General features: G+C 36.4%; 7 protein-coding genes across 15 annotated transcripts; 2 read left to right on the top strand and 5 right to left on the bottom strand.

Moving 5' to 3' along the window:
* On the top strand, positions 1,897 to 4,744 carry LOC18588629 (trihelix transcription factor ASIL2). The gene is made up of 2 exons (XM_007013161.2): positions 1,897 to 3,130; positions 4,370 to 4,744. The coding sequence occupies exon 1, from the start codon at positions 2,073 to 2,075 to the stop codon at positions 3,120 to 3,122; it is 1,050 nt and encodes a 349-aa protein (XP_007013223.2). The 5' UTR covers positions 1,897 to 2,072; the 3' UTR covers positions 3,123 to 3,130; positions 4,370 to 4,744.
* On the bottom strand, positions 6,711 to 11,447 carry LOC18588627 (ARF guanine-nucleotide exchange factor GNL2). Its single transcript, XM_018126714.1, has 2 exons — positions 10,116 to 11,447; positions 6,711 to 10,013 (listed from the first exon to the last, which is right to left on the bottom strand). Exons 1-2 carry the CDS (start codon positions 11,159 to 11,161, stop codon positions 6,923 to 6,925), a joined length of 4,137 nt encoding a protein of 1,378 aa, XP_017982203.1. The 5' UTR covers positions 11,162 to 11,447; the 3' UTR covers positions 6,711 to 6,922.
* On the bottom strand, positions 12,549 to 21,849 carry LOC18588626 (DNA mismatch repair protein MSH7). The gene is made up of 17 exons (XM_007013155.2): positions 21,117 to 21,849; positions 20,332 to 20,806; positions 19,799 to 19,894; positions 19,554 to 19,609; positions 19,173 to 19,239; positions 18,667 to 18,762; positions 17,838 to 17,969; positions 17,721 to 17,754; positions 17,573 to 17,620; positions 16,902 to 17,101; positions 16,685 to 16,811; positions 16,328 to 16,605; positions 15,777 to 15,971; positions 14,693 to 15,106; positions 14,463 to 14,559; positions 13,953 to 14,080; positions 12,549 to 13,300 (listed from the first exon to the last, which is right to left on the bottom strand). Exons 1-17 carry the CDS (start codon positions 21,425 to 21,427, stop codon positions 12,824 to 12,826), a joined length of 3,231 nt encoding a protein of 1,076 aa, XP_007013217.2. The 5' UTR covers positions 21,428 to 21,849; the 3' UTR covers positions 12,549 to 12,823.
* Positions 21,900 to 22,549, top strand: LOC18588625 (multiprotein-bridging factor 1c). Its single transcript, XM_007013154.2, is given in 2 exon segments — positions 21,900 to 22,258; positions 22,260 to 22,549. Coding segments are annotated over 2 exon segments (432 nt in total). The 5' UTR covers positions 21,900 to 21,971; the 3' UTR covers positions 22,405 to 22,549.
* Positions 22,814 to 26,922, bottom strand: LOC18588624 (aldehyde dehydrogenase family 2 member C4). Of its 2 annotated transcripts, XM_018127674.1 has the most exons (9): positions 26,522 to 26,922; positions 26,209 to 26,351; positions 24,521 to 24,904; positions 24,302 to 24,391; positions 24,046 to 24,219; positions 23,814 to 23,951; positions 23,585 to 23,722; positions 23,427 to 23,488; positions 22,814 to 23,352 (listed from the first exon to the last, which is right to left on the bottom strand). In XM_018127674.1, the coding sequence occupies exons 1-9, from the start codon at positions 26,631 to 26,633 to the stop codon at positions 23,079 to 23,081; spliced, it is 1,515 nt and encodes a 504-aa protein (XP_017983163.1). In that variant the 5' UTR covers positions 26,634 to 26,922; the 3' UTR covers positions 22,814 to 23,078. The 2 variants fall into 2 exon arrangements, with proteins under 2 accessions (XP_017983163.1, XP_017983164.1); XM_018127675.1 differs by lacking the exon at positions 26,522 to 26,922 and having other exon boundaries at positions 25,447 to 26,351.
* LOC18588623 (FRIGIDA-like protein 4a) lies at positions 34,122 to 38,338 on the bottom strand. 2 transcript variants are annotated; one of them, XM_018128217.1, is made up of 3 exons: positions 37,068 to 38,338; positions 35,028 to 35,203; positions 34,122 to 34,916 (listed from the first exon to the last, which is right to left on the bottom strand). In XM_018128217.1, exons 1-3 carry the CDS (start codon positions 37,921 to 37,923, stop codon positions 34,341 to 34,343), a joined length of 1,608 nt encoding a protein of 535 aa, XP_017983706.1. In that variant the 5' UTR covers positions 37,924 to 38,338; the 3' UTR covers positions 34,122 to 34,340. The 2 variants fall into 2 exon arrangements, with proteins under 2 accessions (XP_017983706.1, XP_007013214.2); XM_007013152.2 differs by having other exon boundaries at positions 34,122 to 34,913; positions 37,068 to 38,331.
* On the bottom strand, positions 42,852 to 50,721 carry LOC18588620 (casein kinase I homolog 1). 7 transcript variants are annotated; one of them, XM_007013149.2, is made up of 19 exons: positions 50,522 to 50,721; positions 49,515 to 49,641; positions 49,237 to 49,424; positions 48,785 to 48,910; positions 48,619 to 48,692; positions 48,466 to 48,535; positions 48,309 to 48,364; positions 48,108 to 48,179; positions 47,925 to 48,019; positions 47,758 to 47,824; positions 47,393 to 47,522; positions 47,079 to 47,297; positions 46,852 to 46,982; positions 46,206 to 46,380; positions 46,017 to 46,107; positions 45,363 to 45,520; positions 45,094 to 45,282; positions 44,497 to 44,602; positions 42,852 to 43,131 (listed from the first exon to the last, which is right to left on the bottom strand). In XM_007013149.2, the coding sequence occupies exons 2-18, from the start codon at positions 49,609 to 49,611 to the stop codon at positions 44,543 to 44,545; spliced, it is 1,998 nt and encodes a 665-aa protein (XP_007013211.2). In that variant the 5' UTR covers positions 49,612 to 49,641; positions 50,522 to 50,721; the 3' UTR covers positions 42,852 to 43,131; positions 44,497 to 44,542. The 7 variants fall into 7 exon arrangements, with proteins under 7 accessions (XP_007013211.2, XP_017983579.1, XP_007013206.2 ...); XM_018128090.1 differs by having other exon boundaries at positions 42,852 to 43,105; positions 49,515 to 49,612; XM_007013144.2 differs by having other exon boundaries at positions 44,501 to 44,602; positions 49,515 to 49,612.

Here is a 61,541-nt window from a genome sequence, read left to right as displayed (position 1 = left end):
ATACTAAATTAATTACCTCTATTTCTAGATATATATATATATATATATATATATATATGTTAGACCAAGAACAATTATTAATACCTTGAGAGAGTACAATTCAATGAACAACATCTCCATGACTTGGAGCTCACATGGCATTCTTTGCAAAAGAAGAATGAAACTAGATTTTAAGGATTTTTTTTTTTTCTGAAGAGGTGAAGCTTCAAAGCCTCAAAGAAACATGGTGTTATTAATCAATGGTGGTCTCCCATTGCAAAAAGTAGAACTCCATATTGTTTTAAAGCATGATTATTATATATATTTTTAAAGTGTCATCCTGCTTGTTTGTTGATGGTACTATATGTTTGACTCTGACTTCACTTTTCTGTACAACAATCATAATTGTGAAAGTCCACTGCTGTTTACTTGGATGCTTTTTCTTTTCTAGAAATGGTTTCTCTGAAACTTGAAAATGCACAACATGTTTTCTGGGAGTGATGAAATGACAATACAGTTTTTGTGAATTGGTATGTCTTTTTACCTTAGGCCAAGTAGAGGGTAATGAATAATAATGAGTCAATTCATAGTGATTGTAGTCTTGCTTTTGGAGGCTTTTAAGAGTGATGGTGTCCTAGGTGGTCATGGTTTAACTTTTGTCAGACCCGGGCACAATAGCTAAATCATATATATTTTCCATGTGTTTCTTGTGTTGTTTAATTTCTTTGTTGTGTTGAAACATAATTTCTTATTAGTGTTTCTAGAAGTTTATATATATTTAACGGAGCGTTTTGGATTCCTAAATTGTGTAATTAAAGCACTAAACTATGTCTATGTACTTAAAATGAATCTAAACATCTATCTAAAGGAGTTATGGTCATTGTGTAATCAATTGAGATAAACAAAATGCATAATGTTAACAAGTTATGAAGTGTTGAGTAAATGTGTAAGATAAGGTGTCTTGAGCAACATTTCTATTACTATCATGTCTAAATAAAAACAAATTCGTAAAACATCTCGAGGATTATAGCAGGGATTTGGAATTGAATTGGAGAGAGTTATCAAAGGGGAGGAATGGATTTTGTTCTGTGCCTTGTGTCACTTTTTTCCACTTGTTCCTGGTGAATCTGAAACATGAAATCTGGACCCAATAAGCCCCATCCAGTTTAACAGGTTCATTCTGGACCCAAGACCACTTTTTCTAGCCCGGCAACAGATACGATCACAAATCCAATAGACAGCCTAGTCCATGGTTTGGAAAATGTTTAGTATGCACATCGACCTAATTGCATACCATGATAGACAATAACTGCTGTAGAATTCCCCTGATTTTCTATGCTTCTATCATGATAGCCAGGCTTCTAGTTATTGTTGGCTACTTGGCTTCATGTTTGCAAGGTTATCTGGGTCCAGGAATCAGAAATTAAAATTTGAAGCTAAACCATTTGGTTCTCTGCAAGATAAATGCAGTGGAACTGTTACAAATTTCTCCAGCATAGATTCATCAACATGAGGCAGACAGCTGCAGTTAATATGCTGTCGTGGTTAAGGCAAAGCCTTCACCAAGATGTCCTAGTTAAGATGCTGGATAGCAATGGCTCATTGCCAAGACAAATTTCTTATCAACCCGAACAAAAGAGAGTTGGGGGGCGGAATACAGGTGCTCAAAGCATTTCGTTAAGTAAGTTAACAGGGAATTTTTTTGGAAGCAAATCGCTGTCTTTGTTTTTCCTCAAACCCTAAAAAAGAAAACTTGGAATGCAGGCTTAACTCTTTTTAAAAGGGTGGCCCGTTATTTTACTAAATTAAACCAATGATGAAGCCCATACTCCAAAATCCAAAATTGCAAAATCCAGCCCACAAATTCGGGGTGGTCACCTCCTTCTCAACCCGATGCTTCCAAATCCTAACCCTAGAATTTTCAATTACGTTCAATTTGGGGTTCGTTCTTCACTCAAAAGCTCAACCTTTCCCTCTAATTTCCCCCCAAAGCCAAAAGCTCCAATTTCAAATTCTTGTTAAACCAAACCAATCAAACACATCAAATTTCTCAAAACCAAAACCCCCCCGAAAAAGAAAACTTAAAAAGGAAAATGGACGATATCGATGACGATTCTAGATGCCCAACCAAACCCTACTTTTTTAATCGCCTAAAACACCCTCAATATCCACGTTCGATTAGAACTCGCCACGTATACAACTACCGACCAGAAGAAGAAGACGGTGAAGAAGAAAACGACGACGTAGAGGACGATAACGACAATGACCCAGATGTTTATTACCGTCGTTTTAAAGAAAGCGAGCGTTTTGAAAGGTACCCAAAGCGGCAAAAGTTGAGAACTTCAGCTCCCAGCTACCAATTCGCGGCCGATCATAGAGATAGCTTCACAAACGCCTATGATTGGACCCAGCAAGAAATTTATGTTTTGTTAGAAGTTTGGGGAGATAGGTTTCTACAATTGGGAAGGAGGAGTTTGAGGGGTGAAGATTGGGTTGATGTAGCTGAGAAAGTTAGTGATGCTTTAAAAAGTGAGAAAAATGAAGGGCAATGTAGGCGAATGATTGATGGGCTGAAGAGGAAGTTTAAGAAAGAGAAGTTGAAAGCTGAAAGTATGGGGTTGAATTCAAGTAAATGGGTGTTTTTTAGGAAAATGGAGATGCTAATGGGGTTGGGTTCTTCATTTAGGCAACCAGAATCAGGGTTGGCTTGTGGAGTGGATTCAGGGGAGTTTGTTTTCATGAATACGCAGGTTTATTTGGATAGGTCTAATGGTTTTGATGAGATGAGGGATAGTCCTGCAGAGTCAGAGATGGTGGAGGATGATGAAGAAGAGGAGGATGGAGGGTCGAGGATGAGAATGGAAGGGAATGACGAGCATTCAATGAGGATGTTGGCGGATTCAGTGCAGAGGTTTGGGAAGATATATGAGAAGATTGAGAGTAGTAAGGGGGAGCATATGAAGGAGTTGGAGAAGATGAGGATGGATTTTCAGAAGGAGTTGGAGGTGCAGAAGAAGCAGATTTTGGAGAGGGCACAAGCAGAGATTGCAAAAATAAAGGAAGAGGATGATGCTGATGATGAGGAGGAGAGTGATGACGATGATGAGGACAATGACAATTCCACAGAAAATACCAGCGAATAGGTTTTTTGGTGTGTACTTATTGTGTATATTTGTTTTTGTAGTTGACATATCAAAGTGCTTGCTGTAATTATAGACCATTTAATGTTGGAGATTCTGTTTCATTTGTTTCTCCCGTTCATATTTGTTAATTATCGCTTTGTCTTGATTTGTTAGTTTTTCTTAGGAGAAATACCAAAATAGGGAAAATTCATAGCATACCTTTTTTACCTAAAAGTATAACTAATATTTGCTTTTTTTAACTGAATTTCCTTTGTTTGGATTGACACTCAACACTGCTCTTTCCTGATAGCAGAGGATTCATTTGTTACTAGTAGATAGAATTATGAAGCTTTTCTAGTGGTTTTCTTTATTGAGAAATCAAGTTTGAATGTAGCTTAATAGTGGATTGGATTCACCTTAAGCTGATCGGCCTGCTGTACATTACCAATCATTATAACTGAGTGCCAGTCCGTAACCTGTACAGGAATTTGCAGAGTAGAGTAGACGTTTAGGCAAGTGAAAACAGTATTGAGTTTGAGCCAAAGGCCTAGCTTTTATTGTTACCAATACATCTTGCTTTTAAATCTTAATATAAGGAATAGATTAGGTGTCTAGATGGTAAAAATCTAGTTGAAATTGAAATGAATAGGAAGCTTATATTAATAGTCCCATAAAAATACACCTCGGCCTTGAATTCTTCTCTTTTTTTCCTGTTTGTGTGAAATAGACTAGTACTTATCCTATTGACTCTTCAGTATTTCTGAACAATTTTTTGATTTGCCATGTGAAAGAAACAATTATAGTGTGGTGATTGGTGATATGCACTCTTTTCCTCTTGGGCATTTTGTGTGTTCAACTCTCAGTTCTTTTTTATTTCATCCTTTTCTAAATAAGTATGTGCTTGGCATAATGGTATCTTTTTCTTTACTTATTTTCGACTGCTGCATTTGGCTTATCATTTTCAGTGTTTGCTGATATAGAATCCGTTATAATTATAGAAAATAGAATCTGTCATAATTAGTTCTATGATGTATTTAGATTCATGGTTGTGGACCATCTTTTAGTTTTCAGAATTGAATCCCTTGGTGGAAATTTTAATGGCCATATAAAAATATGTATCTGTCAAATTTTTGTTATATTTTGCTATAAATTAATATATGGAATCATCATACTAAATTGAAGTCCTGCTTAATTTCCGACATTCTAAATGTGGTGTTATTGTCAAAACCACTTTCCATTTTTAACCTTTGGATTTCTGCTGTTTTCAGCTTTTGAAATTTTGTAAAGGACGATTACATCTGAAGCTGCCACAAGTGCGGTTGACAGAGGACACCGTGCTCGCTACTTGTTAGATGACTTGCAGAAGTTGAAGGTATCATATACGATGGATGTTTTGTATTTACAATCTAATAAACCTATGTTCAATTAGTTTAACTTTCATCATCTTCCTATGTTGCCCTTTGAATTTATCGGGCTCATTTGGCAGCTTTACAGTGGCTCCTTAGAAGTTTTCAGGTCAAGCAAATGTATGTAGATTTTTCCTTTTCAGTATCCTGTTTTCTAGTGTTATCCTGGAACATTATCCTTGGCTTTCCACTTTTTTTCTAAATTCAGTTCGATAATTAGTTTCTGAATTTCGGACATATTTCATGACTTTTCCTGCTTAATTATTGTCTTGCAAATTAAGATATGTAGCTTGTACATTGGCAAGCTAGGATGGAACATTGATATTCCCAATTAAGCTGCAGATGAAAGCATGGTGATATTTGAAGGTAGTTTACGGCAGATTGGAAGCCACTTAGGTGAATTTCTGGTCAGGGATGCATCTCTGGTTGAGTTCTCTTTGGAATCTGGCTTAGAAATGACCAGATGCGATTGAGCCTTTGAGGTCCTATAATTTTAGAGAACACTTAATATCAGATTTGGTTTTGATTTGTTGAGTTTTAATCGACCAAAATGCACGCTGATGAAGGGTTGTTTGATGCTTCTGAAATGTATTAATTGCTTATAATTAATAACCCAGAACGACTGCTTAAAGAAGTTCTGTATCAGAACATTTTCTTCTCAAGATTTACATGCATAATAGAATACAACGTTCATGACCGTTTCAAAAACAAGTGCCAAAGAGTACATGGATATCAAGACTGGTATTTCCCACATACAGATGCCCATGCACATTCTCAATTCAAATAAACATTCAACTAGCCTAAAGCCCATGTTACTTAACAAAGCCATAACTAAGGCTGTTTGCCGTCTTCCTTCCATAAGATTTTTAGCTTTCCATAGTGAATCAAGTCCGTAACATTCACTCTCCAACACTGATATAACGTTTGCCATGTTTCCCACGACCATTAAATGTGCAAAAATTACGCAGAAAGGTATGCCTAGGAACCCTAGAACACCCCAGAATCCTAATGCTGTTGAGCAGATTCCCAACGCGTACAGTATCTTTGGTGCTGCTGCTAAACCAACAACCAACACTCCAAAGAGGCCAAGTGTGATAAGGAGCTCCCAGAATCTTGTGTGGAGAAGCTTAATCCAAGCCAAACCGCTTCTCATTAGTAGCCTTCTTCCATCAAGATTTATTCCATTGTAACCGTCAGAAACAGCTTGGACTGTGGCAGCTCTTCCGAGGAGGGAGAAGGTGATGGAAGAAGGGAAGCAAATGACGATGTGAACTACTGTTTTGGATACTAAATTGGGCAGGAGATGTCCAAATAAATGATCTGTGATTGAGATAGTTAAGGAAGGAATGTGGAGGAAATGGTGATTGAGAAAATGTGATAAGAAAAGAGAAATCGGAAGCGGTGAGAAGAAGAAGATGGAGATAGAATGAAAATGAGTAGAATGAAGAAGGATTATCCTGATGGATTCTCTAAAAATCTCGGCTGTGTTCATGAGATAGGTGGACTCAAGAACTTGTGCTGTTCTTCTTGGCATTGTGTAAAAGAGCAAGAACATAGATGGCCGAGTGGATGTGAGAATTTACATAAATGAGAGTCTTTTGAGGGGTAGGATCTGGGTTGCTGTTTGCTTGCGTGCAAATTTATCATGATTGAGTAGGTTTGTAGGTCGGTTATATCGTACTCACAAAAAGTCTATGAAAATTGGTTTGGCTCTTATGGTAATTCTTTTAACTGCTTTTGATCAAAAGGATGTGGGAAATAGTGCGGGAGGTTTGATGTTTTCTGAAGAGACCTAATCTGCTACTTCCAGGATCATTGAAAGTTGTACTGCCCCTGCTGCAGATTATGGAACTTTGCCTTCGTATTTGCTGATATATAGTTTCCAAAAACTATGATTGGTAAATTTCTGTTGTTTTCGAGCTCTGAAAGGACCTCCAATATGATTTGGCTGCTGCTTGTCTAGTAAATTATTGCTTTGGTCTTAAGGAGATAGAGAGCAAGAAAGACATTTATTGTGGGGTCAAAGAGAGTGGTTAAGGTGATTAGAAAGACTTCATAATTTTGCCTTGTTGTAATGAGCTTCTGTAATGATGTAGGAAAGAGCTCACGTCTGAACTATATGGAAAAGGGGAAGGAAAATTAATGTCAAGTTGGGATTTAAGTTTTATCAACTTGAAAACAAAGGCAATTAGACATGTGAGCGTGGGCCAATGGAGGACAAAAGCTAAATGATTAAATGTCAAACGTTCAACCTATGCTGTCTCAGAGAATGGTAATTGTAGAAGAATGCGACCCCAAGAAAAACAGAAGAGGGGAAGTCATAGGAAAGCAAGAAAGAAAGAAAAGCCAGATCCCTTACTACATGTTTGCTACCTGATGGAGCTTGAAACCAACCTTACTACTATTCCACTTTGTTCAAAATTCATCAGGAAACAGCTCCTCCTTGAGTGAAGGAGCTATCCATTGTATCTGAATGTAGGTAATTTCCCATAGATCATCACCATCCTTGGGCACTAAAATCTCTTTCTCTTGCATGTTTCTGATCATCTTCCTCAACAGGTCTGGCACAACTTCCTGCAAATTTGTTTCACCATATTCTCCCAAGTCAGCTTTCATACATGTATCCATTCGTCTGAGAATGCCTAACCAGAAAGTCCTAAACCCCGGATTCTCTGCAATCACTTTTAGGTATTGTAAGTACACATCTGTCAAGAGCTCCATTGAAATCTTAAGAGTCCCTTCCATACTTCTCATCTCCCTTTCTGCATTTTCACGCCTCGAATATTCAATCATCTTTTCATGCTGATCATCAACCATTGCAAATATGACAAGGTTAAAGCAGTTGATACAACTGGTCGACGAAAATTCCAGTTCTTCAGCCAATTGAAAGCCTCTCTTAAGAGATGCAACTGCACAGTTTCTTATCTCTTCTCGCCGTGCTAAGCTGCTCTTTCTAAGGGCTTCCCCTAGTTTGATAAATAAATTCACGGTAAAGTTACTAGACCCTATGGCTTTTGAGTTATCCTCCCATGAAGAAGTACTAGTATTGCTTGCAACACTATAACTACTTCCTGGATCCGAGTGAGCAGTTTTATACCATTGGATTAGCCAATTCACTGAATCTGACATTAGATCAAGGATCTTCAAGTTCTTCTCAACAGGACTGTTCCTAAGGGCAATAAAACCAAATGCACAATCAATACAGAAGGCATAATTTATCCGTGATATATGGAAGGCATCAGACATCAACATGATGAAAGTCTCAACTGCCTGATCATAGGTTTCTGGGTGTCGGCCTGCGACTTGTAGCAAATGAAGGGTTGATTTCCATCCCAGTTGAGTCTGCAAATTTGCTGGGTATTCTATGAGAATCTTGCTCACTGACTGCATTATGTACTCACAACACATGTCAAGAACTTCTTTATCTAACATCAAATTTATGGACTTAAAAATGAGCTCCTCTGGAATTTTATCTACATGGTATGAAGCTAGAAGCTTGAGACAGACTTTGAAAAGGCCTACCATGGCTTTTTCTGCAAATGGGATCGGGGAAAATAGAGGAAGTTGAGCGACTGCTAGCAAATAATCATGGAAAGAAGGCCAATACACCTGGAACCTGTGAATGTTGGACAAAGAAATGGCGATGATCAAATCCCAACAGAAGCCAGCAGTTTCTTCTTCTTCAATTGGTGTGCTAAACTTTTGGCCTTTACCAGCAGCTGCAAATATCAGAGAACGCCCAAGATTCAGCAATGCCTCAATAGGCAAGTTAGAACTGTTGCCAAATATACTCCCGATTCGGCACTGTTTGATAATCTTCAGATTCTGTTCAAATTCACTCATGCCCAGAGATATCGACTCTTCCATGCTATCTATTGATAGAAAATGAGAGAATCGACTAACCATGCCCGAAGTCTGGCGCTTGGAGAATTTAGGATCATGATTAGGAAAAATTACTCCTGACTCAGACTTGAAGGCTTCTGTGGCATCAGATGAAGAAGTGGACGCAACATCAAATTCAATCACAGATTGGGGAAGTAGCTTAATCCTTTTGAGTTTCAACAGGCAGTCTACAATGTTTCTCCAACCCCCTCTAATTGACTCTCCGAAGTTGTTTGCTATAGTAAAAACTGCAAGAGTAGCCATTCTTGGTTTCATATCATTGCTGAATGCAAACAAGGTTTCTTCTGCAGAAGCATAAGGGTTTAAAAGTGTTGTAAATCTGCAGAACGAGGCAACCAGCTCATCCAGCGTGTCTGCCAGTCCAAACTGAGCTATCGTAGCTACAGAAATCAGTCCTTCAATGCATTCATGGAGCATTTCATCTTCATCAGCATGCTCAAAGAATGCAGAAAGAGCTGCAATTGTTGGGCCAGCAACACAAGCAAACATATCTCTTCCCAGGCGACGATCAAAATCACAAAGGACATATGATTGCATTAATTTGGCTCTGTTCATCAACTCAACCCATCTGCTTGGGTTCATTTCTACTGCACCAGATTGACCAAAGAGCGTGATTGCATGATTTGAGATGGAGTCAAAAAGCTCGGAGAGGTATTCTCTAGGGAGATCCTGCCCTCCATTAATTAATCTATTGTTCCTTATAAACTCTTCCTCTGTCATCTTTTTCTTGACTTGTGGATTGTGTTGATCGGTATTGAGCATAATGAGAGAATAGCAAAGAACGAACACCGAATCCTTAGCCACAAAAATATCCGACGATTGCTGATCAAAAAATCTCTCTGAGAAAACTTCTAGGATTCTCTGAATTTTCTGGGACTCTCCTGGGAGCCGGAATGTCTCAAGGTAAGTTCGAAGAGCAGAATCAAGAATCATGCCTTTAAATTCAAAGGCTCCTGTGAATTCTTTAAGAACTTCAACGTGGAAGTCATCAGGGTCCCCAAGATATTCTCCTATCATGTTCTTGTCCAGCCCCGGAGTGAAACGGAAGAAGAACGCAAAAGCTTTTGGATTTGGAGGATCAGACACCAACTGACAATGTTTCAAGTACTCCAAGCCTTTCTTTTCATCTCGATTATAATGGTTCCCAGCAATCAATATCTTCTTCTTTTGTGCTTTCCTTACCCTTATATACTCCACCCAAGTTGCTAAATCGTCTTTTGGTTTATCTACCCAAAAGGGTCTATACTCGGTAATTTCGATGGGGTATGGCTCTGAGATGCTTGAATCATCTTCTTTGTCAATGTTATCAGAAATGTTGTGAATCATGATAACCAGTCCTTCAAAAGCTTGGACTTGCAAAGTTGTCATAGGACCAGTCCCTGGAAAGGCGTGCTTGCACAGCAATTTCACGACCTCCTCAAATAAATTTCGGCAAATGGGGTCACAATCATAGTTTACATAAGCTTCAATTACAAACGTTGGTTGCCTGAAGAAATTTATAATTCCTTCCAGTGCCACCTCCTGAAGTTGCAAAGAAGCTCCTAGAGCTGCAACTTTCAACAACACGTACGAGAAGAAAGCCTCTAGTTGAAGGCGTATGAACCTGCAAAAAGCAAAATAACAACTTGATTCCAGTTTCATTGCTTTTGATGACAAAAAAAAAAAATCGGTTCAGAATTCTGATTTAAATCCCTTTAAATCAAACCTGCGAAGGAAGTGATAGATGTTCAAGACGGTACTGCAAATCATGGAAAGCACAAGTGGGCTCGAACAAGTCCCATAATGGATCAAATGGTGAAATAAATCATCCTGGATCATCCTCAAAAGCTTTGGATGCTTTCCAATTCCATCACCACTCAATTCTATAGCACAATTAATCAAAACCAATGCGAAAAGTTGAACATCTTCGTCAGCCGTATGCCATGTTGAACCGTCGTTCTCCACAACTTCCACCACATTCAGCAAAGAACATAAAAACTGAAAAATATCAACCCCACAACGTGTTCCATACCCTGGATTTTCATCTATGTCTTCAGTTTCAGATTCTGAATTCTCCCCTTCGTTATCCCCAGCGTCAGGTAATCGCGAAAAGATGATCTGAATCAACTCATGCATCGTATACCGCGCGCTGCGTTGAAGCAAATCTCCTCTGGTTACAGATTGTTGAACAACCTGAAAACAAGTATTGACAATAGTACAAACCGCCTGATCCGTGAGCAAAACTGAAGCATCATGTCTCAGGATCCCTGTCAAAACCTGTAAAATCTTCATCATGACAGCATCCTCAGAAACCGGGTCTGTTTTCTCCAGGCGACAGCTTGTGATCCCAGAAACAACAAAATTTATAGCTTCTTTTGCACCAGGGGTTTTCTCATCGAATATTTCGAGTTTAAGAATCTTCAAAATTGCCGACAGGGCCACTCCCGTGGCTGCAGCTGGAATGTCATCACTTTGTATAACATCAAGGAATGGGGAGAGATATATACAAGGATCGGTGGTTCGCCATTCTTGATGGGGATTGAAAATGAGACCCCGCAAGGATTTTAAGGGTTGTTGAATTGAAGAGTCATAATGCTCTTCCTGGGGAGAGATGAATTGAGCGGTGGGGTCTATGGGCCGCCTGATCACGGCTAGGACAGCCCCTACCTCGGTGTTCAACATGCAAGAGAGTCCTAGCTCTTTCCTTCTGGATTTGCCCGTGTCTTTCTTCTTCTCACCGCATGACGGGCACCTGTTTTGTTCTTCTTCCATTTTTGGGTTCAAACCAACTTCAAGAAACGGTTAAGAATGGAAGTTTTAGATCGTGCAATGACCATTTGTTTTTTTTTTTTTTAATTTTTTGAATTTCAGTGTGGAAATGGAGTGTTTTTCTTGTGATTACTGAGAAAAGTGAGTGGCATGGAACGTGGAAGAAAGAAGTTAATTCATCCAAAAAAGTTTGGAAGGAAGGTAGCCGGATTGTTTGCTAAACTAGAGGTTAATGAAAATACTTGGTTAATCAAGAGCATTAGTAAATTTGTATGGTTAAGGCTAAATATTTGAAGACTTCCACCACTAATGTCTCCTTGTTTTGTTCAATTCTATTGGCTAAAAATTGGTCTGAGAAATCATCAAACGGTTTTGAGTTAGAACTCATGCATTGCCCACAGTACCTACGTCCGTGGAAGTAGATAAATATTGGTTTGTTTTTTACATCTCATGTCTCCCTCTTTCTTCTGTGTTTTTTCTCCCTCAGAGTGTCAAACTTTAATCCCTCTTTCATCATATTCTGCCGTATCTATGGAACCATTTCCAACCTCCCCTCAAGAGACGGTAAGAAAGGGGATGAAAAATTGACAGCTTCCTCCACCAACTAGACGATTCTCCCTCCGAGCATTCACTGATTAACAACCCCTCGATGAAATATACAAAATTAACAACTATCAGCCCTGCCCTAGAAGATTGAAACCCCAACCCTAGAAAATGATTGTCAGAGTCTATTTTCTATCTACGAGCATACTTCTCAATTTTCATGGCTAATAACGTTCTGATAAAGATAAATTAAATATTAGTTTCAACATATCCATTTGGCATGGTATAGTAGGGAACAACAAAATTAAATTATCGAGATTTTAGATTTCATTTCAATGTATAACAATGAAAAAGGAGAATTTATTGTATTTTTTTATTTAATTTTATTGAGAATCTGACTTTGAATTCGTATATAATAATCCTGCCATTTAGAGAAAATATTTAGTACTCCTTTAAACAAAACTATATTGATGTCATCATGTCAGGGTACATAGCTTTTTATTAAAAAAGAAAAAAAAATTACGACATGGACAATGACTCATTGATTAGATGGATATAACTATATGAAAAAAATTTTTTAAAAATAATGAAAATTTTCTTAGTAAATGATAACTCAATTTAACATTTTGAAATATAATCAAAAGTCGGTGAAACACAAACTCACTTATTGAAATATTATTATATAATTAAAGTAAATATAGTAAACTAAATCCATTCAGGATACGGCAAAAACATTTTTGGCTGAATTTCCTGCAATTTGTTTGCATATTTTTGTAAACAATGCATCAACTTTCAACTAGAAGTGACATGACGAGTTGAAGCCTAATTCCGTTGGGCATTTCCATCCTTTCATTAAGGAAAATAGAGCATCATCATCTAGACTAGATAACAAGGCATACATCTTGCGGTTCTGTTCGGGACCTCTAACGGTTCTTTCTCAAAGACAACCCAATCAAACGGCCCAGACAGAGAAAAACGAAGCCAACTAGCCCAATTCCAAAAACTGCATACACAGTAAAGGTACGCATCTTTCCATTTCTGGGAAAGGAAAATTGATATAAAATTACAAAAGAAAAAAAGGATTTTTTTACAATGCAATTTTTCAATTAAATGCTTTCGCTTTTAGCTGAAAGCTCTATATGCATTTTTTAGTTCATGCCACAAGCAAAACAAGGTATCATAAGCATCACCCTCATCCAAGTTACGATTACCAACCTGCGAGACATTTACTAGGGTCTTCAACCACTCTTCATGGAGGGTTGAGAATTCTGATCTCTGTTCACTTGCCCTAAAACTTTCTCCAACGGATCTTTTCATTACTTGTGCAGCCCCTGAGGCAGCGTCCACTACATGTTCCGGAATCCCAGCCATGATTGCAACTTGCAAACCATAGCTCTCTGGGCATGGTCCATTGGTAAGCCGATATAGGAAAACCAGCTCCTGCTCACCTTTAGAACAGCTTTCAGACTTCAATTTAAAGGAGCAGGCCATGTGTTGCAGAGTAACGTGTGGATGAGATGCAAACTCCTTAGTGAGGGGATGGTAGTGTGTTGCAAATAATAGCCGACAGTGAACCTTTTCAACAAGATGGCGGAACACCTAGACAACATCAACAGTAGGTTGTTTAAAAGGGGTATGCATACTCAAGCTTTAAAATTCGTAACTAGAAATGGCAGACAAAATGCATTTTCATAAACAAATGGTTAACAAAAAGTAAGCACTTCTTATTAGCCTTCAAGATTATTGCAAAGGAATTGCGGATTATTTTCAGTTCCATCTGGCTAAGATGTTGCCCCTAAAGCTATCAAATAATATTCCTCTACACTATGTGCGTAAGCATAATTTCATTTCCCAAAGATTTGCAACATCATAAATAAAATAGTGAAACTACTTGTTCCTGCCTTTCACAAACATGCATCATCATAAGGGGCACTATTTTTTTCACACGGCTAAGCACAAATAACAAAGCAATATTTATTATCACCATCACTTAAAGCCCAAAATTATTAAAGCTTTCCTAGTTATATCATATGCTTTTACTTATGCAAGTGTCAGTATGTGACCATATGGCTGATCTCGTGTAGAACATAAAAGAAAGAAATATCTCGACTAGAATCATGGCTGTGTCCGGGCATAGTTTAAGATGGGATGAGAAAATTTCATTCGAAGAGTCCAAGATGGCACGGTAATCCTCCTAATACGTGCAAGAGGAGGTAAAGTTGTATTAACTAGTAAAGTTAAGAAATCTCACTGCATATGCAATAGCATATCCATCAAAAGTGCTTGTTCCTCGACCCAGTTCATCAAGAAGAACGAGAGAATCTTGGGTAGCATTTTGAAGAACTGATGCTGTTTCCGTGCACTCCACGAGGAAGGTACCTACAAAAGTTGGTTGCATAATCAAAATCTATAACTGAAAAAGCACATGCAGTACATACTCGTATGTAAGGGTATCCGCACATTGAGGAACATGCTTGTAACTGTTTGTGCAATCCTGACATTAACTTATGTTGAATTAATTGAGGTATTCAGCAATGGAACTATTTATTAACCACAGTTTGGAAAGACAAATTTACAAGTTTGAAAATTCCAACAGTTAACTATATAAGAATCAAACATGTCCACAACTTCCAACTCCCACTTCAGTTTGAAAAATAATAGCTTCATGAACCAAGCATATTAATTAGGAAGACAAAGCCAACTTTGGACCACAAGAAAGTCAATGAACTCAACTAACTGTTGGTTTGTAATGTAAACTTACTCTCGCCAGTCATGATTCGATCAGTAGCACCAAGCCTCGTAAAGATTATGTCCACAAGAGAGAGAACACATGTCTCGCAGGGTACATAACTGCCCAGCTGCATATCAAAACATTAACATGTGTGAAACATAGTGGCAGTGGGTGAGACTAATATAAAAACATACTTATCACCGGCAACCTATGAAAGCAAGTATTTAATACCAGCTCTTAGGGACCAAAGAGAAACAAACCTGGGCCAGTATAACAGCCAGACAAGTAGCTCGTAAGAGAGTCGATTTTCCACCCATATTTGGTCCAGTCAATAGCAAAGCACGGGGATGATAGGCATTTACATCCTCACCCACGAAAATGTCATTTGGGACAGGCAGTCCCCCATTCTCCCCAAGGGCAAACGGATGCCAAAGCCCTTTAATTTCAAGTATTGGTCCTCCTGTTTCTTGGTTCAAAGTTACAGTTTTTGATTGTGGCAACACAAGAGGCCTTGCCATAGCCCCAAATGAAAGACTTGCAGTTACTGCAAAAGATCTTAGTACATCAATGCAGTTTAGGGCATGAATGACTTGAGACCATTGAGCGGCTTTTTCAATAAATAATTCAATCAGTATAGAAAGCGTTTCAGCATCCGTATCTGTTAAATCATGGTTCTGGTAGAGATAATGTCAGTTATGTACCCAGAGCGCCAAAACAAGAAACTAAAATCGTTGCTGAAATCTAATCTGTTTACTAGAAAGAATGTCCTGTGACTTGTGACTTTTCTTTGGCAATAAATTTACCACCCAAACAGTTTTAATAGCTACATGTCATGCCACCAGGCCAAAAAATGACACGTCATTCAACCTGTTCAATTGTTCACACAAGTTAACAGTGCGTGTTGGTTACACTCCATTTCCGTGGGGATTTTATCTTGATGTGGAAAATCTCAAAAAGATGAAATTCTGATTTGGAATAAATAAAATGTCTGATCCTAACATAAGCAATGTCTGAAGGTTAGATCCTGATTTGAGCAATTAGCCTTTGGTCAGCTAGCACTGCCACATGAACAGATAGAGGAGGGCCCTTTTCAACATCAATAATCCTCTTATATCTTGTATCTATTTGGAATTTAATATTCCTTTTTTTTTTAAAAAAATGGAACATCTAATTCCCAAATATAAAATGCAGATTTCTAAGACAAATATAAGCCTACAGCAACTTATTTGGCCAAAGCAATGCCTACCCTAAGAGATTAAGAGTCCAAGAAAAATAAAAACTAAAAGGACAGTGAAGCTTAATAAAATGTACTTTCTCAGAGTAATACATAACAAGAAAACAGACCTGGTAATTTGGGAAGTCACTATCTATGGCTGCTTCAAATTGACCAAGGAATTCATCAAGCCCATTAGTGCCACTTAGCATTGGAAGCTTAAAAACTTTTGATAATAGAGATACCATATCTGCATCCTTTTGTAATAGTTTTAACAAATCCATTCCAATCCTGAGACCTTTGACAAGAGTCCCAAAAGCTTTCACCTGTACCACAACAGAACAAATCTATCATGATTTTTAGAAAAGAAGTGATGGAAAGTCCGTGACTAAAAGACCAGAAGAGCAACAAGTTAACTTAAGATCTCAACATCTTCCTTGTTTTACATGGAACCCATCACTGAAAAACAAAATAAAAGAGCCCGAACTATTCTTGCCAAAATTTTGAGGAATAGTTTTGAGTCAACCATGCAACTATACAAATATTAACAATGAAGGAGACACCTTCCTAAACATTGTTTTCCAGAACATGCAAACAGTATGAAACAATTAGCATTTACTTTCCAAGCTACTTCACCCAGACAAAGCTATAGGAGTCTACCATAAAAAGAAAGGAGAGTTACCAGTTGTTTCAATAATTTTTTGCCTATCATGGGAAGAACAAGAGAAGCTGATGATTGAATGCTAGCCTTAACACGTCCAATTAGCCTTTCTAAGTCTGGAAGTTTGCGAAGATATTGAGCAATGAGTAACATTTTTTCTGAATGTGACATTAATTCTTCAACCACATCTAGCCTGTTGTTAATGCTGTCAACATCTTTCAGAGGATGGCAAATCCAGCTCCTCAAAAGCCGCTTACCAGATGAGGTCACACAGTAATCAAGATACTTGTACAATGTACCTGAAAATAGAATAATCTTAAGGATTACAAAAATGCCTGTCAGAAATTTTGCTTAAAGCTAAAGAGATTCACCACTTGCCTGAAGAACCACCATCGGCACTATTATTGAAAATCTCAAGATTTACAAGTGTCTGTCCATCAATTCTGAGGCAACCTTGGTAAACTTGGTAGGGTAAAACCTCTCCACTCCTTAAAATGTCATCCAGCTGCATGAAAGAGCAATTTATCAATAATACAAACAGATAGAAAATTGTGCATATTTACATGCTTACATAAATGCTAGTCTGCAAGCCTACCATCAATCGTGATAGATGACTGACTAATCCACCAAGTGCACACAATGCAACATCAGGGTGCATTACACCATCAAGAGCATTAATATATGAATTAAGTGACCCTTTAAAGTACCCATTTGACTGAATCATATTTCTAACTTCAGAGGCATCCAAAAAATCAGTGACTGAAAGTGCAGGACTCAGTTGAACTGCTGTAGATCCTACAAGATAAACCCAAATGAGTACCCAACATGACTCACCATGATTAATATAGTTTTGTCAAGCATTTTCAGCTACCTGATTCTTCAAAAATAGAGAATCTAAATGAAAATATGCAACAAGCAAGGCTGATTTATGACATTTCAATTATAAAGTTGCAGATTGTCCAGAAAAGAAAGAGACAGAGGGAGAAAGTAGGACGCTTTTTTATCATCATTATAATGCACATGGCTCATCAAACATAAATTCAGCTTTATCATATGAACTGCTTTCTTGATTAAACCAATGGATTACAGGCTTGAGAATCTAATAGGAAAACAGAAAAAACTTATGAATCCAAGAATTACTCATTTCTGAATCACAAAATACTAGCTCTTAGTGAAAGAAATACTCAAATAAAGATTGACATGTATACATACATATATAGGGAGTCATACTGATTCTGCTAATCAGAAAGTTGATAGAATGCTCACCAGTAAATGAGTACTTTTTGAGTGCTTTATGGGCTTCTCTGGGCAGCCCTGAAATAATTGAATATATACTTCTAATTATGAGGCAAAACTTTTATCAAAACTAGCCTTCAAGAGAAGCAAACAAGGGGAGTGAAATGAGAAAGTTCACCTGCACTTTCATATACGACTTCCTTAGGAGACACCTAAAATCAAATTCCAACCAGCACATTAGAGCTTAATTTTCCAAAAATATTAAAAAAAAATTGCAGGAAAATAAAGAACCTACTTGCATCAATAGAGCTCCCAGAGCAGCACAAGTACTATCATCGCTGATGGAACCAACCCAAAATTTTAAAGCAGCACAATCAACAAAAGCAAACCCATAGACAGTTGAACCTTTCTCCACTCCATAGTTTCCCTAAGAGCAAAAGCATTAAGCAATCATAATATATTCCAATACATATTCAAATTATAAATTGTAAAGTAATAAATTCTAAAATGGAGATAAACTGCAATAACTTATGAAAATCTACCACATCAACACAGGTAGAAAAGGTGGAAGCATGCATGCATAAAAACATATATATTCATTATACATATACTTGAGTTGACCCTCTGAATCTGACCATTCTACCTCCCCAACCCATAATTACAAAAAAAAAAAAAAAAAAAACACAAAATGAGGAACAGAGATAAAGAGAAAGGAAAGATCAATTCAAGGAGTCAAAGAAGGAAAACAAAGTAAAATACATTCATATACAGTGCAGATAAGCTTCAAGAAAACAGCTGAAAACTCGAGCAAGAAAATATCTTATGAGAGATAAACCACATGTTCATTTAGCAGATTCCACCTTTCCAACCCATATCTACAAAATTAAATAAGAAAGAAAAAAGAGGAACAGAGATAAGAGAGGAAAGATCACTGCATGAAGTCAAAGAAGAACATAGTAAAATACATCCATATACAATACAGATAAGCTTCAGGAAAACATCTGAAAATTCAAGCAAGAAAAATGGTATGACAGATAAGCCAGAAATATTCACTCAGCAGACACTGCAAAAATAAAAATCTGAATGCATAAATATGAGCAAAGCCAATACAAACATAAACAGACCTCCTTTATAGCAAGTAGATGAACAGCATCAGGCCCAATGTTACCATCAACTATTGTTGATGGGGTGATTACTTGAACTAATTTTCTTGAAATTACCTGAAAAATCCAATGTTGCTAGTCAAACTACTTAGACAATTACTGAACAAATCCATAGTGTAGAGTTAAAATCATGAAACCACCAAGGAAAGATCAGCATAAGTAGCTGAATGTTTATTCAAGAATCATGTGCAGAGAACTTTGGTGGAGAATCCAATTTGATGAAACCATAAAACACCATAACTTTATGTTACATACCATGTCAACATACATCAAGGCAAAGCATATTTTTGTAGTAGGAAAACTTCATAGTATTTGTCTTCGAAGCAAGACCGTACATGTGAGTTTTAATCATATGCAATAATCATGGCACATGAAGGGTGACATATCAAAGAGTAGCTAAAGGAAAACAACAAATATATAAGAAAATTTATTTAAATATACAGCTCAAACATGCAATAAAAACTTACAGAATTTGCACCCCTAGCTTTTGCTTGCTCAGATGTCTCTAACTGCTCCATACGTCCCACTTTGTATCTTCAGAAAGAACATTAAAATTGAATCACAATATGGTGAATTGAGGAAAGAGAGCAACAATCTAGTACTCAACATTGCACTCACATAGAAGATGACCAAGGACATGGATTATCATTCCTTTCTTGCACTTTCTATAATCAACACCTCTCAATTTCTTCCTCCACATTCCAAAAAGATTAAAACACAACATTCTCATTTCAGAGTTTACACAGTTTTTATTTCAAAGGATTCTACAATGTAGTATACACAGACAAGGAATGATGACAACCAAATCTCCTAATCGTTCTTTAAGACCAAGAAAATTGTTATCTTACCCACGAGCAACCAGCTTTTGAACAGCATCATCAATTCCACTTTCTGATATACCAACCTGACCATAAAGGAAGACACTATTACATCTGCACCGCTGCTTTGAATGGGCATATATGTATGTATATATACATATATACATATATACATATACATTTATGTATATAAATACACATATGTGTGTATGTGCGTATTTATACACACAATTATATATTACCAATACATGAATGAAAATTAAATGACAATCCACCTGGCGGCATTTGCCAACTCCGCTTACTGTCATTTTCCAATCAAGCTCCTTGTGGCCAATTTCAGCATCTATTTCATAGAGCTCATAGAATTTCCCCTGTTAGTGAACATTAAGTTCTTGAATTAGGTAAACCTGATTCACAAAAGAAATTTAAAATTCATAACATACATCAGCAAACTTAACTCCAACTTATAGACACACAAAGGGAGAGCTCGCATAATGCAAAGAGGTTGAAGAATAGAAAATCTAAATGGTGATATTACTCACAACACCCAAATTAATATACACTTGTTCATATTCCCCTATACAAGTAATCCAGTTAAAGGTTCATTTCACATGTTCTAGCATGTGATCCACTCACCAGTGTTCCTAAATAAAGGATGCCAGCATGCATCCCTCTTACAGCCATTAAAAAAATATACACCTTACAAGAAAATTAATTGAGAAAAAGGCAATATGACTAGCATATTATCCAATACCAGCAATTGGCTAATAAAAAAATGAAACTACAATGTGATGAAACAATAACTAACCACTTTAAAGAAGAGAACAACATCCATATATTGGCATTTGACACTCCAATATTGTTTTTGAGACGCTGACATTTTCTTGAGAGCATCCGGAGGTATATAAAGAGTCTTCTTGTCATAAAGGGAATCACCAGGCCTTCTTCTATTAGAATCCTTGATGCGAGAAGGATCAAGCCAATCAAATTTGCTAGCAATATCAGCGACATCCTTATGATTCTTGTTCCCAACATTAGAGTCCTGGAGAAACCTTACTCTTTTACCAGAATCCAACAAAGAACTATCCTTCTTATCCCCAAACTTAGGTAAGTCACCTTGAATTCGCTTCAGACGAGAAACACCAGGCCGAGTAACAGGTGTTTCTGGCCCGAGATCATCATCAGTCTCAATACTTAAAACTTTGGCCATTTCAGTTGGTTGAGCAGTTAATTCCACTTTAGGCAATTCTTCTATATTAGAAGAGTTGGTACGTGCCCGGTTACTGCGAAGTTAACACAGATTATTAACAAAGGCTATCCTTTGATACTAGATAGTTAAAATTTTAAATTTAAATTTATAAATAAAATTGAATAATATTAGATTGGACCGCCAGTTTTCTTATCCTCCTCAATTCTTTCAAATATTAAAAAGCATGTAAAATTTTGCTTAAAGCAAAGAGAAATAAAAGAGATAAATTCCAGCTGTGGCCAATTATTAACAAAATTAAAAACCTAGCAGTACGTCTAAATAGTTAATTTAAAAAAAAAAAGAACAAATTAATTTAATACGAGTAAAATGAGTCGAAAAAATACCTCTGACTTGCATTTTCTTTGTCGTCAACCCTCACAAACTTGTGCATGATACTAGAAAACATAGAAGAAGAATCTCTGGTCCCGGTATTGGCCGCAAAGCTCGCAGGCAAGACCTTACGTGGCACCTTCTCTGGTGGAGTATCGGTGCCTGTGACTTCCAAAGACGAGCCACAAACGGCGGCCGCATTTTGGTTCTGTTGCTTTGAAGGAAACTGAGAAGCTTCTTGGCCTTTTACCTTTCCGCCGATGCCGTCTTGGCTCGCCGGTGAAGGTTTTTGCAAGAACGAGAGTATCGATTTTTGGCGCTGCATTTTAGATTCTGAGAGAAAGGGAGCTTCGAAGGCGGTAAAGAAAATTAAGGGATACTTTAAGAAGCAAAAATTTGGCGCCAAATTTTGCCCCTTCGAGATCCTTTTAATCTCGAAAACTGAATTTACAGTGTTCTCTGCAGAAGATCTCGACCGTCAGAATTCTACCGCCCAGTCTGAAGCGTCCGATCTATTTCACCTTCGGCCACCTAGGAATCGCACTTTACGTTAGAAGACTCAAACAAATGAACGATCACCACGTCACCAACTCAATGAGATATTTTCCTTTCTGTTTTGGCTTTTTTGAGTTTTTCCTTGGGCATCACTCTAATTACAGTGTTTTTATTATCCACGTCAGCAAAAGAAACAATAAGGAATTGCCATGTCATCAGGATCACAAAGTAAACTTGCGAAGAACCTTCCAGATACTATAAAACCGCCGGAACTTTCCAGAATCTCAGCCTTTTATATAAACTCCATTGTATCTTTGCAAAATCCAGTGGTTTCGATTTTGTATGATCAAAGGTGTTTTACGTTGTCTTCAACAATGCCGAGCAGATTTGGTGGAGCCGTGACTCAGGACTGGGAGCCCGTGGTGCTACACAAGTCGAAGCCCAAGGCCCAAGAGCTACGCGATCCGAAGGCAGTGAACCAGGCGCTGAGGTCGGGGGCACCGGTCCAGACTATCAAGAAATTCGATGCTGGTTCGAACAAGAAAACCGAGGGGCCGGTGTTGAACCCGAGGAAGCTTGATGAAGGGACGGAACCGGCGGCTATAGACCGGGTCTCGGCGGACGTTAGGCAGGCGATACAGAAGGCGCGGCTGGAGAAGAAGTCAAGCTGAGTTGGCTAAGCTGATAAACGAGCAGCCTAAGGTGGTTCAGGAGTACGAGAATGGGAAGGCGGTGCCGAACCAAGCCGTGCTGGCTAAGATGGAGAGGGTTCTTGGGGTGAAATTGAGGGGGAAGATCGGGAAGTAATGTGAGACAACGTATGTGTCTTGTGCTTTGAACATATATGCGTTTGTTTGTGGTTTGGATTTCAATGATGGAAACCAACTTGTACTAATCGTTGTGAAGTTGTAGAAAAGTGTTCAATTTCCAGTGTTCTTGTGCGAAATTTTCAGCTTTGATCTGTAAATTCATGACGTTCCAGAGTTCCACAAATTAACATCCCCCTTGAAAATCATAATTTCACTCGAAACAAATTAGAATAAGAGGGACTATAAAATATTAAAAGAACTATGAGAGAAGAAATGAAACAGAAGAGACAAAAAAGCAAGCAAGGGAAAAGACAAAAAAAAATGAGAAGGGGGACGGTGTGGATGGCTTCACTAAGCGTGCTTCAAGGGGGAGGGCCAAAATGAGAAATGAACTGTTACAGGAATACTGTCAAATGTGCGCAAGTATCATTAGAAATTCAAAATTTTTGACATTTTTAAACTTGGGTAAATTAAGAAGCCACTTGATCAAGACTGACATTATGAAATTGCATTGCGAAAATCACAAAGCAAGGCCACATGGTTGGCCTGATTGCCCTGTGCATAACAAGGTAGTGCCCTGGGCTCCGCTGTTGAAACCACTGTTTATTTTGTTGGAACTTCATGCTCCTAAAACTACATTCCGGGTATAACTTAGTACTACAATGGTTAGATTTAGTGCCAGGGAGAATCGTGAATGGGAGTCACAACGGACTTGATTTGGTGATACTGGTTAAGGGCTTCCACTCCATAATCCCTTCCGAAGCCGCTCATCTTGTATCCTCCGTAGGGGCAATCCACATCAAACGCAATGTAACAATTGATCCAGATGATGCCGGCACGGATCGATCTCGAGACGGTGTTCGCCACGTTCAGGTCCTTGGTTATAATCCCAGCTGCCAGGCCATAAGTTGTGTTATTTGCCCTCTTGATAGCCTCTTCCATGGTTCTGAAATGACCAACAAATTCAGTAATATGTTTCATTTAACAAACAGAAGGGAGAAGAGAAAATTAAAGACTTACTTGAACTTCATCAATGACATTACAGGTCCAAAAATTTCTTCCTTGGCTATGATCATGTCATCCTGTGCACAAGTTTTTGGGAGTCATTGAGAATCTAAAACCAAACTTCCAACAACACCATAGTTTTAAGGTTCTGCAGCAATTGTAAGAAAGCCTACCTTAACATCTGCAAATATCGTGGGCTCGATGTAGTATCCCTTCTGGCCCACACGCTTACCCCCTGTTAGCAAAGTAGCTCCTTCTCTTTTGCCATGCTCAACATAAGAGAGAATTTTCTCGAATTGCTTCTTATCAACCTATACCATGTGAAGGCCAACAGTTGATCAATTAAAGGAAACTACATACATACACAAATACATTCATGTGTTGAATCATAATTAGTCTTACCTGGGGTCCTTGATGAACTCGAGGGTCAAAAGGGTCCCCGACAACTGATGACTTCGCCTTCTCCACCAACTTATTCACAAACTTTTCATATATACCTTCTTGAACATAAACACGAGAACTTGCCACGCAGATTTCTCCCTACAGATTTAGAAGATGAGAAGAGATAGCACAGCCACCAAATAAAGGTTGGATTGTAAAATTTTAACCGTCATAACAAGCAAAAATAACTTACTTTGTTAAAAAACATGCCACCGAAAGCAATATTTACTGCCTCGTTAATATCAGCATCATCAAATATTAATAGAGGAGATTTGCCTCCCAACTCTAACGACACCGGTTTCAGATTGCTTGCGGCTGCTGCTGCCATTATCTTACGTCCAACTTCTGTAGACCCCGTAAAACTCACCTATAACAAGACCCAAACAATGTGAGCTAATTTCTTCATCAACGTGGAAATTTCTTATCTTATACATGAAATTAAATCTCACTTTATCAATGTCCATATGAGCGCTAATGGCAGCTCCAGCAGTCTCTCCAAATCCATTTACAACATTGATCACTCCGTCAGGGATGCCAGCCTGATTAATTTGAACACAAACAAGAACAAAAATTAACAAAGCCAAACAGAGAAGGGCACGTTAACCAACTATTTTAACGTTAATTTTTCTTTTCAGAAGAGGTCGAACTCAATTATTACCCAAGCTTACCAGCTTAGCAAGATGAGCATGGTAAAGAGCTGAAAGAGGACTCTGCTCAGCTGGCTTGACAACCATGGTGCAACCTGAGGCTAATGCGGGGGCAACCTTCATGAAAAACATAACGGTGGGAAAATTCCAGGGAATTATATGTCCGACTACTCCTATGGGTTCCCTGAGAGTGTAGCCCTGAAGCCCCTTTGACAATTTTAAAACTGTCCCATGAATTTTATCGGCTGCACCTGCAAAGTAACGCAGAGTCCTTGCTGCACCTGGGACATCCAAGACCTTGCCATGAGCATACAGCTTGCCCACGTTAATGGTATCCAACGCAGCTATTTCTTCTATGTTTTCTTCAATTAAGTCTGCGAACTTCATCATGATCCTTCCTCGCTCCTGGTAGCCATGAAGGGAAGAATAAAAAAAGATAGACTAATAAAGTAGCAAGAAAAGTGGCAATATCTAGCCCTCTATTATTTGGCATATATATGTATTTTGATACGTAATTAATATATAAAATATTATGAACAACTTACATACATAACTTTATGTATTATATAGGAGACTAATATTACAAGTAAAAGTTAGAATTATAATTAAACAATTTTCATTACGTATGATAAATATAATCCATCCAAAAAATTAAACAAATCAAACAAAATCAACATAATATTAAACTAAATTCACATATAATAGAACTTGAATATGAACTTAAACCTTTGAAGAACTCTTCTTTTCTAATAAGATAAGAGAAACATCATAAAAGTACATTATTAATGCATTATGACATATTCATCTCAACATATAAATTATTTCAACTCTAACGTTAGGATGAAAAAATAGATTATTTTATATCGACGTAGTATTTATAAACGCTTATTAAGTACGGTAAAAAGACAAAAAAAACTGATGATTCCATCTTGCATATCACATTTTACCGTGCAGGGGATGGCCCTCTGCGGGTACAACTCCACATATATGTAGATCCCTCTCTTTACTGTTTGTTTGTGAAAGACGAGATTGTCAGATGGTTAATTAATTGGTCAATAATGACCCTGCCCCACACTTCAATTATTCACGGTGGCCTTTTCGTCCGGGGCATCGTCGATTCATGAGCCCCCCATTGCACATAAAAGACGTACAGAACCCTGGATTCTGGAACGTGGCCATTCGGGTTATCAGGTTGTCCACTTGTCCTCTGGTCTCGGCTTTCAGAAATCAGGACGTGTTGCGGCCAGAAAATAAATCAGGGCCTAGTTTTTTCATTCTCATTGAGAAAATAAATTCAAGTTGTTTTAGAGGTCAGATTTGGAGAGTGTTTTCACTTCCAGAATCATAAGAACAAAAACCACAAAAAAGAAAGGTTGATGGAGACAGGCTATAACACCAAAAAAATTGACTTCCTGAAAATATCTTCTTTTGGTACATATCCTGAAAATAATCTTCAATCACAATTAAAATTGGTGAAAGCACTGCCTAGCTAATTTTCTAATAAGCTAAACTAAGATGGAGTCAGTGTATAAGCAATATTCAACATTAATTAGTAAGAAAAAAAGTTAACTGTTGGACCGCTAGGTTTAGTTAAACCGAACGAGTTGAATTAACCAACTGTACTGACTACTGAGGCTAATTAGAGGATAGCATCATTGCAGAAAGGTTCGGAGGTGAGGATGAACAGAAAAGTAGTAATCATCACATACAAAGCCAGACAAGCGAGGCCAAGGGCCATGGTCAAATGCGTGACGTGCAGCCCCAACAGCCAAATCAATGTCCTCTGCATCTCCTTCTGCAATTCTTGTTATCACCTCCCCTGTTCTTGGATCAACCGCCTCGAACGTTTTCCCTGGTGTAACAAATCATTCTTTCATTATTCTTATTCAAAGATACAAAACTGAAGAGCTTTTTGAAACTACCATTACCATACCCCCAACAAACGAGAAACGTCAAAGAGACAAATAAAGAAGAAGCAAATTCCGCTGATATGGTACAGAAAAACAAAGCCTGGAACCATACCTGAAATCGAATCAACGAACTTGCCGTTGATAAAGAGCTTCGTGAATTGTATTGGTGGAATCCTGTCAAAAGATTCAGATTGGTCAGAACTTCCGTTGCAGTATTTCGCCATTTCTAATTTCTCTGTTTTGTTTTCTCCCCCTCTCCGTCTCTGTGTGAGGTTCGGGCAAAGCAACAAGAGGTTGTTATATTTCTTTGGCAATGTAATCGCCCATTGCTCTGTATTTAATGCAAAGGGCTAGGGCTTTGACAGAAACCATAAGTATTCGTGGAATTACCTTTTACCTTGAAGTCAAATTCAGGATATTTCTTCTCTTTTTGTCCAAGGAAAAATAGAAATAAAAGGAAAGAGACAAGAAGCTCCGTTCCTTTCTTTCCCATTAGACTCCTTTATCGTGTCTAACATACGAATTGAAACAACGTTTTTAAGCCAGCATTCTTGTCTAAACATATCTTACGCAGAGGGAGCAGAAGAATTTTGTTCTTTTTTAAGTTTAACCAATAATTTCCATTAGGCAACAGATCATTACGTGTGCATATGGAAAAGTCAGACTGTGTGGCCTCATACAAACAAAAAAAAAAAGTCCGAATGTACCAAAAGCTGAAAGAGAAAATATTGCTAATTCATTGTCGGGAAACGTGCCAATCTTTTTCATGATACGCAATGGCGAACGAATATTCGTATTTAACAACGATATTTTTTTATTAATAATATTTCTAATTATACATACTATGTTTATTTTGCCTTACAAAATGTATAACTCCCTATCATGAATTACATTATGTACACAAAAATCATTATGAATTTTTTTTGTAACACAATTATTTATATCATTTTAAAGCGTATTACATAAAATTTTTATTGCTAAATCTTGCATTTCGTATAGTGTAATTTTATTTTTTTTTCTTTCTTATAGTGTAATTTTATTGATTATTGAAGATGAATAGAACACTGATGCTTATTTTGAAATCTTTGCTTCAATCGTACGAAATCTTAGAATTGAAGTCGTCCGTCGGCTCGGGCTTAGAGAGAACCTTTCCCTATTATTTAGGCTATAATTAGATAATATTATTACAGTCAAAAGCTTTATTTCCCTCAATTTATGGTTTTGTTGTATAAATAAGGGGGAATTATGGGCTTTTTGACCAGTTAATATCTTGTATTATTGTTTTAGTTTGCCACTTTCGTGCTTCACCAGGATGAAACAGTTGAACGAGGACTGACGAGAGCATACAGCGACAAAATGCTGTCCACATTATTCACGAAATATATAAATATTACAACATTTTTTGACATATTCAAATTAAAAAATGGAAAACAATTGGTCTCGATGGATTATCACTGAAACAAATTGCCACGGCCGCCACCGCATAGACAACTGGCTTTGTCGTGTCGGCTATTCCACCAATCCTAGAAAATTTGATGGGAAAAAGTTCAATATAAGCATAAGATTGATTGATCTATGAGCTATTATTGTCTTTAGCCAATAACTTCAACTTATTTTTTTGTTTTTTTGGTTGAATTTGATCTATTCTTATGTACCAAGAAAACAAGGCTTGTTTGTTAGAATTTGAGAATGCCCTTTTGCTTGAAGGACGAAAAGTTGTAGAGAAATTCTTTTGCAGGAAAAGTTTTTCGTCAAGTGGATTGAATCAATGACAAAACCACGTGGATTGACACATACAAAGAATGCAAGAAAAACTATGTTCTATGAAAAACATGTTGCAGTGATAGGACGGGGCAGCAAATGGGAGAATAGTTGGGAACATTCTCATTGAAATGTAGGGTATCGTACAAAAGCTGAATATATGCAGACTGTACATGTGTAACCACATGAAAGAGAAAGCTATAACTAATCCTAAAATTGATTAGCTTAATTAACTTAATTAACTTTTGAGAAACACCATTTATTAATAAAACTCTACGTTTTAAGCATGCCATTGCCTTCCTCTTGTCCTTAATAAAATGGTACGTGTAGAGGCCTCCTGTTGTGAAAATTATTCAAAAATCAACAAAAATAAAATTCAGAGAAAATAAGTAAGCAAAAAACACAAGAATTTACGTGGTTCGGTCTCTTACCTATTCTTCTATTATTGAAAATTTAAAGTACAATAAATTGACCTTTATGGTTCCCAAAACCAACCCAAGATCCCTTGCACACTATTTTTCAATAACCTCTCAAGAACACTCACCCAAACCACTCTCGCTCCACCTAGAGCAAAAGACAGAGTTACAAGGTATTCACTCTCTAGACCTCTTAAAGCACTACTTATAATTCTAAAGCCTAGAAATCCACTTTTATAGTATAAAAGTCCAAAGTAGAATGTGATTAGGATTCGATGTGGAATAAGAAGTTTAAAACCATACAACTACTTAATATTGTATACAAACAAAAATCTTAATCAAATAAGATCTAGAATTCTAGTCAACCTAAAACTCAACAAATCTCCACCTTTGACTTGAATTCAAACTCCTTAAACCTCTTCCACTAATCGCACCTAATTGCAACTTCCTAACTCCACCTATTTTCCAACACCTTGAATAACTCTCCAAGCATAAGACTTTCTAAATCATTGGCCTTTATAATTACCATGACTACACATACCGAATCAAGTATGGTCCAACACTCGATTTTACAAAACGGTTAATGCACCTGTATAGCCGTCAAGTAAATGGCACTAATTGACTTCGGAAAGGGACCTCGACGACCCTTCTAATTCACTACTGACAAGATTTTTTGTCCTTTCACCATCATCTACACCATGAGAATCTTTTATCACCTCCTCGGCAAATGAAATCTCACTTTGGTAGCTACCATCTCCTGTGCACTGTTCCCATCATTTCGAGGCCTCACATTCTAGATGATACAAGCCATTATGTAAATTCCCCCTCATCAAGACCATGTCGCCTTGTGTGACTTTTACTACTCCATCACAAGTAGAATATCCATACCCTTTGGAGTCTAACAAGCTCAATGATATTAGATTCTTACGCATCTTTTGGACATAGGCCACACCACCCAAAGAGCGCACAACCCCATCAAACATTTTGATTTTCACCACTCCAAGACCCATGACCTTCACTATTGACTTATTACCCAAAGTCAAATTCCCAGCCACCCCTTATTGAAGTAAATCAAAACAATCCTTTTGATAACATATGTGAGTAGCAGAAGCATAATCTAAATACCAATCATAATTTGCATCCATATTTTCTGAAATTGTAAGGACATCACAATCATCACCTTCAGCAACGAAAGCACACTCACCTTTGTTCTCGTTACTTTCATCCCCTTTTGTAGGACAATCCCTTTTAATATGCCCATACCCTTTGCATTTAAAGCATTGAACATTGTTGGATCTAGACTTGCCACCCTTAGATCCCTTACCAGTTGACTTCTTCCTATTAGCCTCAATTACTAATGTCAAGTCATTTGGATCTCTATCCCCTTATTTACTTTTTTTTCGGGCTTCACGAGACATTAACGTTGCTTGTGCTTGTTCAAACGTTATTGTATCCATCCCACATTTAAGAGATTCCACAAATACCTCATAGAAGTCTGGAAACGAAACCAGGAACAATAGTGCATTTTCCTCTTCCTCCACCTTGACATCAACCTTCTTCAACTGATCAATGATTCCATCGAATTCATTCATATACTTCATGAGGTATCCATTCTCCTCCATCTTTAAGCTATACAACTTTCGCCTAAGCTGCAACTTGTTAGAAAGACTTTTCGTCAAGTAAATTTTCTTTAACTTTGCCCATAATCTTGGAGCAAAATCTTCATCAATAACATGATTAAACACATTATCTCCAATACAAAGCCGAATAGTGCTCACACACCTTTGCTCCAACTCTGCCCATTCAACATCCTTCATGTCATCTGGTTGTCCTTCCTCATTTCCCTAGCAAGGGGCACATTAAACCTTGCTGTACAAGGAGATCTTTCATCATTCTCTGTCACTGCGTGAAAACTAGTCTTCCCATCAAACTTCTCAATTGAAAAATTCGTAGAACTAGTAACTTTCGACATCCTTATTGAATTTTGAATTTACTGAACCCGAAACTTTGATACCAGTTTGTTGTGAAAATTGTCCAAGAATCAACAAAGATAAAATTCAGAGAAAATAAGCAAACATAAAACACAAGAATTTACGTGGTTCGACCTCTTGCCTACTTCCACAGAGTGAAACTGTTATTCTATTATTGAGAATTTAAAGTACAATAAATTGACCTTTATAGTTTCCAAAACCAACCCAAGATCCTTTGCACACTCTTCTTCAATAACCTCCCAAGAACATTCACCCAAACCACTCTCGCTCCACCTAGAGCAAAAAATAGAGTTACAAGGTGTTCACTTTCTAGAGCTCTTAAAGCACTACTTGCAATTCTAAAGCCTAGAAATCTACTTTTATAGTATAAAAGTCCAAAGTAGAATGTGATTAAGATTCGATGTGGAATAAGAAGTTTAAAACCATACAACTACTTAATATTGTATACAAACAAAAATTCTAATCAAATAAGATCTAGAATTCTAGTCAACCTAAAACTCAACACCTCCCTTGTCTTGTTTATGGCTTCTTTTCTTCATAGTTTCGATTCTTTTTATTGGCATGGCAATGGGTACCTTATTATAAAGTATCCGTATGTACCCCGATCCGATTATATACAATTAAGGTACCTTATAATTGAATTGAGGTTGGACTAGGGTTTGAGTACCACCCCTTGGATACTTGAACCAGATTATAGTTTTTTTTTAATTTCATATAATTAAAGACAAACTTATATTACTAATTAAATTAATTCATGAAACTATTAGTAATTAACTTGTAATATCTTTTAATACATATACTTTATATATTGTGTTAATCTATAAGGAATATAATTACTATTACATATATGCTTTTATACTTTAAATATAAACATTTTTACTTTATATTTTGTGTTAACGTTATAAAAATTATAACTTATAAAATTATTAATTATAATATATACATTTGTGTGTATAAACTTATAAAATATCTACCTAAAAAGAAATTGTGAGATTAAATAATTTTGGAATCTAGTTATTTTTTTTAATTTCATGGGCAAACTCATATAGTTAATTGAACTTGTAATGTTTAAGTTGTTGTTTGACTATTTATTTTTAGTTATTTAAGTTTAAATTTGAGATATTTGTTTTTGATTATTTAAATTTAAATTTTATTATTTGTATGTTTTAATAAATTTAATTATCAGTTAATTATATGAAATATATATGAAAATATTATTATATATAGATACAGATGTGAATTCGAGTTTGAGAAATTGGGTACCAATGAATAGCATTTTAATAATTTTTTTACATAATCAAATTTTTAAACGGATTCAGGTAATTATCAAGTAGTGAATATGTGTTAAGGTTCAGGTTAGGATAATAAATTTAAAAAATATTCGGATAAGTATAAGATTTGAATACCTTATTTATTAATTGAGTTCAGATTCGATTACTTCAAACTTAGTGGATACCCTAACTGTTAACAACTCTATTCTCTTCTTGTCATTTTTTCTGGTTCAAGTTTATCATATTAAATTGTTTAGATAAAATATTAAATTAAGGTTTAATTTATCATATAACTTTCTTTTATTTTCTATTAAGATTAAAAAAAAAAAAAAACACATAAACAAACTTTTAAAACCATAGTTTATTTAAATGAAGTGATATTCCCCTAAATGACAAAAAGATAAAATATTGATGGCCTTTGTTCTGTTTTGTCATAGTCAGACCCTGGCCTGTTCTGGCTGATGGCGAATGGTGGATACTTCAAAAGAAATTATAAACAAGGCATGACTTCTAGTCTAGTGGGCACCCAGCCGCACCAGTTCGGTCTATCCCATGGAATTGACCCGTGATTCATGACTGAAAGCATTTATGATGATTACTTGTCATTTATTGTCAATAAAGTATTGCTGGTCCTTCTTAGACTTTGTGAATGGCGTGGAAACATTTCAAGTCAATGGAAACAGCCCAAGTAAAATTATTAGTGAAGGGTTAAGTTAATGTTATTTAATTATTTTTCATAATTTTAAAACAAGCAAGTTGCTTGTTTTATATTTTATTGATAATATAATTTTTGTTGGACATTATAATCTTATGTTTTTAATTTTCATAAACAAATTCAAATAATTGATACATGTCTTTTCGATATATGACAAATCAAATTAAATTCAACGATTAATGCTTAATTTTTAATTCAATAGATATGCATATTAAAAAGAAAGACAAACAAAAGAAATGAAAGAGAATATTAGGTAAATAAAAAAGTGGATCATATTGAAAGTGAAACGTGTAATCATACTGGGAATATATCTTCGAGGTTCATGCTATATATAGGCCGAGGCAACACTATGTAAGAGACCATGGCAGGTGGCGTGATTTTCATATCATTGCAAATCAAGTGGGAATATTTATATATTTTTTCTATTTTCTTTCTTTCTTTTATTTTTTATGAATTTAAATTTTACAAGTTAAACAAACACATTGATTTTAATATAATAAAATCATAATTTTATTTTTTTTAGGAATTGATATCTTATTCATTTTAATGTCAAAAAATAAAAAATCATCAAAAATAAATTTAAAATATAAAAGGTATTTTAATATTAAAAAAATTAAAAATAGGTACAAAAGTACTTTTTTTTTTTTAATAATTATACATCTCAAATGTCTAAAGGAAGAAAAAAATTAGTCATAGACTTCATTTATGGGCTGGACCAACAATTAGGCATGCGCTAAGGAAGGAAAAATAGTGGGGACGGGAGTGGGGCCCCGAGGGCGGCGGGGCGGTTATAAATTAAAACAAGAGCCGTAACCCTAGGGGCAGTTTTAATTATTGTGCAATGTGGTTGTGGTGGTCTTAAAAGGTCGTAACAAAAGCAAAAAACATGGTGATTTTCATTGCAAAGAAATTGTATTTATCGCTGTGGATGAAGCCCCGGAAATATGGATGTGTGGTGTTTTCAAGTTCCGACTCTAGCATGCCCCAAAATGGTGACCAACATGCAATTTCTGGAGATACGCGTGTCAAAAAATCCACCTCTTTGGGCTTTGTGTTGCCCTGGTGCTCTCAAGGAAGAACGCTTCATCCCGTCGCAACCCACAAATCTGGAGGTGGGGTCTGCAGATCTGCAGACATTGTGGTGTCATCGATCACTGTTACGTCAAACTCATTAATTTTTTCAGTACTAGTATTAAAAAAGCTTATATTAGGGGTCAAAGATTTCAATTTCAGATTTTTATTTAAAATTTTATCATAGTTTTTATTGTTTGAGTTGAGTGAGCGTGACAGTTTTAATAATGTCTACACCAATTACGTGATAGAACCTTTCTTTTTTTTTTTTTTATTGAGATCAGGTATTTGTTTTGGCAAAACATTTTGGTACTTAATCAAAGCTTTGGACCAAGGATTATCTTGAGCTTGCTCCATGTCCATGACATAAGATCAAAACTTTGCTTCCCCAACTTTTCAGCTTTTCACTATAATCCGCTCCTCCCGGTATAAGGGTTCCCTTTGTCTCTGATAATGCTTATGAATTTAGAAAGAACAAGCACATTCGTATTTTAAAAAGGTACCTTCACACTAATCTTATTACATAATATTTCATTTTCATACTATTTTCAGGTATCTGAACCATTTCAAGCTTTACCTTCGATGAGAAAAGATGATTATTTATTAAAACCAAAAAAGGGACTACAAGAAAAAGAAAGGCTTCTCAATACAAGGACACCTACAGGGATTACACAAAAAATTCCTGGCCCACGTTGCGGCTTCCACACTATTGGGTATATGATGAAGGTTGGTATGCAGATGGCGGCGCAGCGACATAATCATATGCCCCATAACTAGTTTGACCCCCAAAAGCACCGCTGTTCCGATAACCAGCAGCACCCACATTATCCACAGGGTGTGGGTAGTGTTGTTGAGTAACTGCAGCAGGACTTTGAGAGTGGGCCACACCATATGCTGCTGCATATGGCGCAGTAGGACCCTCAAAAACATTCTGGCCAGCATAGTTATATGGTCCAGAATATCGTGCAGCTGGACTATGCTGTGCTGAGGAAGCTGGGTTTCTACGACTGAAAGGGGGATAGGAATTTGAAAATTTAGCTGCTTTAGCTGGACGGAAAGCAGATGGTCCACTGCCCCGGCTGCTACCAGCATTATGGCCTCGCTTATTTTGAGGCTTTCCAGTGGCTGATGAACTCTTTCTCCTATCTGCCTTGACTTTCTCCAGCTGAGTGGCTCGCTTTCTTAAGCTATCAACAGAGAATTCTGACTCAAGCTTATGGTCTTCAACACATTTGATGATGGCTTTGATTGAATTCAGCTCCACATTATTCGACTCCTCCTGCTAGACCAACTATCTTTAACCAGTAGTTCTTTGCTTAAGGGACAAGAAAACGAAATTCTACATACATGATGTAATTGGTATGTTAAATGGAAAAAGCGAATGTGTACAAACCGTTGCAGCTGCACTATAATTTTCATTCTTCAATATAGTGGTGGCATTCTTTTTGGAGTTCCTGAGATAGGACTTGAGCAGAGAAACAGGAGAAAATCTTTCTGTCAAGCCAGCCTCCATGGCAAAGTACACTGCCTCTATCTCTTTACCATTCTTTACTAGCTCATCAATAATATCTGAAAAGTTCAGAGATCATTCACTCAAGGAGGTGCAATTTAAGTGAATTCTCATATAATGATGATATGAATAAAACAATACAAAGTATTTGTACAATGTTTCTGGTTATATTATCTTTAAGTGATGCCAACACCATAATTTATGAACTGATTCTCATTTTCTTGGAAGGGGTGTTTATCTTTTAGCTTTTACTTTAGATTTGTGCTGGCACAAAAAACTGGGCAAATAATCACAAAGAGAAAGCCAACGACCCAATTCAGTATAATACATTGCAGGCTATATTACCTATTTTTCTACCTTAATTTAACTAGTAATTTTTCATGATCAAAAAGTATAATTTACATGAGAAACACAGTATCATAGATCTTTGCAACCTACAGTCAGAGATGGTACACAAGCACTAACATGACAAATGTGCATGTGATTTATTTAAGGAATAAAAAAAAAAACCATTCAAAAATACCAAATCAGAAAATTGTGTCTCATTATATAACTTACAGGCATAGATTTGCTCAGGCTTACATTCCAAATACATTTGCCTAAAAGTAAGTTACAAGTGTAGGAGCTACCAGTGTGCATGTGTCGTCAGTGCGTCTGCACATGCAACATGAGGCACTGCATGGCCAATGCCTAACATAAATCCTACAAATCTTGTTTGTATAGGCTTACATCAAATTTATATCGGTATTTGACATATGCATCCGTATTATAGAGAAATGCAATGCAAGCACATACTCCAAAATCCATCTGTGCAAACACAGACATGCATGCATGTATGTATAATTTGGCATCGCACACAACGGTCCACTCTGCTATCTTGTAATGCAAGTGGAATCTGTGAAGCATGACTTATCACTTGGGAAGGAGAGTTTCCAGTTCACAAAGTTAAGTACGAAAGTACCCATGCACGATTTTGATAACATACAACTATCATCTAAAACAGCAAACACAGGGGGGGATGGTGTGATGGGAAGCTGATTTATAAACCAGCTGCTAGACATGACAAGTTCAAGTGAAAGATGTAACAAAGTACAAGTAAATTCCAAAAAGGCATAAAGCATCTAAAGGATGTAAAAGGCAGGGTGAGTTGTAAGCTAATTAAAAACCTCAAATAAGGTTTGGGGTAGCTAGGTCCACTCTTATCTATAGCTACAGACAGCACCCTTCAATATAGCATATCTTGTGTGTGTGTGTGTGTGTATTTCAAAACAGGTTATCTTGTGCAAATATTACATATAAACATATTCATTTTTCACCCAGTCATACGTAAACTAAATAATTCAAGGAGTGAACATGCCTTCAGCATTGGTCAGAGTGACCATTTGCAAGGCAATGCACTATAAATCCACGGTCTAAACAGGAGATTTGAAATGTAAAGGAGTCCTTGGAAAACAAATACTAGAAAATAACTTTTAATGAATTCCATAAAGTGCCACCAATTAAAATTTAAAAAAATTCTATTTGCATTAATCAATTCAATCCCCAAAATATTCTCCCAATCAGAATGTTTAACAATAATAACTCAGCCCTGATGCAAAAGGAACCAGTTGACTTAATCTCCATGAATGACACAACACAATCTTACCCTACCAAATTGCTTGGATGCATTACAAAGAGTGCAACTCGAAATCAAAGCTTATAACAATGTTAAATAGAATTCTATTACCTAACCACAAATAATTTAATCCACAATCAAGTTTTTTTTTTTAAAAAAAAAAAAAAACCATTTTCACTCATTTATTATCCTAAGCAAACTGAAAGCAACAACCAAAAACACATAAGTGATACGACAGAACTTAAGAAAAAATGTTTCTTTAAAAAAAAAAAAACTGAAAACAACCCTTTGAAAGGAAGAGCACAAACCTCCCATTTTATCACCAAACTCCAAAGCAGCAGCAAGCTTAGCCATATCCCTCCGCGACGCAAAATCCACAACCAACTTCCTCAAAAACCCTTCTTCAAACCTCTCTTTCAACTCAAACCCAACCACCATTTGCAAAAACATAACTGCCTCTGCCGCCCCAACTACTTCTCCCTCCCCATCCAACTGCCCTTTCCATTTCTCAACCACCTTTGCCGCCCTTTCTCCAATGCTCCTTGCAAACTCCGGCCCTTCCCCTTTTTTTCCCTTCCAATTCGCGTCTGGAAACAATGCCTGAACCAACATTCCGCATGCCCATCTCTTATCAGTCAAACCTCCCGTCTTCCCAATTTTCTGGGAAACAAAGTCGTCGACGGCTTCTAAAACAAGCCTGGGTGGGTCAACGGCTTCGTATAAGGCATTGGAGATCTCAGCTCGTAAGGAAACGGATTCTTTTCTCTTGGAAACTATGAATTTAACTAATCCCATCGAGTCCATACGGCGGGAAAGGGATTTTAATGATTCGGAGAGTTGGGCTGAGGTATTGGGGTTCTGGAATTCGGCTAAAGCGGATTCTTTCTGGGTTTCGATGCGGGCAGTGACGGCGGATTCGCGGTCGGGGATAGAGGATTCGCGGAGGGAAAGGGATTCTAGGGTTTGGGAAGAAGTGGAAGAAAGGGAGAGGAATTTGGAGTCTAGGGATTGGGATTTTTGCGAAAGGGAATCTTGGAGGGAGGAGAAATGTTTGGTTAGGGCTGTAAATAATTGGGTGCATGTCGATAGGATTGTCTTGTGGGCTTCGAGGTCGTCGATGAATTTCTGAACTCTGTCGGTTGAAATCGCCAGCTCGGTCGACATCGTCGATGTAAAACAGCGCCGTTTCGGTGGGAGTGGAGGAAAAACCCTAAGCCCTGGGCGGACGGAACAAAATGCGCGGTGTCCACCGGTGTTTTTATGCCTGGAGGGAGATTGGTAAGTTTTTGTGTAATGAGGAAGATCGGTTTACTTAATCTAAAACGACGCCGCTTCTGTTGACGGGAGAAAAAGGTGTACTTAAACTAGTGGACCGAGCTCATTATGCATGAAAATTTTGGAATTTCAAAATTAAGTTTAGCCCAAGTTTTGACTCTGAGGATCGAATTAGGCCACCGATATTTCAGATCCTGTCTGGGCCTTTCTGACAGTTAAATGTCAGCTCTAGTGAAAATCTTAAATGATGGAAACTGCTAGGTTAAGTAGAAGAGAGTTTTGATGTAAACCATATGCTACTAAAATTTGATACATGAAGGGATTCGCTTGCCTTTTATTTCTAGCAGAAATAACCAACGATTTAACGCAAATTTTGGTTACAAGTGAATGGTAGAGATAAAGGTATCTCACAGGCTCACACTCGCAAGGACATTGCCTTGTTGGATTACCAGGTTTCTCCACAGTACGTTATCTTGCAAGTTGCAAATTGCAATAGATGATCCATCGTTTTCGGCCCTTGATATCTTTGATGCCTTAAGGTAAACCCAAATTAGCATATTAGCATATTCTTTCCAAAGCATTTATTCCAAGGTGTCCCACAATCTCTTTCCAACTTGCACTTGCCCCTTGACTGAAGATCTATATGGTGTTGATAAGTAATCAATGCCCTTTCCGAGTACCATCCAAACCCGAATAAAAAGAAATAGCCACAAATCCTTTTTTGGGGTCTCTCGTCCATTGGGAATATGTCTCTATTATTAATATGCCATTTGCCGTGTACCATTCCCATAAACCAATGTTAGAAGATTGTTGCAGGTTCTTTTGAAAAGATAAGAGACAATTCTATTTGTGTGTTTAGCCTAGGTAATTAGCTATCAATAGTTAACAAGAGAACGTGGATAACAAGCCATAAAAATGATACTGGCGCAGACCTAACAGTCAGGACTAAGGACTATGTAAGATTTGGAAATATCAACCGTGTATCAGACACACATTAGCGGATAAGGACGCTACAGTTGTTAAATTGTCTTCCTTCTTCAAACACAGAGCATGATAGAAGACTGATGTCGATTTCCCTTCTAGCATGTTTCAACACTACTTTTCGCCTAAGCTAACTGTGTTCCATGTCTGGCCAAAGTCATGGTTGGAAATTCTGATATATATAGTTAAAAGTAACATGAGAATCCCATCTGGTTTTACAATTCCAGCGAGCTGTTGCTGCCTTGTAATATATGCTGAATTTGCTCCAACAATCACAATTCACAAGCATTTCTTTGTTTTCTATGGGTTCTTATTTTTTTCTTCTTGAAAAATGATTTTTTTTTCTTTATTTTTTCCCCTGGAGAGTGTGAACCGACATCCAACCACGTTGACGAGATTCCTAGTGCGATTAACTTCTGACGGCCTTGTCGACCACATGAAAATGTCAAAGGCCTTGCATCTGGAGTTAGTGGTTAATCAAGCTAATTAAGAAGCTACACAGTTGATAGAAGTAGAACAATCAAGCTTATATGCCTCTTTTATATTTCAAGGGGGCATAGGAACGCAGGGAAGAATACTTACCAGGGAAGATATTAATACTGATCAAACATTGGCATTACAGTTGCAAAATCAACAAAGATCAGAAATTTCAGAAATAATTTTGTTTTCTTTTTTTTGGGGAGGGGGGAGCACTGCAGTTTTTCCCTCTCTTTCTCAAAACAACAGAGTATTTACAGAGGAAATTAAGATTGAATGGGGCAAACCCTTTTATCCACAATGAATGAAGACCAGCAGATAGCTTCAGGGCATCAAAGATAGAAAAAAGTAGACCCACCAAGTGCGCTTTTTTTGTGTGTTCCTTGAACTAGACTGCAGCTTTCCTTAGAAAAACACTGGAAGGATCAGCAAACCTCATAGAGAACGATCGAGAGAGGTTATCAGGATCGTCCCATGCAAAGCCCTGATCGAAATTCTGCGAGTAGGTGTAAGGATCATAGGGTACCTGCGCCGGAGACTCGCAAATCTTCCTCTTCTCTTTCTTGAACTTCATCCAGAGCACTTTCCACTTCAGTTTGTTTGACCCAGTGGTGGTGGATGAGGAGTTCACAGGTTCAATCTCATGGTAGACCAGGCCTAAGCAGCCAGTTTTGCACCCTGAATTGCACCAGTTTCTGATGTCCATTGCAGTGGAAAACCAAAGTTTTGTTTCTGCTCTCAGCCCAAAGAGTGATACTTGAAAACTGAAAACTGAAAACAGCACTCGAAGGATTCTAGAGATAATATAAGCACATGGCTCTTTGCTTCTTTAAAGCGTTGTTGGGACCTGGATGTCCTTTTAAGACCACGATGGTCCAACTTGGCTAACTTATTTAGCGAAACTTGATAAAAAGTAAGACAGGAGCAATTAAGTGTTGACAAGTGCAAGAGAGTGTTTTGTTTGACCCTAGGCCCTTGTTTCAGTGGTCAGGTGTCTTCCTTTAGCGGTTAGGAACATGGATTTCTTATTCAATTTTGTGAATAAAATTGATCAAGTAAAGTTATGCATGTGATTAGGAAATGCGTCTTAAGCATTAAGGACTGCATTTTCGGACCCATGTGCTTGCGGGGGGAGCTCAAAAGATTAGGCTGGAGCCTGTAGGGCTTTTGTCTTCGTGATTTGCAAGCAATATAGCTTCTTTTACCGCGTTGCTCCAAACAAACCAAAATTCCTTTAGAATTCGATCGGTAGGGAATATGAAGGAAAGAAACCAAGGACCATTGCTATGCCATGTCCACCATTTCCAAAAGCACCAACATGACCAACCTTCTTTCAGAAAACACTCACAGGGAAATGGTTTTGATAGTGACTGTAGGCCTCACGAAATCATTAGCCTCTTTCCACGTCTTTGTGCAAATGAAACTATTTTTGTACATCATTGTCACCATTTCACACCAACTTGCGAGATTGTTCATTTTGACTTGTTGATCATACTATTTTATCTTAAAAAAATACTTTATAGATTGAAGATAATATGAACTTTAAATGCTTAGTTTCATTCTAACACACAATTTATGTAAGATTCATGGCTCTTCGTTGAGACCATGATATCTTCTCTTAATGTAAGATTCATGACTTTTCGTTGAGAGTGTAAAATTTTCATAGATCTTCGATAAAAGTGTACAACCTCTTTGATGTGGGATTCACGATTCTTGTTAAAATCGTAACACAAAATTTCTGTATTAAAATTAAACTAATAAGAGTTAACGAGCTTTTTATATAATTAGTTCAAATTTATTTCGGTAAATATTCATATGGTTCAACATACACTTGTATCATGTGACAACTTTCTCACCAAATTGTTGACCCCTTAGTCAAGCACGTTGATAGCTCTTTCACCAAATTATTGATCCTCTCCTCAGGGGATCCACACTTTATATGGAGTCCGATGTCCTAGTGCTTCGTAAGTGGGATCCACACTTTTATGTGGATCTCACACTATAGTGTTTTCAGACTACAAATTATTTACACTCTACGTAACTTTTCTTATCCAATAACCATCTCATCAAGGAGATCCACACCTTTATGCGGGATACGATGTCGTATCGCCCTCGAGCTCTCACGATGCATAGTCACATTTGTACCTGGTAATAGCTCTCATTTAATCCCCGATACTCTCGTCAAAGGGTTCCACATCTTTATTTAGGATCACACCGTGGTGCTTCCAAGCTCACATGACACCCCATTACTTGCACCAAGTGATGGCTCTTTCACCTAATCCTTGATATCTAGTAAAACGGATCAACACTTTTATGTGGGTTCCGACGTCATATTGCTTCGAAGCCCACACGATCCACACTTTGACATTGGTATCTCAAGCCCACAAAATGGTATCCAAAAGTGACTAATGCCACTAATTACACGAGTCTCGACCTAAGAAACTAGCTTATTGGGTTAATTAATCATCTCTTTATTTAAATACAAGACCACTTGAGTATGCATTTGATGTGAGACTCACATAAAATGCATGCTGATGTTGATTTTGGTCATATGGGATTCATCACGTACTTGCACCACATGACAAGTCTCTCACCTAATCCCTAACCCTTGGCACCCTCATCAACGAGATCCACACCTTTTTAAGTTAAGTCCAACGTCGACGTAGTGCCTCTCGAGCTCACAATTTACATTTTTACGCGAGATTTGACACTGTAATGTCCCTTGAACCCACATATGATAAAATACTCCTAATATTACTAGTCACGGAGTCTGGAGTGTTAACCTTAAAATCTAACCTACTGGATAAGGTAATCATTCCTCCAGTCAAGGTCAAGATCACTGAGCATACATTTGAGTTGAGACATACATGCATGCGTATATTTGCTTATGCAAACTCTGATTTTACTTTTGTATCTAACTTTTATCAAAGAAAAAAGTTATTTCTTAGTACATTTCCATATTCTGTTATGCTTCAGCTCAGAAGCAGAACCAGGAATCTCTCAAACCTGGCATGAGGCTCAAAAGAAAAAGCTTCTTGAACATACATTACTGTTTTACCGCTAGAACCCAATAAGTGGAAAATTAAACGTAAAACAAAGTAAAGTTAGAGTACAAGCTTGACCTACAATTTTTACATTCCCGAGAGATGACAATTTATGGGTTTAAATCATCGACTTTGACTAGGATCAAAACCGTGAACGAAATATTAACATGTATTGATTTTGATTTCAATGAAATAAAAATAATAAAAAAAAAAGTTATTAGCTAGGTTAGAAAGCAATCCCACCAGATAAAACTTCCCTAAAAACTTAGTTAATATGTAATATGAACAATAATCAGAAGTTGGAAACGAGAAAAGTAATTGAATTTGCGTGGGGGCAAAATTAAAGGTTTCTTTCTCTTAAAATTGTAGTAGTTACATATTACAACCATGGAAGTTTTTAAGGATTTCAGCCCATTGTAAATCCGTCTCTGATACTAAGTATGATTTACATTCCTCATCGTTTGGGCACTTTACAAACTTGGCAGGTTTTCTGCCCAGTTCAAGCTTTTTCTGTATGCTAAAGGTAGGAAAGAGCATCTCTGTGCATCTCCAACACTTTTGGTATCCTCCTGAGCGGCAGGCAACAAGCAAATATCTGTTGAAACGATGACAAAATAATTAAAACTTCCTAGTATAATAAACGCGAACTTCAAACAAGTTTATGGTGCTAAAACATTGATGCAGGCTTAAAATGTCAAACAGGCAAATCACATCGGAAGACACAACTTGAACCCTAAACAGTGAACAATCTGTTAAATGCAAAATCCAGGCAAAGAAATGCACTCTAAGCCTATTGGACTTAAAAAGTCCAATAATTCTGGACCTTACAAGAAAAAAAGAGAGCTCTTGTCTGGTTTAGAATAGAGTTATAAAATTCCAAAAGTTTGGAATTTAAGCTTTAATAAGAATCTTAGACCCTTGCTCACTTGAGCAAATTTTAAGGTTTTAGACTACTGAAAAACTCTTATCCTAGTTTGCTGGGGAAATCAGTCATACACTTCCAGCTGGGGAAAAATTCCAAATCACACAAACAGAAAGTGGGTTTGTCTAAATCTAATTGAAAGATCAAAATCAACAAGAACATGAATCTCCAAATTTTTACCATTATGCAAAAGGCAAGGTTCTTTTATCCAGTCACCTACTAAATCAGGCGAAAGAAAACCCAGAAAGTCCTGGAATCCTTTATTATGCTACCAATCCAAGCCCGAAAATATGAATGTAATGTTGCGATGGCCATAGGAATAAGAATGTAATACAACCTTAAGCATATCTATGTTATTGCTAAGAAAATGTGCATAAATTAATAAAAGTACAATTGGCTAGACCAGTACAGTACTAACATGGTAACTAATTTCAGGTGCCCCCACCCCATAAGTCAGTACACAAGTGACAAAGTCCATAGTTGAGCCCCAATGGATTTGAATTTTGAATATATAGGATTATTTTGCAACAGAGTGTCAGATAATAAAGATGCAGTTACAGACATGAACGATATTCAATCATAGGCTTTTTGGTAATAAAAATTCACAATTTGAAACAAAAAATATTATCTGCTGATCTCTTTGCAGGTTCAAAGCTATATCGTGCAATTATCACTCCGCAGTATTATAAGATGTTACATTTCAAGATCATACAGTCCACCACAACAAAATTCCTTTCAGGCATTGTACCAGATAAATAAGCAACTATTTTCAGGTGTCCAGAAAACATCCAGACATGGCAACTAGTGCAATAAATATATAAATAGACAACCATGATGTAACATAATCAAGGATGGAAGCAAAATCATAATGGTTATTCTATGAAAGGAAAATTTTGTTTCAAACCATCAAGTATTTGGCAGAAGGAAAGGCCCAATAAAATGAAACTCCCATGAGACTCATTAAGGATTCTAAATTTCAAGGCCACAAACCAGATCAAGATTTGATTGACATTACAAGGCTAGACCAGAATGTTTTACCTGCCTTGAACATGTAACTGCAGTGACTCCTTCCAAATACCAAACTTCAGGACACTGTCCTCCCATAGCAAATAGACGAAATATACAGATTTTTCAACCATTTATCCTGCAAAATAGATAAAAGCAAAAATCATTAGCTGGTATGGGATAAATCAAATATTTATATTAGAATTTAAATCCTTAGTAAGTTCTTATTTGAGAATTGTATGAAAATATATTGTATAAAAATAATTCTTCCAGCAGGCAATAGTGAGCCTTGATGATTTGGAGCTAAAACTAGGTTTACATCCATGGTTGAGATTTGTGGACCGTAACTTTCTTTATTGAAAATGTAAACACATGAAAAAAATACAACCTTGTATAAATTGAACCTTTTTAGTTCATTTCTAAGCTATAGAACACGATTCAATCAGTGAAATTGTCAAGTAAGGTTCACCAGGTTGCATGACAATGACATCAAAAGAGCTTTTCAAGTCAAGTTTCACAGCTTGAAAGATAATCTAACACGTCACTGGAAGACTGCTTCGAACACCAAAGATAGTTATATAGATAATATCATACACCATTAAAGAAGAAAATCATGCAAAATTAAATCACCTTTACATGGGTACTAGGAAAAGCAGTTGTACGCAAAGTTTCTTGCATTATATCTTGTGATTTTCTCTTGGGTGCACTAAGTATGAATGCAGCTTGGTCCTGTGTAGCTGCTGCTGATGTAATCCGATATCCTTTCTCCCATCTTCTATGAATTCCCTCACTTGGATAGAGGAAATCAAGTTCAACAACCTAGTCAACAAGAATAAAAACATGTAAGTGATTGTTGCAGTATCATACAATTGAGTATTATTAGACTGGAATGGGACAACCTGACTAGGATAGCCTGCATTACGGGACATGACAATGCCCCATTTGCTGCCTGCAGTGGTCATTGAGGTTACAGAGAAGCCTTCTTTCCACTTCTTATTAATCCATTTGAAAGGAAAGACATCACTAACTTTGTAGGACTGTTGCGTGTAGGGTGTACCTTTAGTTGAAATAAGGAGAAAAACAATATCAGCATTGCCAGCATGAAGCTTCACAACATCAATTGCAAGATAAAGTTCATGGAAAAGTGATTGATCAACATGATAATCATAACAGTAGAATTTTGTCTGTTTTCTCCTAATCTCAGAATTTAGCTTCATCTGAAATGCAATACTACATCAGTAACCAAAAGCTAAAGTCCAGCAATGCCAAATCCAGGATTTTACATGAGGGGTGACTAAAAGGTAATTATAAGGGTAATTATACTATATATATCAAGTTTTATACATATAATAATAAAGAGAATTAAAAATTGAGGCCGCCACCCCCTTGGCTCTGCCCCTGATGGCTAGCCTTGTCAATTTCACATTAACTCACTACACTAAAGTTACAAACTTAACCCCTATAAAACAACCCACCCTTTTGGATAATTAATAAAAACTGCAGTGAAAATAAATACTTGAAAGACAAACATGATGTCAAAAAGCTTTGATTACCCTTTGACATAACAACCAGTGCACTGCCATTGCCTGCACCAGCAACTGAAGTGATGTAGAAATTCTTGTCCCACTGTTCCATTATCCACTCCTGATCAAATAATCAGTAAGAAGGAAAAAACTTCCTTAGACTTCCTAATTAGAATAATAAAACTGAAAAGCTGACAACTGAGAATCAGTTACTTCTACCTTATGCAAAAAGATTGGTGATAACTTGAAAACCTGAGCTGTGAACCCTGTCCCTGCATCCATAACAATGGCCCACAGATTCAAAGATGAAGCTACACAGCTGATATACAAGCCATCTTCCCTTCCCTTCTCGACATGCTGGTTGAGTCTTGAATCCATAACATTGTAGTGATACCTGCAATAAATATTGCGAATTCTTGATAACAAGTGAAGAAGAATCTTATACCAAATTGACAGGAGATACCAAACTCTGAAATGAAGCAGCCATGGTTGCCCCTCATGACCTTATTGTTCTTTTTCTTCTTCATCTCTTTTTTATGCTGGTGGGTGGGTGGGGGGGGGGGGTTTGGGTTGTTTGCACAGTCTGGCTACATAACAGAGTTTCTCCGTGAAAATGGGGTTCAGTTCTAGAGACTATCATATGATAGTCTGATGACAGGAAATTCTAGCATTAGTATCCTATTGTCACTTTGCCTTCATTGAAAGTGGTCAAAAAATACATTTCCACAAGGCTATTGCCCCATTCAAATGATGTGTGAAGCATATGAAGCAGCCAAGACACAGCCATGCACTCCTAGACACATGGTCAAAGAGAGTGGCAGCTTAAACCAAATACAACATCTTTGGTTTTGAAGAGAATTTTCACCTCTGCTTCATCGAAGTTCTGGAATTATAGATTGAGATCCACTGAGAAGCTGGAGCACCAAGCCGAATTTTCTTCTTAAGCTGCTCACCATCTTCCAACTCAGCAAGTGATCTTCCCCTTTTTTGACCCGCCTGATGAATTAAGGATTCATCAAAAAATTCTAAATAAAAATATAAAATTTTGTTTTAAAAAAGTTATTGGCACAAGTTAAAATGCCAGGTAACAACCTTAATAGCTCCATCAATTTGGATAGGACGTATTGACGAAGTAAAATCTATGCTATTATGAAAAAGCGAAATGAGCTTCGAGTAATTGGGCTCTTCATCAAATTTCATATTGGTCACAATCTCAAGAAACTGTTGAAAAGGAGGAGGACATAAGTAACAAAGCATCTCAGGAGAAGTTGCCATCTTCTTTTTACAAACAAGAAATCCTTTGTTCTCCCCCTGCATCAAAGCACAACAAATTAATGACAAAAAGACAGCAATTAAGCTACAAATTTCGAATTGGACATTCAAGTTGGAAAACAGTTGAAACTTACAATGTAACCTTGCCAGGGAAGCTTTCCTCTAAGTAGAAATATCAGTGTATAAGCCAATGACTCAAGGTCATCCCTTCGACTCCCTGTCCTACCCAAATGAGCGTGTACACTTGCATAACGTACAGTTCCCCTAAAACAAACAAAATAAAAATAAATTCAAAGTGGCAATCTGAAGATTCAAAATCTTGTGTTCCTTCAGTCTGAAAAGTAAGTGCAGGCAAATAGGCTGGGAAAATTATGCTAGCTATTCAATAAAATCTATAAGCATATATATCCATAGAAAAAAAAAATAAAATAAAAATGGGAGTTTTCTGACAAATGTTCATCTTCAAAACATAGCAGCCTTAGTACTTAGAGTCAGTCACCTAAAGACATCAGGCTTTTGGTCATAATCAACATGACGTCCAGAAGCTGTCTCCTTCCATCTTGAAGCTGAAAAAGGTCAAAGAACTGAATTATAAGCCATTCCAAAAATAATATGCTATAAAATAGTATACATCTCCAAGATGTAAAGAAATGAAAGCAGCTATACCCAAACCAAGATCAATTAGATATAACTTCTTCTCATTCGAGGTCCCAGGCTGGCCAAGCAAAAAGTTCTCGGGCTTAACATCTCCATGTACAAAACTGAAGTGGAGAAAAGAAATGTGGACAAAATACAACAGGCAGTAAAAGAAGTGAGGAAAAAAAATGGAATGTAACAATTTCAAAGTACCCTTTGTGATGAAGCTGCTCAAGAATTGATATTGCCTCCACTGCTATACAAGCAACCATCTCTTCAGTCAGCCTATACCCAAAGCAACAACAATAGTAACAACAAGGTTTTAGATACAAAATATTCAAAGTATACCATTTTAGGAAAACTGATGATAATGTAAAAAAATGAGGGGGGAAAGAGAGAATAATAGTTCCGTACATCTGGTTGCTTGAGTTCCAAACATCCCATAAACTTGGACCCAGCATATCCATGACCTAGATTCACAAGATTCCCAGAAACATCAATAAAAACTCTTTTTTTCCCTTTTTTCAAAAATACAACAGTGAAGTTGACATTCTATACTAAAGGAACTCACTAGAATGTAGTAGTCTCCTAGTTGACCTTTGTAATGAACCAAGGGAAGTCCATAACAACCATTGAGAGTGCTGAATGATAATTTCGAGACAGGAAAATAAATTAGCTCATAATATTCAAAGTTCAAATGACTGAAAGAACAAAATCTGCATACCTATACACTTGCCACTCATAAGGAGGACCAGAACTACATCCTTTACCATTTCGATGTTCAAATTTCAAAGCAACCTACAAAATGTAACAGGATAATGGCATTAGTAACAGAATTAACTTCCCATGAATTTTGTTCAGCTTCACTGGAGCTGCAAGTGAAACAGAACCTCAAAGGCATCAGGCCCACTGCACCCTGTGCCACCAGAGATCCTTCTTCCAACATAAACTTGTCCAAAACCCCCTTTGCCCAGCTTTCTATCTAACTTGTACACAGGGGAGTTACCAAGCTGAACCTGTCAAAAGAGAAGCATATGGAACATTTAGTAGAAATCACTTGAAAAAGAGGCTTGGCATGAAATTTGATGATGAAACATATGTGTAAGTTGTCGGATTTGACCATATACAACACTTATAAAATCATGCATAACCAGAAAGACAGTTATTGTGCCTCTTCTTTTTCTTGATAAGGGAAGTGGGAATGTTGACGCAGTTCCTTAGGTCTGTCTGGTCATTTACCTCAAACAGTCTGACATCCCCACCCACTAACACAAGGCTCTTAATCCATTATCACTCCATTATAACAACTAAAAGGCAGATTAACAGCGAAGAAAATTAGTACCCTTTCAGGAAGTGAACTAGTGCTTCCTTCTTCCTCGACAGCAACCAGTCTTTCTGCACTTTTCTCAACTACCTGCCTCACTGGCAAGTTTAATCCAGTGCAACCCCTGCCACAGGCAGCAGGACCAACAAGCTTGCCATTGTCATCTTGATTCATTGCTCTGCGCCCTCTACCTCTACCTCTACTAGCTATGATGGATTTACACAAGAAAACAGCAGGTAAAGTGGATTGATTTGAAACATAAAAGATTTAAAGATAAAACTTAAAAGAGTTATTACCAGCACCACGCCGAGCAGTTGGAACTAAGGCAGCAGGGCTCTCCTGGTTGTCATTGATCCTCTTTGATCGTCTAATTCCACCTCTCAAATCTGGCATTCTTTTCCCATGCAAAAAAGAAACCTCCTCCTATCAAACCATTATTCACAATATTTTCTTTAATCATCAAAACACCCCTTAGCTAAAAACTACAAATTTTCAACCAAAGTATCTCAAACCCACAGAAAGCAAGCGACATATATGTTAATGGGTAAACATATAGTCTAGAAACAACAATCCCACAAAATGGGAATTCATAACATAGTGTAAAATTCATAATCCATTTCAATTTTATTGCAACCTAACACATTCTACTTCAACAATTATACATCACAAAGACAGAACTCAAGTGACAAGTAACCATAGTTAAATTGCATGATTATAACATCAAGAACTAAGTGTAAAGCATCATCTAAGTAAAAATGCACTGCAATATCATATTCATCCAAGCTGCAAAAACCACACTCTGATCATCATTACAAAAACCAGAAATAAACATTGATCTTTTAGCTAGGCAAAAAACACACTTAACTCAAAACTGAATCCAAATCAGTTCTAAACACAAAAATATCATCGAAAATCCAAACAGCAATCACTTTCCTAAATATAGTTTCAAGCTTTACAAATCAGTTTTCATTTTTATTTTAGTTTCAAACTCCAACAAATTTCAGCATCGGCCCCAAACAAAAAACCGATCAAACAAACCTCAATTTGGATATTCACAAAACAGACGATCATCCAAAAACTGACCCTAAAACAATAAAAAAATCACAAATTTTCTATTAAAAAAGCACAAAAAATCAATACCCAGAAACCGATTGCCATAAAACAATGCACCCAAGAAACAAAAACATTACAACATACCCAAATCGATTTGCCTCTTTTACTGGGTTTTCTTTATCGTTTTTTTTGCCTTTGTTTCAACAAAGCCAAAAGACAAGCAGATAAAACGGAGCGATACGATATATACCTTTTTATTAGAAGAAGAAGAAATTAGAATGACGCAAACTAATCACGTGCTTTAAAAAGCTTGGGGCATGAAAAAAAATTTTGAAGAGTAAATGGAAAAACTAATGCGATCGAAATTTTTTTTTTTTAAATGGAAAGACAGAAATGACGGTGGGTGACTTGAAGCCAGAAAAAGAGAGAAAGAAGAAGGCAAAGGCATGGACATGGAAGAGGCAGTGCCCACGACTTACAACGTAGGATGCCATTATGGAGTTACGTGGAAGGAGCTGATTGGCTTGCATTTGCTTATTATGGGTTGGTGGAGTAGTGTATCTTCCCCTATCAGTACAAGGATAAAGCTAATCTTTTATTTGAGATCATTTTTTCTAACATGGATTTTCAGCTTTTTTTTTTTTTAATATAGTGTCCTATTAAAAATAGTTATAACAAAATTTTGAGGAATTTTGAAATTAAATTTTATTTAGTTGCATTCTTTTAGTTTAATCAAACTAAAATTTATAATTCTCTTTGTATATATATTCAGTTGGGCTTGATAATGGTATGAAGCCCGAAAAAGTTTAATGGTAACCTTGAACCATTTTGTAGTTGTTCTGCCTTTTTCACTAGTCTATATTATCAATTACAAAGAGATAAATATATTGCTAATAAAAAAAAGGATGTGTCTATTAGATAAATTATTAGAAATTAAAATTTTATACGATTTAATTTAAAAGTCGATGAGATAGAGTCTTTGAATGAGCAGAGCAGCGGGGATGAAGGTTATTGAGTTAGGAAAAGAGCAAAAAATAAACTTTTGAATTAATTTTGGATAAATTTATGGGTTACTAGATATGAAAAGTTTGTAACTCGTTACTCACTTTGTTGGAAAGAAGTCTGAATATGGTGATATGCCTAATGTTGTTTCATTTCTCAAAAACGATATATAAAATGCTAGACCGACCTTTGGACAATTAAAACAACTTTCGCATAATACATTCTGAGTTCTTACATTTGTCGTTTTTCATGCTAGTATTTGTTGCAGGGTCTTTATTTCAAAATAAATCTTATTACTATTAATTTATTGTTATAATTGAAAATTTATAATCAACTTGTTTTTTTTAGATATTCATGCTTTTATACAGGGCGGAGGGAGACTTCAGTTTTTAGATTTTTTTTATTATCATATATATAAAATTTAAGATATTTTTGTCATCATTAATTAAATCAAATAATTTTTTTTGAAATAATGGTAAGTTTTAGATGACATTTGGTACTTTATAATGTATTATGATTACAGATAATGTGATTGTATGTAAGATAACGTTTGGTACTTTACAATACAATGTGATTACAAGTAATTGCATATAATTAAAAGTAATGCAATTGCAAAGAAAATAACAATATAGTGTTTGGTATACAAGCAAAATAATTTTAAAATATAGAGAAAATAATATTACAACGTTTGATTTATAAGTATTTTGTTATAAATGTAATATTAATTTTCAAAATTACCCTTATTTATTAAAATGTAAGTTTAATATACTTGCTGGTTAGACATTTTTTTTCTTTTATAAATTTTTTGGAGGAAAACCTTTTTTTTAAATTAATCAAACAATTATCATTAATGAAATTAGAAAAACCTTTCATCAAATTGAAAAAACTCTTTCTCTTTTTTTTAATCAATTAAACTGTTATCATACATCAAATTAAAAAAGCCCTTTCTCCTATTCTTTTTATCTTAAATCAATCAAACAATTTTTTTCTTTTTTTTTTTCTTCAAACCAAATAACTACTAACATGTATTGGACTATATGATTTTTTTTTATGAATTAATCAAACAATTATCATTCATCACATTAGAAAAACCATTTTTCTTATTCTCCTTTTCCATGAACCAATTAAACAAATTTTGTTATAATTTTTTCTTTCCAAACCAAATAACTATTAATATGTATCATAGGATTTGGCTTTAGCATATATTTTCCTGTAACTAGATTGATGTAAGTTTGAACACTTGGCATAATTATGTAAAAAATACATTGTGTAACAATTTTGCAATACGTAATGTGAAAATTTAATGTTAATTTTTTCTATTTTATATCTATTTGTATTAGTGAATCTGAAAATTATATTTAAATTGTTAAAGAATTTTATATTATAAATTTTTTTTTGAAATAAAATATGAATTCATTATCATCACTAAATAAAAACAACTGACAAATATATTTTGAAACAACATTTTCAATAAACATTCTTCTCAACACTGCTAATCTCCTTCGACCAAGCTTCCAGCCTCTTTAATGATAGCTTGTTAAAAATCCTCCGGCATTTGAGAAAATATTGAACCAGGCAATCGCTTCCTCTCTAATTTCTTTTGCCTTTTTAGCTATCATGTGCGCTACTTCATTACCTTCTCTTGAGCAATGGAGGATATCAACACAATTAATACTCTCCATCAAATTGAGGCAATCTTCTACAATATGACTCAGAATACCAGACAAATGTCTTCCTTTTATCCATTCAACCACCATCTTACAATCCATTTCAATTTCCTTAACCATGATATTCTCCCTTTGGCAGCAGCGAAGAGACCAAGCTAAAGCAGACAATTCAGCTTCCTCCACCGATTGACCCATAACCATTCTTCTTACTCCAGCCAATTCAACTTCTCCTATTGCATTCCTAACAATAAATCCAACTCCCATCCGCCTTACACTTGAAAGCTCAAAAATAGAGGCATCCACATTTAATTTGCTCTCAACCGGAGCTCTCCATTCACATGTTCGATTAATCTGCAAGATCCTCCTTCTTGACCTTACTCCCTTAACAAGCCTGTCTTGCTCTAATAAATTGCCAGCTAACTCAATAATTTGCAATGGCTCAAAGCTCTTTCCTTGAAAAATCTTCAGATTTTGAACTTTCCATAAAGCCCATAAGATACATCCAATTTCTTCAATCTCTTCATTCTCCATCATTTGGAAAAAATATAAAACATCCAATCTTGTGCAGAAGAGAACAACACCTCTATGTTAGTAAAACCCCACTTAGAAAAATGCCAAACTGCTCTTGCTAATGGACAGCAACAAAGACAGTGGAAATCAGTTTCCAGCTCATTGTCACAAGAAGGGCAATTGTTTTCAGATATGATGCTCCTATAAATTAAGGCTTGGCGGGTTGGGAGAATACCATTTAAAGTCTTCCACAAAAATAAAATAACCTTCCCTGGTAATTCCAGATGCCATATTCTTTTCCAGAAAGCCATCATATTACAACTTGAACTCTCCGCTACCTGCAAGTCCAATAAAGATTGAGCCATTCTATACCCAGATTTCACTGAGTAGTGACCATGCCTGTTAAAGAACCACACTTGCTTGTCATTGGGATGCCTGTAGCTCAAAGGAATGGACAAAATCAGTTCACGTTCATAAGTAGGAAAAATCTCTGTTATTTTCACATCATTCCATGTCATGGTCCTTTGATCGATCAACTCCGATACCTTCATCTTTCATCAATCAATTGATTAGGAAAAGATAGAAGCCTAGGAGATTCATACGGAATCCAAACATCATGTAAGACACTAATACTCTGTCCATCTCCTACCCTCCAAATTGTAATCAGCTGTTGGCTTTCCCGAATGCTTCTCCATAAGTAGCTTGGGTTAGTACCAATTAGAGCATTCAAAAAATCAGTTGTGGGGAAGTATCTTTCTTTGAGCACTTTGTAGGCAAGTGTGGGCACTTGCAACTGAAGTTTCCATCCTTGTTTCGCAAGCATGGCTAGATTGAAGCTTTTTGTATCCCGAAATCCCATTTCGTCTAAAAATTTTGATACACACATAGATTTTCAATTCTTCCAATGGATTTTTTGAGTCGTATTATTTCTACCCCACCAAAATTGTGCAATAACCGAATCAATATCATGACACAAAGAATTCAAAATTTTGAAACAGTTCATACAAAAGGCTGGAATTGCTTGCGCCACGGATTTAATAAGAATTTCTCTTCCCGCTGCTGATGGCATTTTGTTTTTCCAATTAGAAATGCGTTTAACAACCCTTTCTTTGAGGAAACGGAACATCTGTTTTTTGGACCCTCCTGCAACTAAAGGCATACCCAAGTACATTCCTCCCCATTGAGCTTCATTGATACCAAGAATTTGACTTGCCATTACTGTTTCCTCAGTTGGGGTGTTTCTGCTAAAAAGCAAGCCTGATTTGTCCTTGTTAATTTTCTGTCCTAAAGCAGCTTCATATTTTTCAAAAATTCCTTTCAATACTTGTATTTCTTGCCTTTTGACCTTTCCAAAAATCATACTATCATCAGCAAACAATAGGTGGGTGATATTTGACCCTCTACGGCATATCTTCAATCTTGAGATGATGTTTGTCTCCTGTGACCAGTTTATAAGGCCAAAAAGAGCTTCAGACATGATAACGAAGAGAAAAGGAGAAAGAGGATCTCCTTGACGTAAACCTCTTGATGGAACAAAACTCTGTCCTGGTACCCCATTGATTAAAACCGAGTAAGACATAGTTGAAATGCATCTCCAAATCATATCCAAAAACTTTCCTTCAAAGCTCATCTTTCACATAATGCCTTTAACACAGTTCCACTCCACTCTATTATAAGCCCTACTCATATCAAGTTTAAGAGCAAAATTGCCAACTTTCCCCAATCTCTTGTTATGTAAACTGTGAATGATTTCCTGGGCCGCAATGACATTGTCTGCTAATGGCCGTCCTTGAACAAACGCGCTCTGATTTTCTGAAATGATTGAAGGCAGAAAAGGTTTTAATCTGTTTAAGAACTTTGGAGGCTATTTTGTAGAGGGTGTTACACAGACTGATTGGCCGAAATTGGGTCACTGACTCCGGTTGTTTGACTTTTGGAATCAAGACAATATGTGTGTGGTTAAAGTTCAGATCCTGTGTCCTTCCTTCCAAAACTCAACAAAATATTTATAAACATCATTGCCAATATTTCCCAAAATTTTTGACAAAATATGGCAGGGAATCCGTCAGGTCCAAGAGCGTTACTGGGATACATTTGGAACAGAGCAATTCTTACCTCTTCTTTCGTAATCTCTTCATTTAGCTATCCATTCATCTCAAAGCGTAACCTTCGATTTAATTTTATTTTAAAAGTGATTAATTTTTGCTTTGAATTGAATCATTAACTCGATACATGAACTTGTATAATTACCCTTTAATCATTCTTCGTTCAAAACCTTGAATTCATCACTACTTTTATTAGTATTAATTTTTTTATTTATTTTTAATTATAATATTTAAAATGATTATAATTTAGATATATATTAAATAAATAATATTGAGTCAAGTAAATCACTATTTAATGAGAGCGATTTAATAGAATTAAAATTCTTATATATGTATAAGATAAATTTTATCACTATGAATTTATAATTGTTATTGAAAATATAATCAATAATATTTATTTAAAATGAACAAAGTTTATTGTGTGTATTAATTTTTTTTACATATAAATAGATAGAACTTATTTGAATAATTTAAAAGTCTTTTTTAGATATTATATCATATAGTTATTCATTGGATGAGATTTACAATACACCAACGGAAAAAAACCAAAATCTCCCACTGAATCCATAGAGGGAATACATATATTATACATTGTCATTGGATAAATATTATACTTTGAATATGAATATTTATGAAAAGAAATTTAAAATTGTAAGAGTTTATATTTGATATATTATCAGTGTATAAATTCTATACACTTATAATAAATCACATATCATCACTTCATCAGTGAAAAATTTAAAATTTTTAAAAAAATTTAAAATAAAAAATTTAATCCCAATGAACTTTAAGTGTTTTTTTCCTAAAATTTCTATAATGATTTTCTTTTTCTTCAAATAATGGAATTTTTGGGGATCGGTATATTTAGTGTCTCTTGGGCTTCCTTCGCCTTTATTGATTTGGTTTTTTTTTTAATGTTTCGTATGGATCTTTTATATTTATCAAAATAAAAAAAGTTGTATTATCTCATTAAAAATTAAATTAAGTTATGTATTATTTTGAATGACTTCTAAAATTTTTTAGTTGTCATTATCGAGGTGGTAGAGTATGATTCACTATACTCGTATAAGATTTATTCACTGCAAAGGAATTAATATTTGCTTAAAGACTTATAAATTGTTAATTTTGTTATGAAGTATCAATTTTTTTGGTCGATTAACCATACATAGTATCAAATATAAACTTTATTGAATGAGATTTACAATAGAGAGATGGAAAAAAAATATAAAATTCGCTGCAATTTCTGTCGCTGAATTCATGGAGAAAATACAAAAAGAAAAAGTAATATATGAATAAAAATCAATGGATGAGGTAGGTAATTGCCAGGGCAACTAGGAGGAGCATGTAAGCAATTCCTTGATCAACCGCGGTACCATCGTTTGGTAAAGCAGGAGCAGGTGCAGGAGAAGAACCCATGCTTTGCCCGTAACTGAGTTGCAAAAGTGCGAAGAACAGGAAACCAATAACTGGAAGAACAGGAAACCTCATCGAACGCATCTTCAAACTAACTAAAGAAAACAAGCAAGACAGTTCCTGGGTGTTTTTCCTTTTTAACAGGGGAAGGGAGAGACGGAAGAAATTAACAGAGCAGAAAGGAAGGTTGTCTTGCGAGGAGATGTTGGAGACGAATTGATGATATATATAGTGGGAGTTTTCCGTGGTATAGGCAATTTCCTGGAAGGGCGATGTATTGGGAACTAATGTGGTCTTTTCCAGACGCGTCCACAGACACTAGAATTTTTGACCCGGTTGGCGGCTACGCTAACATTGAATAGCGTACGTAAAGTGTCATGGTGCCATTGGCTGGCCTGATTTCTTTTACTCCCCTCGTGCCCTTTTATGTTTCGTTTACTCCTTTTTCTCCACAAATATATATATATATATATATATATATATATTATATAGTATATATATATATATAACCANGGAAGAAATAAAATAAATAAATAGTGAAATAATAATATAAGTATAAAATATATATATATATATATCACCATTTTGGCCAGCAGTGTACTGTACAAGGGTTTGATCAGGGATATTTTCCTTGCAAGTGAAAAAATGGAAGTAGATAGACATGTTTACAGTTGGCATTTGATTACGTGTGCATTGGTGTAATACAAAATAGTGTAAAAAAAAAGGTTTGGTCATGGAAAAAAGAATTGATGCTTAAAGAAGAGAATTTATGCTGGCACCATGCCAGCTTAACATTTCCACTGATATTCTGCTTGGAATCATTACCAGATTTTAGAAAATAATTGCATATCTTGGGTAATTTACGCATGTAATGAATGATGATCTTATTACATGATAGACAATTCAAAGTTTTTCTTTTATTACAATAAATAATAAAAGTAGGAGCAACTGTCAACTATACCACACCAGCGGTCCTTGTCAGTTTGGGCACACCGAACATTTCAAATTAGAAGGTCAAATTTGTTTGCTTTGATTTAGAATGGTTTTACACATGGATGGAAAACGACAATTGACTTTTATATTTATCAAAGTCATCATCAATTGCAACATTTACTTTAAAAAAAAATTGAAAAATACCATATGTATTTGTTAATAAAAAGAAGTACAGGTATAGCTAGTAGATTGGGTTGCAATCAAGGATGCCTTGCCATGTAGCCTATATGGCTTCTGGAAATTGACTGATAGAACCATAATAGAGAGTTCAGGAATTCAATTTGCTTTCATTGCGTACGGACGAATAAGATGTTGCCTAGCTAATGCTTGATTTTGCTGTTAATCAGCTAGATTAGGCAGTTGACTAATGTTCTAAGTTTCATCTTATTATGCTAATATACATTTATTTTTGGGGTGAACACTTGATGATTAGTAACAAATAAAGCAAGGTGTTACTCCCCAACATTCCATCAAAGATGTTGGTATTACACAAAATTGGTTTTGACATGATTTGTTATTTTTGGTTTTATTTATTTATTTGAGTAAAATATTTTCACTCTCTAACTTTTAATGATAATTTTACATGAATCTATTAGTTTTTGAAGTGGACAATAAGTCTACGCAATATTGTAGACCAAGGTAATGCTCCAATGGAGAAAAAGCATATAAATATCATTGGGCATGTACCAAAATTGAATGGTACAAAAGGAGGGCATGCATTACTTCAGAGAAGAAAAACACCCACAATTGAACAAGCCCATTTGGCCGACACAGAGATGCCAGCCAGCCCCTAGAAGAAGTGAGACATTTGCTCCTTGTTGAAGCCTAACATTGCTTTGCAACCTTGGGTTCATGGAAATCCGCAGCCATGTAAATCAAAATCCCAGCAGAAGCTGAATTGAAAACCCCTTCAACAATTAGTGCAGTTGGGCTGTTGTCATTGTAGAAATTGCAATTCCCAATGCCATTGTTAGGGACAGAGACTTGAATTGTGCTAGTTCAAGAGAAACTGAGTCTTCTTCTTCCTTTATTTGTTCTTTCTTTGCGGCTTTTGATTATAATTCTACATTTTTCCTTCATAAAATTAAAGAAGCCACAAGGGACGGGCCAGAAAGAAATCTCTCTTCTTTCCTCCACATTGCTTTTGCTTTCCATTGCCTTGTTAACAACAGAGGTAAATCCAAGAGCTTGTACCAAGTCACCAAATAGGAAACCAGGAACCAGGTCAAATTAAAACGACTTGCAATTTCGTACTGCAAAATGCAGACGGGGTAATGGGCCTTCGTTCTCTTAGGCTGAAAAGCCTGATAAAGCTTAATTCTAGTAACTTTTCTTATGTATAAGATAAAGGGCCTCATGCCCAAATCTCAAGAGCAACTAAACAAGCTGAACTAACATGAATGAGGATCTTGGCCGCCTGATGGCATATTTTCTTCGACTGTAATAGGTAGGCCATACTGATTATATTATATAAATCAAAAAACAATTTTTTATTTATTATATATTGATTTTAAGTTGGATATCAATTTAAAATTTTAATTTGGTATTAAAATAGGCTTTGACTCTATTTGTTGATTGCTTTATGAATTTAACTGTGATTCATATCACGTGATAGATCCATTATCTTTACATGTGAAGAAAAATATTAAAATAATAATAAAAAATCTCATATCTATTAAGTTAAGAGTATCTTAAACATATAAATATAATAAGAATCTCTTTATATGTTTGTCAATTGGTTTAAAGTTGAATATCGATTTAAAAATTCAATAAAAGATTTTATTTTCTCTCTTTTATTTGCTCAAAAAGAGATATGGTTGATTGTTATTTTAACTGCAAGATAATACTATTATTAAACTAAATAAGTAGTATAAATCACTAAGAAATACTGGAATCATGTATATCAGTATTTGAGAATAACGTTTCCAGTTATTATCTTTAATGGATGGAAGACTTGTCCGTTGTCACCTACTAGGAGTAGTAGTAGTAGTATAACAACAATTCTAGAGGGACCGAGAGATGCAGATGGGACTTTGAAAATTCTTCTGAAGTGATTGCCTTGTCCATTAGATATGGTAGTCCCAAAAACAGCCTACTATGCTTTCCCTGGTACGTGCCAAAAACAACCTTCCGCCTTACTACATTACTACTTTTACCCAATTACACGCAGTGTTTCCAGTAGTATGGTGACAAAAAGGCATTGTCGTTTGCTAAAATCCAAGAAGAAATGTGCTTTTGACGAGGATAGGACTAGGAAAAGCGTCAGCATCAGCTCAACCATTGTTCTTCACACTCGTAATTTCCACATGACAACAGCCCCTGTTAAAAAGCCAAGCCTAATTTCAGCTTCCGCCTAACCAAACTTTATCCCGCGTGGAAAAACATGTGCAAGCTTAACTTAAGCAATCACCATTTACCGAACAAAGGAAGTTTCAAAAAGTGACTAACTAAAGTGACCTGATCAGAGTCGTAATCTAAGTCATGCAGGCATTAGGAGAGAGACTTTATAATCTGTCAGGACAGAACCGTTGAGGTGCTGCCACGTTTGACATAGGAGGCCGTGGCAGCACCTGATTTTGAACTGGAATCATTGAGGGCAAGTATCTGTTTGTTAGGCCATGTTTTGGACTAGTGGGCATATGAGCAGCTGCTGCTTTTGGACGGATCTAAAATAAGCACCTAGTCGAAGCTTTGAAGATAAAGCAAAAGCTTTCTGGAATCAATCAAAAACGCTTTATGCTCAAAACTTTCCTTGCCCACCTCTCCTTATTCCTTACTTTCCTTCCATCATATAATCTCACCGGTGCCTAGATTCTTTGCTTTTTAAGCTCTGCTCACACAGCAGCAACATAATACCACCCAGAGTGAGAGGTAGAAGGGAGAGAAGGGGCAAAAAGAAGAAAGGAGAAACAAATGTGCTATACAAGCGTTCCTTCCGTTGGTAAACAGGGCTTGGTGGCGCAACGCAGATGGTTCGTTTTGCAGGCATCAATGATGGCTGCTGCGCGTCATGCACCAAGAGCTGGGGTGGCAAGAGAGACTGGTGGAGCTGGCTCGACCTCGATGAAGCAGTGTTTGTGTTCACCTACGAAGCACCCGGGGTCGTTTAGGTGTAGGCATCACCATGGGGAATATGTGTGGGGTGGTCGATTCATCAGCAAGAAATGATCGTACCACTGCGCGGAGGACGTCTAGGTTGGTCGATTTGTAACAAAAGAATGACCAGTAGTTTTAGTTGAAGGTCTAAAATCATTGTACAAAGGAACCAATGATTTGAACACTTCTATAACTATATGGACGGCCTCCTCTTCTTAGATTCTTCATTTGTTTTATTTCCTTGTGAATTTACAAACAAAATATACAGGTTGATTGGTCAATTCTGCAAACCTGTATCTGTTTTCTCAAAATTTCTTACCCCATTATAGCTTTTGCCCACGATACCTGCACCTCCCTAACCTTTTCTTCGGTAACCCCCTTTCCCCTTCCCTTCTGTCCCTCTTATCTTAGATAAAGCTGAATATGCCATGCCACAATGATAGGACGGGGGGTTTTGCAGATGTTTAATATTGGAATTCAGTAT

This window comes from Theobroma cacao, chromosome 9 (assembly GCF_000208745.1).
Source record: "Theobroma cacao cultivar B97-61/B2 chromosome 9, Criollo_cocoa_genome_V2, whole genome shotgun sequence".
In the NCBI taxonomy this organism is placed as follows: Eukaryota; Viridiplantae; Streptophyta; class Magnoliopsida; order Malvales; family Malvaceae; genus Theobroma; species Theobroma cacao.
The sequence above is the reverse complement of the archived record's forward strand: the minus strand, read 5'-3'. Positions and strand labels throughout refer to the sequence as shown.

Excerpts from the sequence above, each read along its gene's own strand:
- LOC18588626 (XM_007013155.2), bottom strand. The coding sequence starts at position 21,427 with ATGCAGCGCCAAAAATCGATACTCTCGTTCTTGCAAAAACCTTCACCG. Across the intron at positions 19,895-20,331 it reads TTGTTCTCTTCTTTAAAGTG|GGGAAATTCTATGAGCTCTA; the intron begins GTTAGTTATTGT and ends GTTCACTAACAG. Across the intron at positions 18,763-19,172 it reads AAGCTAGGGGTGCAAATTCT|GTAATTTCAAGAAAATTAGT; the intron begins GTAAGTTTTTAT and ends TGGATTTTTCAG.
- LOC18588629 (XM_007013161.2), top strand. The coding sequence starts at position 2,073 with ATGGACGATATCGATGACGATTCTAGATGCCCAACCAAACCCTACTTT.
- LOC18588627 (XM_018126714.1), bottom strand. The coding sequence starts at position 11,161 with ATGGAAGAAGAACAAAACAGGTGCCCGTCATGCGGTGAGAAGAAGAAA. Across the intron at positions 10,014-10,115 it reads ATCTATCACTTCCTTCGCAG|GTTCATACGCCTTCAACTAG; the intron begins GTTTGATTTAAA and ends TGCTTTTTGCAG.
- LOC18588623 (XM_018128217.1), bottom strand. The coding sequence starts at position 37,923 with ATGTCGACCGAGCTGGCGATTTCAACCGACAGAGTTCAGAAATTCATC. Across the intron at positions 35,204-37,067 it reads GTTTGGTGATAAAATGGGAG|ATATTATTGATGAGCTAGTA; the intron begins GTTTGTGCTCTT and ends TGAACTTTTCAG. Across the intron at positions 34,917-35,027 it reads ATTATAGTGCAGCTGCAACG|CAGGAGGAGTCGAATAATGT; the intron begins GTTTGTACACAT and ends TAGTTGGTCTAG.
- LOC18588624 (XM_018127674.1), bottom strand. The coding sequence starts at position 26,633 with ATGGCGAAATACTGCAACGGAAGTTCTGACCAATCTGAATCTTTTGAC. Across the intron at positions 26,352-26,521 it reads GTTCGTTGATTCGATTTCAG|GGAAAACGTTCGAGGCGGTT; the intron begins GTATGGTTCCAG and ends TTGTTACACCAG. Across the intron at positions 23,353-23,426 it reads ATGTCATTGATGAAGTTCAA|AACCATGGAAGAGGCTATCA; the intron begins GTAAGTCTTTAA and ends TGGTCATTTCAG.
- LOC18588620 (XM_007013149.2), bottom strand. The coding sequence starts at position 49,611 with ATGCCAGATTTGAGAGGTGGAATTAGACGATCAAAGAGGATCAATGAC. Across the intron at positions 48,693-48,784 it reads GTGGGCCTGATGCCTTTGAG|GTTGCTTTGAAATTTGAACA; the intron begins GTTCTGTTTCAC and ends TACATTTTGTAG. Across the intron at positions 45,521-46,016 it reads ACTGGTTGTTATGTCAAAGG|GTACACCCTACACGCAACAG; the intron begins GTAATCAAAGCT and ends TTTCAACTAAAG.